This window comes from Clarias gariepinus, chromosome 13 (genome assembly GCF_024256425.1).
Source record: "Clarias gariepinus isolate MV-2021 ecotype Netherlands chromosome 13, CGAR_prim_01v2, whole genome shotgun sequence".
Classification (NCBI taxonomy): Eukaryota; Metazoa; Chordata; class Actinopteri; order Siluriformes; family Clariidae; genus Clarias; species Clarias gariepinus.
The window spans coordinates 29593655-29665743 of NC_071112.1; the positions used below are offsets into that span (position 1 = coordinate 29593655).

The 72089-nt window shown below is 39.0% G+C and overlaps 2 protein-coding genes across 3 annotated transcripts; one reads left to right on the forward strand and one right to left on the reverse strand.

Moving 5' to 3' along the window:
- Positions 1-15996: 15996 nt before the first annotated feature.
- On the reverse strand, positions 15997-32667 carry vrk1 (VRK serine/threonine kinase 1). Of its 2 annotated transcripts, none has more exons than XM_053510590.1 (13): positions 32579-32667; positions 29674-29833; positions 29521-29576; positions 28938-29007; positions 28320-28407; positions 28121-28229; positions 27570-27662; positions 24614-24746; positions 24347-24467; positions 22982-23040; positions 19047-19219; positions 17674-17767; positions 15997-16287 (listed from the first exon to the last, which is right to left on the reverse strand). In XM_053510590.1, the coding sequence occupies exons 2-13, from the start codon at positions 29831-29833 to the stop codon at positions 16157-16159; spliced, it is 1287 nt and encodes a 428-aa protein (XP_053366565.1). In that variant the 5' UTR covers positions 32579-32667; the 3' UTR covers positions 15997-16156. The 2 variants fall into 2 exon arrangements, with proteins under 2 accessions (XP_053366565.1, XP_053366564.1); XM_053510589.1 differs by having other exon boundaries at positions 15997-16290.
- A 1432-nt stretch (positions 32668-34099) lies between these two features.
- si:dkey-288a3.2 (protein phosphatase 1 regulatory subunit 37) lies at positions 34100-52697 on the forward strand. The gene is made up of 11 exons (XM_053509199.1): positions 34100-34241; positions 35235-35332; positions 41593-41638; positions 43668-43768; positions 43988-44107; positions 45864-46011; positions 49229-49384; positions 49498-49610; positions 52146-52287; positions 52390-52556; positions 52677-52697. The coding sequence occupies exons 1-11, from the start codon at positions 34100-34102 to the stop codon at positions 52695-52697; spliced, it is 1254 nt and encodes a 417-aa protein (XP_053365174.1).
- Positions 52698-72089: the final 19392 nt, after the last annotated feature.

The following is a 72089-nucleotide window of genomic DNA, read 5'->3' on the forward strand; positions in this document are numbered from 1 at the left end:
CTTGTCGCTTCTCCCCCAGCTCCGATAGCGAGCGCTAATGGAGCTGAAGATGCCTGGCAGAGGCAAGCGGAAGGTTTGACGCATCACAGTGCCAACCTTAAGGGGAGTGAGAAGCTCGGCACCTCGGGGACCCGTGCCATAGGTCCTGGATGCAGCCGCAGTCCAGTGATGCTGCGTGTGTGTGTCTGTGTGTGAGTGAGTGAGTGAGTGAGAGAGAGAGACTCCCGATGGAACAGCGAGCAGATAAACAAGGACACATGCTACAGATGGCTTTAATGGGGCCTGCAGGTACCGTTAGTTCTACAGGGAAATCAGTAATCGTCCAACCTTTCCACCAGGCAGCCGGAGACAGACAGGACATCCACACCGAGTAGAGCCTGGAGATGATAAACAATACAGAAAAGGAGAGAGAGAGAGAGAGAGAGAGAGAGAGAGAGAGATAGGGAGAGAGAGAGAGAGAGAGAGCAAAACTGAGAAAAAGAGAAATAGAGAGCAAGACACTGAAAGTGAGAGGGGCAAAGCAAGAGAGAAAATCAATCAATCAATTAATCAATCAATCAATCAATCAATCGTGTTAAATACTTAATTAAAAGAGTAAAATAGTGAGAAAAAGAGATAGAGACATAACGCTACCAAGAGAGACAAGCAGAGGTAAATGAAAATGACAAAAAAAAAAAAAAAACTAACAGAGATAGGGAAAGATACAGACACACACACAGGCAGATATAAATTAATAAAGAGACAGAAAGACTGAGAAAGAGAGAGAGGATAGAAAGATATACAGACTGGCATGCAGAGACAATGACTGGGACAGAGAGAAAGAGAGAGAGAGAGAGAGAGAGAGAGAGAGAGAGAGAGAGAGAGAGGGAGAGAGGCTTGTGTGCTCAAATGCGCACCAAGAATAATCCACGTGACTTACTACTGTTTTGGTCACTGGGGTCACAGAGTGCTCTGATGAGGACGAGGAGGAGGATGAGGAGGAGATGAATCCTGCTTTATGGCCTTCATACTCCACAGATCTCCACCTGATTAACACTTGTATTCGGTTTTAGAAGCGACACTTTATACTGCGTTCTTTAGCACCAACATCAAAAGAGCATCAAAACAAACTTATGTATACACATATATTTATACTGGGTTTCCCTTTCGTTTGTCACCCATCTGCATAGTGAGTGTATAACAGAGAGAGAGAGAGAGAGCGAGAGAGAGCGAGAGAGAGAAGCTGACAAAAATACAGGACCAAAGAGACAGACGGACGGACGGACGGACGGACGGACGGACGGACGGACGGACAGACAGACGGATAGATAGACAGACAGACAGACAGACAGACAGATAGATAGATAGATAGATAGATAGATAGATAGATAGATAGAGAACCAAGAAGATGTAGAGAGAAAGAGAAAGAGGTAGAGAAAGGTGGCCGAACTGACAGATTGACAGAAGGAGGACTGATAAACAAAAATAGAGAATACAAATAGATTTAGGGAAAAACAGATTGAGAAAAAGAAAGAAAGAAAGAGTGAAAGAAATAGTGACAAACTAACAGACAGAGGAATACGGAGATAAGAGAAAGAAACAGAACTGAAGAAATACAGAAACAGACAGAGTGTCACAGATATAGAGAACAGGATAGATAAATATAGATAAAGTGAAATGAAATTAGAGAAACACTATTATGATTACTGTACACATACACACACACATACACACACGCACGGGCCCCGTGCGCCACGCCAGTTTAGCGCCTGCAAAATGGCTGCAAAGTGGCCGCAAAGTGGCCACAGGAGGTCGAGAAGCCCGCGCCATTAATACACTCCTACGCCCCAATTAAAGGCTGGTGACCCAGAGGAGCCAGGCCCTCTCTCTCTCTCCATCTGCCCTCTACGGGGCTTCATTAAAGAGAAAGATGCAGGAGACTCATCTCCAAGGACGCCACGGACACGGCAGCAAACCCCCGTACAGAAAACACAACAATTACGCCGCACCCAGAACACAAACAACGACAGCAGGCCGGGCCGGAGAAACGATGAGCACGCACACAATTAAGCCACCCGGGGGCGGGCGGGGGAGGGGGTGGAGAAAACCTAAACAAAAACGGCACGCCGGATGAAGACGCAGCGACCTGGCCATGCTCAGGCACAGCACACGTGTGATTACATCAGCACTGACGAGCAACACACACCAGCAGGTGTGTTAATGAACTCGTAGTGGTGTTACAGGAAACCTTATTTAGATCCTAGAAGTACATGCAATCTAGTGTTTACGAAGCATCAGACTTGGGTAGGAGGTGTGGCCTAACAAATGACACAAAGAAGAATTATACAACTATACAAAATAAACAAGTTCGCTTTCGGAAACGGAACAATCAAGAACAAACATTGTTGTTTGTTTTCCTGAAACAGCACGCAACTGAAATTTAATTCCTTACTTCTCAGATGAAGCTTTGTATGGAGTGTAATGGAGTTTTAATTAAATCTCAATTCTAAATGTTTAGAATTTTTTTTTAATCTGTTGTAGAGAATTCTAAATCAGACATTCGTCCTCGCTGATTGGTTAAAGCCAACCATGATGATGATGATGATGATGATGTTGTATAGCTTAAGAGCCGAGGCAGACCTCCCTTTCCATGTTCCTTCACTCAGAATCAGCCTGCTACTGCTTCTACTTTGTGTGTATGTGTGTGTGTGTGTGTGTGTGTGTGTGTGTGTGTGTGTGTGTGTGTTCTTGTGCAGAAAGCAGATTTCATTGGGTCTGCGCCAGGGCTTGGGCTGCCTGGAGAGATGTTAGAGCGGATGTGATTGCGCTGCCAGTCAAGCCGCACACCCGTGTGTGTGAAGAGGTGATTAACAGACGTGGGAGATCACACGTATATGTGTCATCAAGCAGAGCTGTTGATGTTAGCCTGGGGACCGAAAGGAGTGGTTTTCCGAGCGCATACATTCGGGTGTGTTTGCATGTTCGCAGCAGGACTAAGGGGGGGAAAGAAAAGGAGGATGAAGCAAAAACAGCAAGAAGGTTTACAGGTTGGAGGGGTGAAATTGGGAAGGGAAAAAAAGAAAAGCTGTGTGTGTGTGTGCGCGCGTGGGGGCGTTGTTGATGCGGCCTTGAATAAACAGGAGATGAGAGCGAGTTAGTGAGTAAAGTGGACGGTCAGGTGTGGAGTAACACCAACAAGAGCAGACACGCCATTAGCTTCATGTGGATAAATACACTGTTATCCACAGCTAATAACCCAATTAATGACATATTTATAGCACCATTAAGGATTCACAGCCTTTTACGTTCCCTACTTCACACTGAAGTGAAGGATAATGCCATCTTTCAGTTCTAAACGGAATATAAATGTCGGAAATGAGAATGATCACACACTTAAGTCAAACGGCATCCAAATTTATCTCTATAGCAAAATTTCTGCATTAATACAGTTTGTTACATATTAATACAGTAAAGGTAACAGAATGACACAGACTCAGTGGGGTTAAATAATCTAACTTTCTAAAACGTCATACTATACATGGAAATGTTTAATTCTTAATTACATTACACTCATTAAAAAAAAAACAAGCTAGCTTTGTTTTTTTTTTCTTGTTCGTTTGCCCCTTCCTGTTTGTCACTTAAATGATTGACAGTATCAAACTAATTTTAGAGGCTGCTGAAATTTCATTTATTAAGGGGGAAGAAGCTGTCCAAACCTTCCTAATTATGATTATCCATTTCGTTTTGAAAAGGTGAGTTAAATGTCACCGGCCGCACCCAGGTCCGATTACTGCCAGTCCTGTTGAAACAAGAAATCACTTAAATAGAGCCTGTCTGACAAAGTGAAGTGAGGACTTCATTACGCCACAATTCTGCCACAATCTAAAAAAAAACAAAGTAACTGACATGTATTAGTTTGGAAAGGGTTACCCAAGCCATTTTTAAGGCTTTGCGATTCCAGCAAACACCAGTGAGAGCCATTATCCACAAAGGGGGACAACTTGGCACAGTGGTGAATTTTGGCAGAGGTGGCCGGCCTACCAAAATTACTGCATGAGTGCAATGGTGATCATCCTAAAGCTCACAAAAGAACCCAGAACGACATCTAAAGACCTCCAGGCCTCACTTGCCTTAGTTAAGGTCAGTGTTCATGATTCAACTGGGGGCAAATGGAAGAAAGCCACGGACGACCAAAAAGAAAAAAAAAAAAGACTTTTGGGATTTTTGGGCAAATATTCTGTGGACAGATGAGACAAAAGTTAAACTTTTTGGAAGGTGCAAGTCCCGTTACATCCCCATTAAAACTATTACACCATTTCATGAAAAGAACATCATACTGTACCAACATTCAAACATGGTGGTGGTAGATGGTCAAGAAAACAAAACTAAGGTTTTGAAGCGGCCTTGTCAAAGTCTGGACTTTAAATCTGATGTAATTCCTAAAACAGGCTGTTCGTGCTCAAAAACCCTCCTGAACTAAAAATATTTAGCAAAGAAGAGTGGATAAAAATTCCAAATGGGTTTGGACTGCATGTTCCCATAATAAATTACATCATTTAAAAAAAGCATTTTGTAGATTCCCGAGCTACCTGTGTGTAATATTAAAATTAGCTTGATGATCCGAATGGGGATGTTCAAATGGTGCGAAAATACTGTAAATAAATAAATAAATAATTCAGGAAGGGGGCAAATATTTTTTCACGGCACTGTGAAAACAGGAGCACAGATGTTCGACATCCTTAAATGGAACTATAACCTTCCATGTGAACAAACCGTTACTACAGTTCCGCCTCCAGGACAAATCCCAAAATAATGACCTTTAAACGTTCAGGTTTCAATTTCCAGGAAACAAGTTTATACAAGTCCTGTTCCGGAAACACGACATCGGTTAATGACGGGTTAAAAAAATAATAACAATAATAAATGCTTATATGGAAGTCACGCCATTGTGGATACGTCAGACAGTCCAAAGTCATCACTGCTTTCACAACACACATTTTACCGCGACTGGAATATAGGACACTGTGTCATAGAAACAACTGAAAAAACATGTGTGTCCATATGTACCTGTGATTTTTTTTTTCGCATGTGAAGTTTTTTTGTTCTGTCATGTTTATCTAGGTGGTTAAAATGAAAAAATTTAATAAAATTGAATTGACCATGTTGCCTAGGTTAAAAAAAAAAAAAAAAAAAAGAACATCACTCTATATCGCACAATTCTGACCAGTGTATATTTATTAAGAAATAGAAATAGAAAAAATGGCTTAAATGCTCCGGGTTTGTAGGGTTAAATGTGCAAACTCTAAGCTCGTTCTTTATGTTTTTTACACACACACACACACAAAAAACGTAGGTGTAGGGTCACATGTGCGGAAAGCCACATTTCCATCCGCAGAGGGCAAACAGAACACGCGTTTAAGTGTATAACATGCGCCCGCTGTGGCTCTGTATGCATGTCGTATGATTTGAAATGAATATTGATGCCACTAATTAATTCCAAATATTTCACAAGAGTGAAAGAAGGAAAAAAAACACACAGACAAGCGAACATGCACACAAACACAAACAGAGTGTGTAATTAACTTCTCTGTGCTTTAACCATCCCCATGCTACAGCACTCTGACACTGGGCCATTGTGTGTAAGTAAGTAAGTAAGTGTGTGTGTGTGTGTAAGAGAGAGAGAGGCAGAGAGAGTGTTGCTGTCCTCCCTCCCTGAGGAAACAGGCGCACTAGCCGCTTTAATGAAGTCCCACAGAAGGGAAGCGAAACCTGTCTTGTTTTTTCAAGCTCGCCTTTTGGGCCAAGAGCGTAACAGGGGACTGAGTATCCAATTAATGCTGAACAAGCGAGGGGGCTCGTGCGGAGAGCATAAGGTGACTCGGCTAATATTGTTCATAGGTGCTTCGTAACGATAGTGAGGAAGGATGAGGCGGAGCTTTGGGACACGTTCGTGCTTCGAAGGCGGTCTAAATGCAGCCATCGTTTAGCCGGTGGCCGGAGGGACACGGAATACCGGGGGATGCTGATTATGTACTGTAAGTGGGCGCTCGTTCTCTAGTGCCGTCCAGCTGCATGTGCAGGAAAAACACATTAGGGTGCTTATGAGCGAGGAGCGAGGGCACTCGGGGCTGGAAGTCCTTCTCCTCGACCGGCAACTAGGTCGCAAACCGACGCGGCAAAGAAAAGCGGTGGCATCTACAGAGAACAAAATCACATTAATGCCACAGGGACAGCGGAGTCCCTCAATCCCTTCTTCATTAAAACTAAATAAAAAAGCCAGGTCATTTATCTCCTTCCCTCTAAAGCCATAAACACAAATAGTTTCACTCGGCCATTTTTCTTTCACTCAGTGCCACGGCATAGATCATTGACAATAAACGTCTCGTCCTGATGATTTGCCGGGTTAAATTGGAATGTAAAGGAAGCGAAGTGTAATTGGAAGAAATATGATGTAAATAATGATACTGGGGTTACTCTCTTGAAAGAGGAAAAAAAACACACACACACACAAAGGCAAAGGCTGAGACAAAGCCGTGGGAAATCATAAGAAGCCCTCGACGCTCAGCTTGAAGGTTTTCTTTTGGTAACGGCTACCTTTGCATCGTCAAAAAAAAAAAAAAAAAAAACACTCATTAAAGGAACAATGGAATGGGGTGGCGAGGCTTTACAGCTGGGTCCTCCCGAAAAGCAAGCAGGCGGTACATCATTGTGTCGGTTATTAATTGGATTACAATTAGCCAGATTTAACCCTTATTAATGACGTCCCTGTTAGGATGTCAGGATGACGCTGCACACTTGGGCATCCGTCCGCAGAGCCACAGTGCACTCTTCTGTGAAAAGCCTGGGAACTAGGAGACGGGAAGAAATTATAATTACAGGTACACTGTGACCTGTGAACGGTTTCAAAGTCTGCTTTTTTTTTAATGCAGTAATGTATCAAACAACCATGGGGGAAAGAATTTAAGAAAAAAAGAGGCTACGATGAAATTGAAGTGTAAAAAAAAAAAAAGTGGACGTGAATAAATTAAAAATAGATATGCAGCAGGCCTGCCTGGAAGCGTAATTGTTTTCAATTATAAAGTGCTTACTAACACGTTTAAAATGGTGCTAGACTACAAGCCTAGAGGGGATGAAGCTCCTAATTTGGGTAATTCGGGTTTTGACAGAATCCGAACACTTAGAGCAAGGGGTTTTAAAGTGTATTTAAAGCTCTCGGGATGTGAACGTTACCAAGGGGACTGTAACCAGGCCCGGGTCACGGTAAGGGAGAGGGAGAGAGGGAACATTATTACCATGGCTTTGGCACCGCAGGAGGTCTCCACACCAGGCTCATCATCATACGCTTTTTTGTTGTTGTTGCTGTTGTTGGTCAAATAGCCCATTCAGAGTGGATCGAACAAAGCAATGCCTAGTGCTTGAGACTTTCTTTTTCCCCTTTAGGAACTTTTCCTTCTCACACCGTTAAATGAGTCTGAGGACACGTATGACACTTGAGCAGTTTGGTTCATCTATCTTCCATTGTGCTTGTGCACCTTTGATACTAAAGCTATTCAGTTACACTGCACATCCTAAAAGCAGAAGAACTTTGACTTTGACCCGCAGCCTGTTCCCAGCGCGTATAAATGAGTTACGGCTCCAACCTCGATGGCACGGCATCTGTATAAGTGCTGCTGCGGCCACTATTTTAGTGCCCTGTGTAGATCCTGATTCAGATAAAGGGCCGCTTGTTTGAATGACACCTCTGTTACTTGCACGGAGGGAAACGACGGCACGACCCTACGGATTTCAACTTCAACTTGACCTCCGAGCCTGGATTGGATATCAAAACACGCTGCCATCTGGCCTCAGTCAGGACCCAGCGTGGGCTCTGGAGCACGAGGTTAATATCATACAGTTAGAGAGCAGGATAGAGACCACAATTATCTTCAATTCCAGGACAGAAAATCCTATTATTCGATCTGGGCTCGGACAGATGGGGAGGCAGCGACATCCTCTCCCATTCCTGAGCAAGCCAATCTGCTGGCTGGAGCCACAGCAGCCATGGGGAAGGTACACAATGGTGGGAGAGGGCAGAAGGGCACCAAGGTTCGCTCTCGTTTTTTGTATCAGGGCGCGGTGCTTGGTGAAACCTGAGCTGGGACCAGCGGCTCTGTCTCCTCCCCACAGCACGGACACCACAATAGAACCTGCAGGGAGCGTTTGAAACCCTTCAACAGCAACCGCTGGGAGGTGAAACGACAGATGAACGCATCCCATGAGAACCACTTCTCTAAGGGGGTACACACACAGACCTTATGCGATATGTGTTGGGAATAGACAGGAATCAGACTAAATATGGGGCATACTTTGCTAAAATTGTCCAGAAAAACATTACAAAAGGCGGCCTGCTTCCTTTTACCAAAAGCAAGGCTAATGCATGTTTCCCAGCCAGCTGGGGTCTGGGTACTTTAAGGCCCAAGAGAGCTGTTTTCCAGAGCAAGACCATGCCTGGGCTTATTAAAAGAAAGTGCATCCTATTTATCAAAAAATGTGGAAGAAATCTGAACAGAAAATCAACACAGAACAGTAAATGTTCTGTTAAGTTCGCTGAATTAGGAAGTAAAGGAAGCGCATTTCGGCGTTAAAACAGATGCATCAATCTCACTGACCCTGAACATGCCGCCCACAAACGCTGCTTTTACCTGTGGTGAGAATTTAATAGCTCGCACCACCACACAAAAGCTTTGTGTGTGAGAAACCATGAATGCTCCGTAAGCATTATGGCTCGAGTGACCACAATGGTTGTGTTCCAGACCACAAAGCCATACCGTCATACCAGGGTAGTGTGAGAAATTGCCCAAGGCATGTTACAGGGCCTCATCGCAGACTGCTCCACTGCTCTTTAGACAATAAAAAGGAACAGCATTAGCGAGACACTACAAGTGAAGACCTTGGGGGGGAAGTACTGTCTTTACGTTGTGTTTGATTGACCTGGGTTTTTTTACATGACATCACAACATCTATTAGAACAGGTGGATAACGGGCATTTCTGCGTCCGTACACAGCAGCAGACCCGAGCCATGCTAGTGAACATTAGAACAGCGCTTGCTGTTAAAAGCCCTTCATCAAGAACGTAATTGATTCCCGGTTATTACAACGAATTTATTAACTAAATTGGTTATTAAATGTCCGTGAAGCTTCTTTAATGGCGCTCGCAGCATGAAGTCCATTAGACAGCGTGACCTAATTTGAGACTTGCGCAGGAGGCGATTTTAAAGCAGCACAATTTTGATATCAGAAAGGCAGTGATCAAGGGGTAACAGTCTGGAACACAAGTTTGAACACTCTCCTCAGGCCTCCTTTAGAGTTCATTTAAAACAAATATATAAATAAAAAAATAATAAAATCGACCAGCGCTATAGTGGAAACCTCAGCGAGTGCAAGTGTCACGATAATTATGATGGCTGCCTCCTCTGATGCCTCCTCGATGGCCCCTGCAGTTATCAAGGCCATGACTGGAAGTCATCATTTATCCAAGAAACAGAAACACAGAGGGTGTCGAAAGAAGTGCACGAAGGGGGGTGTTGGTACGTCAAGACAATGATGAGATATTGGGATGTTAGTGGCGGACATGTGAGAAGTAAGAATGTCCCACTTTCATTGTCACTGTCACTGTCAAAAACGCCTTTTGATTCTCAGTAAATCCTTGAATTGAATCCAAGCTTGGCAAGTCAGCCCCCAAGTTCAGCTAAGGAGTATTCTGGATGAGTGACATTAAATGCAAAAATAAACTAAGCTTTCTGAAGTTCGACAGCATAAGTGAGACATCCTTACTTTGTCCAAACACATGATCGGATGCTTACTTGAAAACTAGGGATGCACCGAAATTTCGGCCGCCGAAAATTTTCGGCCGAAATAGCATTATCGGTTTCGGCCGAAACGTAAGAAAGCGCCGAAAATAAAAGCCGAAATTATCGCCACGCCTCTCCCATCCTCCCGTCTCGTTCGCGCTGTCATTACGCATCAAACACGGAGTATGTCGGCGGTTTGGAAGCACTTCAGAGTTTCAGATGAGGACAGCAAAGTTGCAATATGCAACATTTTTTTAATACAAACAAAAATAAAATATTTTAAACGTTTTTTTAATGAAGCCATTTTCGGTTTCGGTATCGGTTTTCGGCCAAGTGCATCCAAAAATTTCGGTTTCGTTTTCGGCCCAGAATTTTCATTTCGGTGCATCCCTGTTGAAAACTTTAACTGAATTCGAGCTTTGCAGGTCGGCCCCAGTCTCAGTTAGTACTGAGAGACGTCTAGATCAGAGATACTAAGGACAAGTATGCAGTGACACGGATGAGCCATTTGGACATTGCATGGGGACAGTTAGTAACTTCTGATGCCTGACAACCTTGCCACTAAGGGAACCGAGTGATTCGAGCCGTCCCCCAGGTTCAGTTTGGACTTGGGGTAGTCTGGATCAGTGAGGTGTTGAAAGAACCAAATAGAGAGTGACCTGCTGGTACACAAGGACAACGCTGAGCCATTTGGACGTCGAGCCTAACCAGTTTGATTTCAAACTTCTGTTCTGACTCCTTAAAGCTTTGAGTTGGGCCTTTAGTTCCTCATTCGCCTGGGAACAGGAAGAATCAGAGGCATTAAAAGACAACATTTTGCCTTTCCCTTAAATTACACACACACACAAAACAGTGTAGTATAAACTCACAAGGCACCCTGTGGAAGCAAAGAAAAAGAATCGCCTACCTGCTTATTTCGGCTGAGTTTCTCCATCGTTTCACCCAAAACAGAAATTAAACGTGTATCTACATTTTATCATGTCTGGTATCGCCTTTGAAAATTGCAGGTAGTGGTAGTGTTTAACATTCTCTTGTCAAGCATCCCCCCGCTGAGACAATAAATGCCTGTCCAGTTTTGCTCGCAGCGGCAGCGGCAGATTAGAAACAGCAGGAGGAACGGTGTAGTGTGAATACAATACCGATAAGAACGCGCCTCTTAGCCCCACTGCTACGCCTCGCTTCTGCGAATGTGAGAACCTGCTGTTTTCTAATATTTACACACAACTAGAATCGCAAATGTACCATAACTGCATTGAAAGAGCACTTTCTGTCAGCCGCCTAAAATCAGTCTATATAGTTTTTTTTTTTCCATGGGTGTTTTCGAGACAGAGGGCACAGGGGGTACAACAGCAAATAAGAAGACAACGAGAGTGAAATTTATTTTCATCTAAATGAGAACAATATACAAAAAAATCTAAAACAAAATAAGACTAAACTCATGAAGCCAGAAAGATGAAAATGAGGTATGAGATGGCATTTCTTCTTTCAACCACAATAGATTACCGTAACAGATTTCTCAAGTATAACACAATTTAAGTTTATCTTTTCAAAAGATTTTTTCCCCCCTTCTCGCCCATGTGCTCTTGACATAAACCCCTGATCTGATCTGCACGGCCCCCTGGTCCCATATCTGAACAATTCAATGTCAAGAACACCATTTATCAAGCGCATATGAATGGGGACAGTGCGGTCCCATGACCCCATGAATGGTATAGCATTACCCGTGTAAAGCTGCCTTTTCTTTATGAGGTATCAGAGCGTAGTGCCTTAAGGGCTGTTGATTGATGGACATCACACTACCATGCTGATCACACCAGCTTTTGAAACTAATCAAGGTTTTTGCACGAGAGACTTGACCCTTACGTCAGAGTAAAGGCGCTCTCTGTGTGGAATGTATCCACTGGCATATGCTGAAGCTCTTGCGGACTCCCTCAACTATCATAGTCGTGTTTCTTCAATCAAGTTTATAAAGACACATGAGAAACCGGTGCATGACTTTATCACTTTGGACTATCTGCATGGTCCACTAGGAGCCTTAACAAGCACTAGTCCTTCTAGGAAGACCATCACACTTCTCTCATTGTTTTTGAGCATGGAAAATTCATTTTTTAGGTATCGTTATCCAAAATGGAAGTGAAAGCACATTTAAAAGTTAAGATTTTCCGATGTACTTGTCACCAAAAATGTTTTTCAGCATGATTTATCCGCAAATACTCAAATCTTTTTCTTACATTTACTGTATTTTTCTTTCAACTGTAAATGAAATTTTAGTAAATGAAAAATTGTAGTAGGCAATATAGAATAAATTAAGAATTATGAAGAAATAAGATCCGAGAAATTAACCGTGACAGCGACATTGTGGCCTCTCACCTCCAGGGTCAGGGTTTGATTCCCAACTCGGGTCTTTGTGCGTGTTGCTCTCCCTATGCTTGGTGGGTTCCCTCACACAAGACCTTCCAAAGACATGCAGTCTAATCTAATAGGAGTTTCCAAATTTCCCGTATTGTAAGTGTTTGTGTGCCCTGATGGATTTGCGCCATGTCACGGATGTTTCCCGCCTAGTACTCCAAGTACTCTGGGACCCTGAACAGGATAAGCCATAAAGAGAATCAGAGAATTAGTGAGAATGATCCATGACAATGCTTACATGATGTATTTACATATTTCTAAAAGAAGCAAAGTTCCCTTGTTACCACAAGCTGACATTACTGGAGGGAATGAATTGCCTGGTGCACATTGCACAGTGCTTTAGTAAATGAAAATTAACCAGCAAAGAATTTGTTTAAGTTCACTTGGTGCCAAGGAAAGGAACATGATATTTTGTGTTTTGTTGGGAAAAATATTTACCGCCCGTAAAAATTACAAATAGAGAATTTCACACACAGACCAAAAGGTCCGTTCAATTTTGGTGAACTTTGACAAAGGAATTTGCAGTACTGACTACAACGATCACAACTGCTTTGACAACAGAACATCTCAATGTTCAAAAAAAGCGCCATTCTCAATCTGCACTCATCCGGCAGCGGCTCCTACAGTACATCTCCCAACATCCTTCCACTGATAATCTATCTACCTGCATTTAATCCTCATGCTCATGGAAACCTCACCAACAGCACTGACATACTACGTAGCCCAGAGGACGACGGGTTCCCATTTTAACTCTCGGTTGCCGAGTTTGTCCTGTTTCTGTCTCTTTCGCTTTGCTCATTAAGGGCAGGAAGACAGTTTTCTCTAAAGCTCTGTTTTTGCAACAATGTCTAATACAAAAGTGTTAGAAAAGTAAAGAGTTGAATTAAAAAACAAAACTCTAATTTAGACAGGTGATTTAAAAGTAGTTCGGGGACTGCTGGGCGATTTGGGGCTATCTTAACTAAAAACGTTTTTATAAAATCACACACAGGCTTGCTGACCTATAAACTGGAGACTGAAGGAGTAAGACAAGCGACCATCTTGGACACTTAAAGTACATCCTGCCTCGGGCTACATTTAAAATGTGATATGACAATTCACAGGGTGGGACGCTGCTGAATTGTCCAATACAGCATTCAGCTACAATAAGATCTTTTTCTCATGTAATTTATTCAATTTTTATTTTCTGGGAAAAGTAAAGTGCCATTGAAATTGGATTATTTTTAAACAGATAAGGCAGCAATGTAATTCTTTAGTAATGTAAAAAGGTCAGTCATTTTATTCTAATGTTATGTCATATGATGATAAAAACAAGTTTCAAACGTTTAAACAACATACAGTAATAAATGTTAAAAGGGTTAAAAAAAAGTTAAGTGATAGGTCCTCGGATTTTGAAAAAGGTTTGTATAATGATACAAAATCATGGTCACGTGACCAACTGATTCTCAAGCACAATGCGCATAATAAAAAAATCAAAACCGTCTGCGTGTATTATTGTAAGATGTGTGGCATTACTTATGGAACTGTTTGTGTGAGTTAATACACGTACAGTACATGCCGCATGTTAGCACCATGAGCCTTGTAGCTCCACCAGTACGCATCTATAAAAGCAAGAGTCTTGGTCAAGTAAAGTAAAAAAAAGTCTGTTGGTGAGCAGTTTATTTCAACTAAGTAAAAGTACAGTGAACCAGCGACTGTATACTTGTCTCGTCTTATTTTGTCTAACTTTCCAAACAATTCCTCTTAAATACTAAAGAACTTTTATTAAGGTCATTTCTCACCCTCAGGCTCGGCAGTAAGAGATGAGTTACACACAGCGCAAATGGGACCCGATAACCCGACAAACGCTATCGGATTGGAGACGAAGGAACCCGACATCCACGTTACTTAAAGGACGAAGGTGGGGTCCCGGGTGCAGTTTAAACCACTGCTGAGTGAGATTCATGGTTCAGCATGGAGTCCCTGCACCAAACCGGCAGTGTTGTAGAGTAACACAGAGGATATAAACGCAGGTCAATCAATGGCCACGCTCAGGCCCATCAAAGCTGCGTGTCTGCTCCGTGTGTGGCCAGTGAAGGGAACAGGTGGTAAAGTTGTGTTTAAATGCTCTGCCCCCCCCAAAGTGCCCTGAGTGTGCCATCATTATGTGCTACTGCCCCCTACTGTGAGGCAATGGCTGTGCGCCCCCAAGGTCACTGGTAAAGAAGGGGGAAGAAGCGTGCAGGGGTGCACTTTACTCCGCACGGCTGGAGCGATCGATAGCGCCCCTGCAGCTCGGCTCTGAAAACAAACATTAGGAGAGAGAAAGAGAGAGAGAGAAAAAAAAACTCACTCTCTCTCTGTTCGAACTTGGTGGCTAAGCAAATTTCACAAAGGGGGCAGGACTGTGGTCTTCCTAGGATTATAAACCACAAGGTCTGTACAGTGGTCTCTACATCTGGTCACTTAGGCCCTCCACTAATTGCTTTCAATTTGTGGTCCAGCAAATGCAGCACTCAAGTGTTTTCTCACCGGTAGTAAATGGGATCATGAAACAGTCCTTGATCAAGGTATCCCGTGTTCCATGAGAACCAAACATCCAATTAACCCTTTTAGCTATTTTGCAAACTGTAATTCCTTTAGAACTTTGACTGAATATAAAAGCTGTTAAATTGTTTTTATTTATTTGTGCACACCAACAAAAGATTTGTTTCCAAGACGACTTGCAGATCTGCCCCAATCCAAAAGTAGTTTAGTTTCTGGTCTGTTTAAACTTGAGAGTTGATTCAGATTTGAATCAGTCTAACGATTCTTTGGTTTTGTTCCTAATTTTTCCAAACACTTAACGTTAGACATTGTGTAAAATCTAAGAGCAAAGGTTTTGCTTGGGAGACTGGGTTACAAGAAGCTTTTTTAGAAGCTTAAAAGGAACGCCTATTTGCCCTAGGAGTCTAAAGAGATAAAGGAATCAGTTTTAATCTGATTCAGACTTGATATTATAACAATCGTTCTATAGGGAAAGTCAGTAAAACGTTTTAATGCGTCACATTTCCTAAATTCCAGTTCATGGCAAAGTCAACTAAACCAAATAGGTCTCCAGTCTCTTGTTATCTGCACTGGATTCATTACTATTCAGGTGAAGGGGAAGGAAAAACTTTCTACAAATGTGATCTCAATCCTGAGTGACAAACTCTGAACACACTTTTTTTACTTTTACATACACACACACACACACACAAACACACACCGGGGCTTTTTTTCTGTTCTCATCTATCTGTTATTCTTTGCCCCCTCAATGTCGGAATGATGGTGCTTAGCCTTAAAAACACTCTGTGCCTGCGATCAAACCCAATAACAAAGGTACAAGATGCGATCCCAAGTAATGCACTCGCAACTAACTTTTAATGATCGCTCTGTGAGGAACCGGGAAAGGAAGACTTGAGCTCTGGAGTGACAAACAGCGGGACCCAAGTGTTCGCCTTTTGTCTTCTCCTGATCAAATGGTGGAAGAGAGGAGAGGTAAGGCGCACAGGCAGCCTCTTTCCCTGAAGAGCGTCTCAGCTCCGGGATCAAAGAGCAGAGAAAGAGAGAGAGAGAAAGAGTGCAAGGCGCACCTCGTCTTTCATTTTGCAGAGAGAGAGGAATGGGATGCGGCGTGGAAAGAGTCGGCACTCTGCGAGCTCCTTCGGGGATTTACTTATCGAGGGCAAAGCAATCCCCCCTGGACCTCGTCGGCACGGGCCTGATTATTCAAGCCATTACAAAGGGGATGAAAATAACTCGCTACTCAAAGCAAGCATACTTTTTTTTGGTTATTTATTATTTTACTGAGAACGTACTCAACATCTTGTAGAACAAAAAAAAAAAAAAGTTACAGAAACGAACATGTACAACCAGGAACTAATCGAGAATAGAGTTAAAATGTGGAACAGAAGTTGTAACAGTTTAAAAGAGAAGAACTATTTGGTCTTCTTGGCCCTGACACGAGTTTTCTTTACTTCCAGTGTGGCGGAGGATGAAGTCGACGCCTCTTCCTCGGACTGCTTTGGAACAGACTTCTTCGCGCTGGCCTTCTTCTTCGTGCCGATCGCTGCTGCACAAAGATAAATAACAATCTTAATGTGATGTATAAACATTAAGATATGGATATTTTCTTTCCAAAAAAATTCGAAACAAAACTTAGAATTAGGATTCCTGTCATTGTTACACGCCATGGAGAAAAGGTGTCTGGCTTTATGAATATCTATATTATAAAATCTTTTTTTCTTTTTTTTATTAAACAAAATATGTACTGTACATATTGAAAACCAGCTTTTGAAATCTCAATTGTTTTCAGTTAGCGTGTTTCTTAGAATTTCGACCAAAGGTGGTTTAATGTAAAAAACTACTTTTTGTGTTACAATTCCCACTTTGCAATTTAATCAGTTATACATATAATCGTCCCATTTTAGAATCACACTTTTTTTAAATGCTTTAGGTTAGGTTAAATTATTTTGAGGAAAGTTAAACGGGCTTTAAAAAAATGGTTTTTATCTTCTGCAAATACTCATGTTTTGCGAGAATATTAAGTCTTCTTCGCCTTCTGTGTTTACAGGCGTTTGATGCAATACTACCACCTACTGGACTGGAATGTGGAGCAGAAAATTGTCAGGGAAAAATGGCTTCGTATGAGACATACCATAAAAAATAAAATAAATTAAGTTACACTGTGTTTTAAATGTTAAATACTTATAGTAGCTTAAGTAGTTTAGTGGCAGTGGTAGCTGAGCAGGCCCTGGGTCAGAAGGATGGCATGGTTCAAGCCGCAGCTCCACCAAGCTGCCAATGTTGGGCCCTTGAGAAAGGCCCTTAACCCTGTCTGTCTGCTCTGGGGCAGCCATAGCATGGCTGACCTGCACTCTATCCCCAGCTTCATAACAAGCTGAGAAACATGAAGATAAAAAAAATCTTCCTCTTTAAATATTTCAAAACGTGTTAGAAATATATCTGCCTGGCCAAATTTAGACAGTAAACTTAAGTGTCATTAAATTATATAGAAAATCGCAGGGCCCCAAAATCACATGAATCGACAATCTACCCATGATATACAGCTCTAGGTATAATCAGGCGCTGATATAGACCCTTCAGAAGTCCAGAACAAATTAAAATCATGATCTTGATTAGTTTTCTAGTAGAATTTGATTTAGGAGCTGCAGTGCTCACATTCGTCACATAAACCTCTTTTTTCTCGTTCTTTCTTTTAAAGCTACAGGATACAAGATAAAGGGGGACACTGCAAAAGTAACAAACTGATCCTGTCATATTTATATTTTAAAGGGGGAAAAAAATCCTAGAATTGAAGATCTTTAAAAGGAATTTATGAATAAACTTGAATCCTGTGTTGATTCAGTGCATCAGGAATCTAATCTACACTAACGTAATCTAGTCAGTGGGAGAACATAGGTAAACTGACTGCACTTTGGAAGAGAGCACTTACCCTTCTTCGGATCCGGGCGTCTCTTCTTTGCAGAAGACTCATCAGTTTCATCATTAGATGGCTCTTTTTCTTCTCCTTTCTTACGCTTAGTAGTCTTCAAAACAGAAAAAAAGAGAGGGATAGAAAAGAAATGGTCAAATCACTTGCCTACAGCATCCTTAGGGGGAGCTTGAATCTAATATTAAAAAGGGACCTTTCCTCTGTGATACGTGAGGAAACTATTACGTGTGCCTTAAGCCTTAAGCATGACGTCTGAGCAAATGTAATTACGACTCTGCTCCCAAGCTCTCCACCCCAGCTAAAAAAATAAATAAAAAATCCGGCAAGGGAAGGAAAAAGAAAAAAAAAAATCATTGAAATATCAAACACAATAGGTCTATTTTAATACCGCTTAGAGTGATTCGGATTTTCAAGGTTATATCCGTGACTCGAGATTACAGGTCAGAGACGCAATTTCATTCAGCGTTTAAAGCTGGCAAACAATCGTTTATATTTTAAGTTCATTTATTACAAGGCTTTCTCCGTTTCGGATCCTGTTCGGTGCTAATTCGAGCGAGGGATGGCAAGAGGAGCAAACGGGAGGGAAAAAAAAAAATCACACAGACTGAACTCGGGGTTAGCTAGAAGATGCACTTAACGACAGCAATCAAATTCCCCCTGTCCTCCACTCAGACTGCGTAATGAATGCTCGCCCATCTTTCGGACTCGAACCATCATCCCTTCCCCTTTTTTTTTAACCCCCCCCTTTCCTTTCCATCCCCTCCTCACATTTCCTTTCCATTTTGCCAATTGCTGCCTCATGATTACCATCCAGACCCCGCTGAGCTGAACAGATTGGCTCGATAATTACATACAATAACTGCAGTGGGCAGGTAACCCTCAGCTGGCACGGGCCAGCTCCCTGGTGGCACCTTCCATATGCAAACGGCATTGTGGAAAGGCGATGAGAGTCCGTCGCCACCCGTGTCGTGAGTGCGAGCGGTACGCTGATTGCCGGCCTGCGCTTACTCCGAGGTTACTGTGTCAGCAAATTTGTGATACATTAGTAGGGAATAAACACAGGCACTCAGGTCCTCACAGAGGGAGGAGCTGAAGTCTTTGTTCACTGTGTGTGTGTTTTTTTTTTTTTTAGATGGACGCAAGAAAATAATCAGATACCTTCTTATACCACATGACTTCTGTTAAGTCCAAAGGTACAAGGTCAATAGGACATAAGAGAAACTGCCGTGTTTTAGGGAATGGACGCATTTCTTTTTTCACTAAAAGTCACTTAACTAAAACATCTGATAAAGTTGTGGGGTTCGCAGATGAACCAACCCATAGCATTTCCTTTTGAATAAAATAGCTTCTGACATTCGTGCCACTTGTCTCACCCTGGCCGAGGACGGCCCTGCAACAGCCACAGAGTCTGAGAAGTCCAGCTTGTCATCATCAGTGGCTCCGATGCTTTTTAGTCCCTGCTGCAAAATTTTGCGCAGCTTCTGGTAGTCGGGTTTCTCGTTGTAGTCCAGCTTCTTCACAACCTCCATGAACTTTATCAATTCATCTGAAAGACAGAGGCGCATGTTAGGGTTCGTTAGAAAAGCTCTCAGGGAGCGGATTTGATTTACATGACGATGTTCTGCCTGTGTGCATTATTGATTTTACCACTGCTCACGGTTTACCTTTACACTCAGTACCAAGTGTGAACGTGTCAAAAACGTACTTATAGACCTTCGAGACGCCATGTCAGCTTCATAGCAATGCTGCATTCTGCTTTAATAATTAAACAGAAATCAGCTGTTTAAATAACCATATGCAAATACCGCATTTTTTTTTTAACTGGGATTTCCATAGTACACGTAACACTGGCAGATTAATGTATGTGTGAAGCTTCTGAGTTTCATAACAAGTCAGTGGGTAAAACTATATATATTTTTTAACACAGATTCAGAAACAAGCGCGTGTTGTGTTTTTTTGCCAAGCTGACTTGGCTATAACAAATAAAATACTTCTTCTCATACTGCTGAAGAAGCAGTTTGCATCCAAATGTTTTCCTGCGCACATACAGGTGGGCCCAAATTATTTAGACAGTGACTTTGTTTTGTCTATTTTTGTCTTTTCACCACACCAGTCTAGAAATGAAACAGAGTTTCAGCTTTGACACCAGATGTTTAACTAAAATACTGCAATAAGCATTTAGGAATTCCACTTGTGCAAACATAACAGAATCCACAACCAGCAAATGCTAAGTTATCTCCATCAAGCTACTTTGCCTTTGCTTTACTGCAGCCTCCTCTAAGTCACTGCTTGTTTGTGGGTCTTTCAACCTTCGGTTTTGTTAATTGATGAGCAAATGGCTTAGGAACGTCTTAGGTTGCTTTCGCTGTACCTTTTAAATCATTATTTGTCTTTACTGTGATGTGCCTATCAGTCTAATTGGTTTTGCAGCCTTTGACTGAATCTGAGCAGAAAGTAGAGCTTTCAGTAAACACCGGAGACTCAGCTCCACTGGCATCCATACACACTCATGCCATAAGACACGCCTCCATGTTTGGCGGTATGCTTTGGAACGCAAGCCCTTCCTTTCCTTTCTCTAAATGATCTTCTAATTCTGAAACAATCTAGTTAATCTTACATAAAACTCAGCAGGCTTTTTCTTGAGAGTTTCTTCTTTGAGGTAAGCCTAATAATAATAATAATAATAATAGAAGCCTAATCTGTATCTGTTCTTAAATGTTCCCTGTAGAATTACATCTTGAGATAAACGTACAGTCCCAAATTATGACTGAGTTCCGTTATGGAAGCACGTTTGTAAGTTGGATTTCCGCTCTCACTGCATCCATAAATTTCCTCTTTGGTCTTCCTCTAGACCTCCTGCTTGGCAGTTCAAACCTCAGCATCCTTCTACCGATATATATATATTTATTATCTCTCCTCTGAACATGTCCAAACCACCTCAATCTGGCCTCTCTGACTTCATCCCCAAAACATTTAACATGGGTTGTCCCTCTGATGAACTCATTCTTGATCCTATCCATCCTTGTCACTCCCAAGGAGAACCTTAACATCCTCAGCTCTGCTACCTTTAACTCTGCCTCCTGTCTTTTCTTTAGTGACACTGTCTCTAAGCCATAGAGCATTGCTGGTCTCACCACTGTCCTGTACATCTTTCCTTTCATTCTCGCTGATACTCTTTTATTGCACAACACACCTGAAACTTTTCTCCACCCATTCCAACCTGCCTGTACCCGCCTCTAAGTACTTAAAGTCCTGCACCTTCTTTACCTCTGCTCCCTGTATCCTCGTCATCCTCACTGTTCCTCTCGGGTTCCTCTCATTCACACACATAAAAAAAAAACTATAGGATTACATTATTCACCATTGGGACAGCTTTACAGGATAGCCATTTTCTATTATTGTGCTCCTGAACTGATTTATTCACACCAGTGAGGCACACGCAAGTTTATGAAGGGGTCTCTCGACTGTAGATACCTTTTAGAGAAAACATCTAGTTTGGAAAAAATGTCTAGCGACCCTACGTTCTCAAGGTTGTTTTTTCCCTAGGTTTTTCTTCATCAAGACAAATAACTATATCATCCACTTTAGGTTTGAGTGTTGCTGTGCTTGCCTGTGTGTTTTCTTTCTTTTAAAAAATATAACAAACTGTTTATTTGGTCAATGGTAAGGTTGCTTTTATCTCTCTGATATGTCTGTTTTGTTTTTCTGCGTAATATTGGCCTCCTTCACTGCATCAACACCCACAACATCCACATGAATAGCTACCAAAACTTCTGAACAACACCTGGAGTCATATCTCGAAAAATAACTAAAACAGGCCACAATAGACTCCCATAGTGTCTTAGTGTCCAGTTACTTATGAACCTGATTGCATATTCAATGATGTGTGTTGCTATGCGGCAGCGGTGAACTACACATTACGGACTGTGAGACAGGCAGAAAGTAGAACTTTTGGCCCGCCTCTGTGTAAAGAGCCATTTCCATTTCACAAACCGATAAAAGAGGAAGATGTGTGTTTAACACTGCGCCGGGAATCGGGCATACTTCCTGCACCGGAGTTTCCTCGCAGCAGGCGCTGGCACTCTGACCTTCAGGCTAAGTTTAGTGGAAAAAAAGGGCGACAAAACATCACACGCTGTTTCTTATACTTCGCTGCTCGCGAACTGTTGTTTATCGTCGGCTGCTCAAATTGTCACACCAAACAGAATTAGCCATGATGGCCTCGCTAAACACGCCTGCCTCCCGTCACCCCGGCATTGGGAAGAGACGCTCGCAAGCAAGACAACAGCCTGAGGAGGGTTCTCTCCTTCTGCTGTGCGCCTGTCACTGAGCTTCAGAAGTGCCATCGCATCACATTGCAAGCAAACGGCTCCTCTGACGCTTTTGATTTAAAAAAAAAAAAAAAAAAAAAAGGGAACGAGTCCTGAAGTTGTGCAAAAGTAACTGCGAGTTACAGAGTACGTAAGCGTGTGTGGACTGAAACGAGGAGAGATGCATACGCAGGTGAGGATTTTGTGTCATGGAGGTTATTTCCACAAAATGACTGGACTCAAGCGATGCTATTTAAATATGGCTTAGTTTTTTACCAGGCCAAAAAGACACAGAGGATAAAAACTGTGTTGCATTCTTAATGTTTTTATGTAACACAATTCTGATATTAAGCCTGTACTTTTTTTTCCACAAGAAATACAATTTAGGGATAAATCTCATGTGCACATCATAACATAATGACTAGCTCATTACAGACGAGGTTCTTTTGCGCTCCTTGTCCGCAGTAAAGTGGTCACGCTCGCTCTGAAGCTGGAGTGAGAAGTTGTATGGAATTAGCGCGGGGGTCGATCCATTAGCTCTCGCTATTGCTAAATCAACGGCTGTGCACTCATTACGGAAGCAGGATCAGGAAGTGCTTCAGACCAATTAATGCTTGGCTCGCACACCTTTTCTGCACTCATCACAGGTGCTTTTTAAAAGCTCTGGAGTTCAGTGCAGAATATTTTGGCTTTAAACAACCTGTGGTATGAGTGTTTTATTTGTAGCTTACGCGCAAGAGGATGCTCATAATAATACATTTCTTGGAGATGAGACGCGAGATGGAGCCTGTCGTAGAGCATTCGAGTATGAAGTCTTGAGGATGATTGGATGGGGATCGAGGTGAAGCGATGGGTGCAGTCTTTGAAGATTGATATAATATCATAATATTAAAATATTATATAAATAAACGAATCAGCAATAATAATAAACAACCCCATGTTTTCTTCTAAAACATTGATTTGCCCAGTGCTGGTGTGTTACTGAGCATTTCTCTCACCTGGTTCATTCCCGGCAGTAAAACAGCTCTTCATAAAAGCTTTGATATCTTCACGACCTCTGAAAAAAGTAAAAAAAATAATAATATAAAAACATTAATGCATAAAAATTTCCTACCAAGTTATATTTTTTGTTAATATTAAATATTATTTCTGAGATAGCATTAAATAAGATATAAATTGTTAAATAATACAAAAATGGCCTGGTAACACCTGTAATCTTCGTTAAAAATGCAATAAGGTGTGAATAATATGCTACCCTGTGTTGTCCTGCCCTGTCTAATGCACCAGAAAATGTGTGGATCTTGACTTCTGAATCTTAAAAAGGAAGCATCTGGCGACCAACATCCAGTAATTGTGTCACTGTGTTAACACTGGAGCTGTGTTAGCTTGAGTCCTTGTTAGCTAGCTAAATGCTAGAAAACTACCAGGCAAAGGGACTTCATTATAGCTGAATGAACATTGCCTTACCTACCAACCATCCATCCATCCATCCATCCACCCATCCACCCATCCACCCACCCATCCATCCACCAGTGGGCAGCATGTATTACAGTGTGCGCTAAAATATACAGTACTGAAATGTAAAAACAAATATTACCTTGTTGTCTTTTTTTCTGCTCAAATAAACTAAAATACATATTATTAACGTGTTGATTTACCACGGTATGCGTTTGAAGTGTAAGTGATGGAAGTGTGTTTGCAGTGCCTCGCTCTATATAATAGTGTTCACGTAGTGGTCAGTCTTAGCGTAGATTCTCAACCAGGATTCCCAGAACAAAGGTTGCTGCTGCAGATTCCAGCAAAAGGAGACGATTTGCCCACATAATGCAGGCACAGTTCTTGGCGGATCTTCACAGTTGGACACACTCTCCTTTAATATTCTCCACAAGTAGGCCTCATGTGGTGTTAGATCGGGGGAATGGGATAAGTATAGGAAGGAATTGTTCTTCACACTTCCATATGAGCAGAAATAATACTTACTTATGAATCCTTTTCCCTTCCCACAACAACTGCACCACACAACTTTCTTTTCAGTATTAGAAACACGTAAGACTGGAACTATGCCCTGTCGGCAAATCCAAATGCGTGTCCGAGTTTTCGTACTGTATATTTTGCCGCATACCATATTATCATGGCACCAATTATAAAATTTTGAAAATTTCTTAGTTAGCCTTAAAAATGCTTCCCCCCACTAAGACTACTTTACTACTACCACTACTTTAATACCATGGCTCTAAAATGGCAGAATACAAAAATATATATATATCAATAAATACATCACCAAGGTGACACTCTGAACCTGTGAGTCACTCTGGTCTGTCCTGACATCTCTTATGACTTAGGAGTGAAAGCTTTAAACCCACCGTATTTTTGAGTCTCTGACGTAATCCAGGTTCTTGAGATCATCCTCCCATGGTAGACAGCCGCACAGCCACTGGATCATGCAGTAAAGCAGGATTTCAAGGTCGCCTCTTCTGGAGGGAGCTGTGAAAAAGCAAAACCATGATTAAAAATAAGCTGATTAGCATCCTACACATGACACAGGAGCTTCCCCTTGCCCTGTGGGCTAACCAAGCCAGGTATAATTTACTCATATTAATTTATTAATTAATTAATAAAGATATACACACAAACTCCATGATGTGCATCAATGCTGGTAAATTCAATGGTCCCGTCATGGCATTTTTTTGGGTCCTCTTTGTATTCCTTTGGCACACCTTGCGGCAAGTACCTGTACGCCAGACCGTAATCCACCAAGTAAACCTGTCACAAAATTAACAGTTTTAGAATGATAAACAAGCAATGTTACATACAAATGTATATATATATATATATATATATATATATATATATAAATATATATCTATAAATATATATACACACACACACACACACACACACTACCGTTCAAAAGTTTGGGGTCACTTGCAAATGTCTTTGTTTTTGTTTGGTGATTTATTTTCTACTTCTACAACAATACTGGGGATTTCAAAACTATAAAATAACACATATGGAATTAGGTAATTACGTAACAACAACAAAAACAACAGTTTAAGACACAGGTCAGCCTTCCTGTAATAGTTCTTGCAAGAACAGTATTGTCAAGTGCATTTGCAAAATCCGTCAAGCACTATAATGGAACTGGCTCTCATGAAGGCACCCCAGGAGGGTGAGACCAAAACCTACCTCTGCCGCAGACGAAAAGCTCATTTAGAGTCATCAGCCTGAAAAATTACCAATTAACAGCACCTCAGATTAGAGGCGTTATGAAGTCTTTACAAAGCATAAGTATCACATACATCTCACCATTAACTGTTCAAAGGAGATTAATGCATTTTTGGACGCCTTTAGCATTCCTTTACAATGTAAAAAGAATAAAAAATCAGGAATGATAATGCAGTTAGAAAGTGACCCCAAACTTTTGAACGGTAGTATGTGTGTATGTATATGTATATATATATATATATATATATATATCTGAAAAAACTATTTCCAGTGCTGAGCCACTAATCTTAAGAGGCCACTTTTTAAATCCTTGTTTTAAAATAGCAGGTTAATAATACACCGCTGATACATTATTAATCTCTAAAATTAAATGTTTGGCCGTGCATCAGCCTCTGCCCCCCCTCCCTTTATTTGCTTCAGTTACTCGGCTTGCAAGTCATTTAATAACGACTGTTTACATTAAAAGCTTAAATTATGTCTTGTTAAGGAAAGAGAAAAAGGGAAAGTGTCTCAGAGGTTGGGTGTAGGAATAAAACTTCACAAATGTAAATTACAATGTAATTTTTTTCTGTATCTACGGAAATGCTGGAATACATATGATACAATGGATAAACAGATAGATAGAGCTTCATTGTCATTGCATAGTACAGGTACTCAGCAATGAAATGCTGTTCAGTGTCTATATATTTATTCTCCATATTGTCTCATTCCGCTTTCCGTAGAAAGTTTAAAAGTCAACCATCAGCTGAAAATTTTATCAATGCTTACAGTTTTCTAGGATTCTCAAGGGCCAGTATTGGAACAGGAAAAAGATTCAACAATCGACAGTGCTCATTACAGTGGGATGCTTATTCAGTGGTTCTCAAACATTTTCTGTCATTCCCCACTTAAGGGGGTGGGCGAATTTTCAAGCCCCACTTGTCAACAAAATGATAACGAAATCGGCCAAGTTTACTATTTATTGAAATATCAATTTCTAAACCAATAAGATCAAATAACACCAAATTTAAAACAGATAAAATACATGTGCAATTGTTATAACAGGCTTACTTCGTCACTTATCTAGAAATTTCTTTTAAAGAAGTTGAGTGGCTTATTAACGTGACTGGGGTGTGTTGTCTCTAAGTGTCTTCCTACTTTGTTGGGTCTCGTGCCGTCTGCTGCCAGCGGTTTAAGACACAAAACACACACGGGTCTCATAGGCTTCATCATGTTTTCCTTTCGGCTGGCTTTTTGGTCGATTAGGCTGATAGTGCTGAATCGCCTGCTTTTTTGTGGTCCATGTAACAAATGTATCCATTGAAGTTATTACGCTCACTACATACAGTACGCTACTGACCCGGTTTGTAACGGCTGTAAATTTAGTTTTATATTCGCATCTCCGAATTCAATGGCTGCGTAAATAAACCGGCAAATAAGATACCCACATATATTTCCTCTCTTATTTTTCACTAATTCCCTCCTGTCATGTCTGTATTCCCCACTAGTGGGGCGCGCCCCACACTTTGAGAACCACTTATTGAAGAGCAGAAGCCTAAATTTCGTATTAAACACAGGAGACTGCTAGACAAGGGCGCTATGACCTTGCATGACGATGTACACTTCTGTCCACACTGTCTACTTTCTGCAAAAATTTTGTTTTGAGGTGTAAAAAAAACGTTTTTGCAGAAAGTATAGTAGTCCTATAGTCCTGATCTCGCTCCATCAAACTTTCACATGTTTGGTCTCCTGAAAGCAGCACTTCTGATTAAGAACAGAATACGGACGTGCATTTGTGGCTCGCAGCTCAGTCTAAAACATTTTTTAATGAGGGAATACAAAAGCTTGTTCTCAGATGGTAAAAAAAAAGTATATAAAAAAGCAAGAAGATTCTGTCAAGAAACTGATGTATTTGTATTAAAAGTTAGTTAAAATAAATTCTACAGTCAGAGTGCAAATAATTTTTGGCCCTAACGTAAACGGACTTAACTAGGATGAAGCATCATGCATGGACACAAAGTAACCCATAAGATTTGATTCACATTCCAGGTTGCATAGCGCTTCCACCACCATGCAAATGCAACGATGCACAGTGATGTACGCAGAAGTGACGCAACCGAAACCCGAAAATTTATTTAATGGATTGAGATCATCTCCCATTGATGGAGGAAATCATGCAATTATCACAATGATACTTTTAAAAAATCTTGTTGCCTAAATAAATTTTTTTAAAAAAGGCACTGCACCAGATCTCTGATACACATTTCCCATTAAAGGAAAAGGAATGAGGACAAAATATCCCTATCCCTATCAGAAGAAGTCCCTAGTTCTTGGTAAACAATTGGGGTATAGAAGAGCCACAACTTAAGAACCAAAACCAACCTGATTGGGGTTTTTATAGGAAAGCAGGAGGTTGGAGGCTTTGATATCGGCATGGACGTATTCGTGCTCATGGATGTACTCGAGGATGTCGAGCTGGAGACAAGAAAGGGGGAAGTCGTTGGGAGAAATGAAGTGATAATTAGTTCATAAATAATACACTTATATTTAAAATGTAGGATCTATACAATTAGCTCCTGCAAACAGTCCTTATGCTTGTTTTTATATTATTTTTATAGCATTATATTTTAAATCAAGCAAAAAACAAACAGGGGGAAATAATATATAAATAAACAAATAAATAAATAGATTGACAGCTCCAATGATATATTCTTTCTCGCCGGTCAATCACAGCGACACTAGCCAATCATGGGAATCTGTGGGCGGAAGAAGGCGGACAGCAGTTTGAAAAAATTGCGTTTGGCTGTCTCAGAGAAAGCAGATGTTAGCCTTCATCCTCCCAGTTGTTAAATGTTGTTTGATAGTAGTGAGCTGGCTGGAAAAAAAAATTATAATAAGGAAATTGATTTTTCTTTTCTTTTAATGTAACTCACAAGTCTAAGGCCAAGCTGAAGAACCAATTTCCGTGGAAATATCTTGCCGCTTTCCTCAAACACCTTCTGTAGATCTGTTCCAAACCGGTCCATGACCATGAACCTGTACCTAAAACATCACATCGACACTTATTGTTTATTTTTTTACGCATTATGACGATAGAATCTCTGCCAAAAATTACAGCACCGATCTCCTCACCTCTTTCCTCCTTTCTCATGAAGTCCTGATCCCCAATATTTTGGCACCCCCAAGTATTTCAATTTATGGGACTTTATCCAAGCGCTGACTGAAACAAAGTTAGGGACCTTTTTATGAATTTACATATAGAAAGATCAACAATAAGATATTATTATCATAATAACAACTTCTCGTGAGATCAGCATTCTGGGAGTTCAAGCTCTACTGCATGCAAAATCATATGATGAGGCACAAACACAAACTTGCTGCTGCTCAGAGTAATATAAAGGTAGAATCCCACGGGGATGACAAGAGTGGCAGCCACGAGCTAATCTGCTGGTGGGACAAATATTTACCAACGTCACAATATCCTAATGAATAAACCAAAAGCATTGCTTAGTAATATAACAGTTAATTGTCAAGGGAAGGTGACATTTGGGTTGTTATTAAATAAAACGCATTTCTGTGACCTCAGGGCGACCAGAAGTAGCACCGAAGGCATCCAGTCGTGTTTGTGCTTCTCCACAAGAGTGGCACACTGAGCTCTGAACTTTTTTCTTAATTAAGAGACCATTTTTTTTTTTTCGATCAGTGTGAGTCAGAGACTGAAAAGAGAGGGTAAGAGTCAGGAGAGCGTACTTAGATCAGGTTTAGCGGCTCGCATGTAAAACTTCAGCTCGGAGAAGAGAGGGCCATTATCGCTCGGCTCCTACAAGGAAAGCAGACGAGAAACAGATACAACAGCAAGTCACACTTACTCTAGAACAAAACAGTTGAAAGGACCTCAGGACTCAGGTGATTATAGGACTTCCTATATAGGCAACTTTCACTTTAAAACATTTTTCTGTTATATAACCATGGCAACTCACCAATTATTAACTTAGTCAAAAATGAAACTTATATGTAAAACCGTTTATATAAGCTTGTGTGAAGGAGCTATTACTATGGAAATTATAATAAAATAAAATAAAAAGAACGTATGACTTAAATCTTGTAAAAGACAAGACAAAGATATAGGAATAGAAACAACTTCACTTTGGACATTTATGAGACTTCCTGGTCACTGATTATGTTCCCATAACAGTATACATTGAAGAAGGTATAAAGGGGACCAAAGAAGTTGCTGGACCATAAATAAGACAGTTCTAGGTTTGCAGGAGGAAGCATACGGTAGTATTCTTAGTTTAAAAAAAAAAAGCTATAACACTTTACTCATGCTCACCACTTTGACGACATACTGTGCGTTGGTTCCGACAGTATTGGTTGTATCGTTGCTTGCTAAATGTGAAGAAGATTTATGCGGTCAATATTTCGATAATATAATTATGTCTTATGACAATGTCGACTCTTTTTTTTTTTTTTTAGAACTTCTTACCCAGATACAACATGCCGAAGCCTCCCTGACCAACAGGCGTCCCGAGCCTCCAGCTTTTCTTAGCTGTGTCTGTCAGAACCTCTCCAGGCGGGAACTCCTCAGCCAGCTTTCTCTTGGCCGGCCCTTTCGCTTTTCCAGCTGCTTTGGCTCTGGGTGGCATCTAAACCAGTTTAAATTAAAAGTAAAATAAATAAAAAGCGATGATTAGCTTTGAATTGCCCTAGAGGATGGGTCCAGGTTCACCTAAACCCTGATGGGGTGCCCATATGTTCCAGCTTATTATAATATCTTAATATTAATTTTCTGATACGTTAGTAACAGTACTCCCATATGGTTGGACACAATTCCATGAGAGACATATTGATTAGTTTACATTTAAATTTCTCATTTTTAGTTGATTAACTTTCTATAACAGCAACACTACGGTATGACAATTAATAATGCACTTGTTCTCTTATTGTTTCTATAGTAACGGGGACTTGTGCAGTATATGCTTTTAATTAGGGATGATACAATACGCCTTCCAATACAATATTATCACGACAACTACGTGCCGATTAAATTTAAACTGAGTTTCTATAAGTATTGCGATTTTATTCATATTTTTTTAAGTATATATAAAGTTTAAAGCCTATTCCTTATTGAAATTAGTTTTGTCAGTTAAAAAACAAGCACATTTAAACAACACAAACTAACTTCAAATACATCCAACATAATTATAATTTCTAAGCAAAATAGCAAATTATTAACTTAGTAATTCATTCACTGCTACCACATAGGATGGAAATGTGTCAAATAAGAGTGTGCCAGCTGTACGGTTATAAAGAATTATAAAGAAAACGGTGACGTTTTACCTCCTCAAATGTCTTAAAATTCTCAAAACGCTCGGTTTAAGACTAATTCACTCACAGAGTTTGGAGTAAAAAGGTAGAATGTTTTTTAATAATTGGATGTTTTTTAAAGATTAGATGTTATGTGTACAAATAGGCAAATTTTTTAAATCATTTATTTAAAGATGGTGCTTTGTCTTCAGTGCAGTTCTGAACACTGGCTTATGGAGTTTGGAGAAAAAAGGTAGATTGGAGGTTTTTAATGCACATGGATTTTTGAAGCATAACACCATAAAAAGGGGTCTTTGCTGTGCCACTCGGAAGCTTGCACAGAATCGCTTATATCTGACACCGATCAGCCGATCACGGCCAATCAAAGTGAAAACCGGCCAGTTCAGGACAACGGTCAATTGACCATGTCATTACCATTATAAATGTAAAAATAGTTTTTAAAACGCCATTTTAAAGTTAGTGTAGAGATACATTCATAACTACATACATCCCTCCATCTCTACTTTTCCTAATCTAAGCCTAATGTATTCGTTTTTTTTTTTAGAAAGCTGTGACTTTAAATAAAAAAAACAAACATTAAATTGTTGATATTATAAAGGTTTATTAAAGAACATGTTTACCTAATGTTTATGGAAGGAGTTCTAACTATCAGCATTCTGTAACAGATACTAGGTGTTCCAATACTGGAAAGTCTTCAGAACAGAAAAAGTTGCACTTTGAGGTTCCTTGGTAACCTTAACATGCGTGCAACTTTTTCTTTGCAAAAAGATTTTACTAGAAGGTGGAACTATTGTTTAAAGCTGCTTCAATGTAAGTGATAAGATTAACAAACTTATTTCCGTGACATTAAGAATTAGAATTTTTATTCAAATTATTGGCGTAATCCAGCTGCATATAAACCTTACACATATTCATATAATCACTTCTCCCGCACACCTCACTCACAAAGCTCCGCCCCAGGACCTGTGATGTCCCACTAACATAAGGCTCATCTAAACAAGCATTCTGGACTGCAACCAGGTTCAGTTTCCAACCAATGCCCAAATCCCAGCCACTGGATGCACTGCCAGTATCAAGTCCGGATAAAATAGAAGGGTTGCATCAGGAAGGGCATCTGGAGTAAAAACATGTGCCTAGTTGTGTGCATATCAATAGACTGGTACTCCAGAACTGTGGTAACCTCTCGAAAAATAGCAGCTGAAAGACGAATAAGAACTGTTGCCTTGCACCTGCAAGTTCGGAGTTCGATTCCCATCTTTGGTCTGTGTGCATGGAGTGCATGTTCTCCCCGTGCACTCCAGTTTCCTCCCGCAATCCAAAGGCATGCGGGTTCAGTATTTGCAAATTGCACAAAGCAAGCGAATGACAACTGGATGTCAGGCTGGCAACTCGACCTGTTAAGTACCTGCCACGAAAACTATGAATATAGCTCCAGGATGGGGCGTATCCGTCGCAGGATGTGCCGAATGGAAAAAAAACACAATCTTTTTGTCTTGACATCTTGCCTTAAACTACTATTTTAAATAATGCTCAACATACATTGGATGTTATGTGTCCAAATAGGCAATTTTTAAAAAATAATCTATTCAAAGGTGCTGCTTTCTCTTCAGTGGAGTTATGAGCACTGGCTTACATCACCTGCTGTCGGTCGAATCTCGCGAACTCTCGCAATATAACGTTTACGAACAGTTTTGCAAATTATAAGCCTAACGTTAGTTTCGCTTTCCTTCTAGAATTATCATTCCACCCGTAAATATCAGGTCAAACCAGCGTTTTTTTTATTCCACTGATGGAAACCTTATTAATTATAAAACCTGAATATATATTTGGAAAAAAAAATATAAAATGCGCGCACGCGACGGTTTTTCCCCTCAGGTCGGTTGAAGTTGGTCCGTTGAGCTAATACTGTCATGCTAACTTAGCTAACAAATAAAGAACGTCCTTGCCTTTAAAAAAAAAAAAACCTAACCTCACACTTATACGAACTTAAACTACAAAATGTATAAAGCTTTACAAGGTTCTGTCAAATGTTTATCCGTGAACAAGTATAAAATAAAACAAACCTGTACACAAACTGGGTACAAAGTGCAAATAAAAACAGCCGCTTAGCAGCTCCAAACTTCCCGCACTCCACTCTGAGAGGAAGTGAACCCAGGCACCTGATTGGTCAACACGGGGCCAACGCAACTTCCTGTTTAACACAGTGTGCGTCGGGAGTTGTAGTTTTGATGATTTATTGTCCGATTTCGTAGTTTTACGTATTCAAATAAATGTCTGTATTGTTCTTTTGCCGTTTTTAATCTTTTGTCAATGAAATAAGTGATATAAATAATTCTAAATATTCCCCTAAAACTAAATACACTATATATACAGTGCTGTGCTAAAGTATTGGCCCCCTTCCTGTTTTTTGGTGCATATTTGTCACACTTAAGTGATTGAGATCATTATATATATATATATATGATTTAAAATCTGCATTTTGTATTTACTATCATATATATATGATTTAAAATCTGCATTTTGTATTTACTTGGAGCATTGGATATATATATATATATATATATATATATATATATATATATATATATATATATATATCGCCACTATGTTTGACTATTGGTTTTTATGAAACATAGTTTTATGCCAAATGTAACAGGACGCACATCTTCCAAAAAGTTTCCAGAATATTTGCCCAAAAGTCTTAGGGATAATAAAAATACGTTTGGCAAATGTGAGTCAAATCTTTGTGTTCTTTTGTTCAGTGGCTTTCACCTTGACAGTCTTCTTTCGATGTCATTTTTGCCCAAGCTCTTTCTTATTGTTGAATCATGAACACTGAACCTACCAGAAGCAAGTGAGGCCTGCAGATCTTTAAATGTTGTTCTGGGTTCTTTTATGAGCTTCTGGATGATTTGTCATTCATTTGAGTAATTTTGGTTGGCCGACCACTGCTGGAAAGGTTCACCCCATTCCAAGTTTTCTCTATTTGTGAATAACGACACTGTGCTGATTTCTTGATTCACCCGGTCTGGTAGTGATCAGGCCTGTGTGTAGTTTACTAAGCTTTAAAAAAATTATTTAATCACAGTTCATTCATGATTTAGCAGGAGTGTGGCGGTGTGGTTGGGGGACAATTACTTTTACATATAGGGTGAGGCAGGTTTGGACTGCTTTTTTCTTTAAAAAAAAAAAAGAAATCATCATTTAAACTACATTTTGTGCAAATAAAGGAATCATGCTTACATAACTCCAGGTTGTTTTTTATTTTGGTTGTATATGCTGACACAATTTGTATGTCAAGTGTGTATATTCGATGCTGAGATCAACAGAGCCCCACGAAGCACTTGGCTCATTCATTATTGATGATGTGGCGTCCTGTGGCAGCTTTGAAAAAGCTTTACACACAGGTTTCTTGTTTCCATGTGCCACCTGACTGCTCTGGATCCACCGCAGAACCAATTCTACAGAGTGGACTTGTGGAATGGACATGTAGCTGTTCTCTTGGACCCAAACTGTCTGTGGTGATGTCCACAATCGTGAAATGCTAATCGTGTGAAATTGCATATGTCTGATCAGCAGGGGTGATGACGATGAGCGAGTGTGCTGAGGAAGAGGAAGGGGCAGGCCTACTTGGCAAAAAGAGCAGAGGGGAAAAGCATGTCACGTTTCCTCCCGACGAGGAAATGGTTTCACGGTTTACTGAGACCAAGGACACACAGCAGGACGGTAATTAATCCTAATTAACAATAATAGTAATAATAATGATAATAATACAGTTACTGATATAGGAAAACGATCCATAACGCAGTGATGTGAAGGTCCGTTCCCACTGTAATCCTGATTAGTTGTTTAGTTTCCAATAACAGCATGTCCCAAAGGCTGTTATTCTTCCAACACTACATTGATTTGCCAATGTTTGCAGGTTTCCTATTTATTAATAAAAGACAGGTCCTACTTTTTATCTATTTAATATTGCAGAATGCTAAGTCTTGCTTCATGGATGTTCCACAACATTAATGGCAGCTGAAAATGGATTAAAAAGTATGTGAGAGAAAAACACTCCAGGAGGTACTGTTATGGGAAAATAATCAATTTAAGGGTTTTAAAAGGGAATTTATTTCATCACGCCACTCTGTTGGTGATATTTTTCCTATCCAGGCACATATCACGTATAGACACAAGCTGCTACCAAAGAAGGATTGACTTTATATATATATATTCCCTCCTGTTACATCTCAGTTTTCTCAAACCCGATAAAGAGTTTTTTCAGCAGCTCATCCGTCTGTGACCTAACGCTTTGAAAGAGATGGATTAATAAAACGAATGTTAATTAAAGTCCAAGATTTGTGCAGTGCAAAACCGTGACTGAAACACACACACAAACACACACTCACTCTTATATCCGTGACTACTTCTGTACTTCTGGTAAAAGTTTCTTTTTTGTGTTTGTCTTTGTTGTTGGAATTGCGGTTAAATCAGGAGTTCATCATGTCTGCGAGACGTCCTGAATGCATTTACCTTGCGTTAATGAAGCACAGAGAAGTGTATTAGGCAGGGGGAAAAAAAGCAGAAAACATTTTTAAAATGCGCTTTCATCAGTAGGGCTAATTGTAGAGCGCTCATTAAGACACAATAAACACTGGATTAGTGGATAAGGAATGAAAGGCTGTTGTTGTTGTTGTTTGTTGAGCCTTTTATTTTCTCTCACTTCTATTTTAGGCGACAGTCGAACCTTGACAGATATAATTTTGGCCTACGAGCAGAGCTGCATAAAGCACAAAGTCACACCCGATCCCAAGACACTGGACCAAATAAAGGTACTGTACAGTATAGTGGATTAACATTATCTGAGTCACATTAGAACATTATATATTCGGAATAAATATATGTTTTTATAGAATAAAAAACAGTTATCATGTAAACCTAACATAGTGTGATTGGAAAAAAATCGAGAATTATTATTATTTTTTAAAAGTGTAGAAATAATGAATCATAAGTAAATGAGTCATGTGTAAATCAAATCCTGAGGGGGAAAAAATGAATTGGAAAAATGAATCATGAGAAAATGTACGACTTGTGAAAAATCATGTGAAAAGGTATCTATTAAACATAAATGTGTCATGAAAATTTTGTGTGACCAAATGAATCATGTGGGGAAGAATAATATAAAAAAATGCATGAAAAAAAATCACAAAAAAAGGAAAGTAAATCATATGATAAATCATGCACAGATTTGTCATAATTAAGCCAGTAAATCATAAGTAAATTAGTGAATTATATAAAAAATCCTTAATTAAAAAAATGAATCATGGCTAAATAAATGAATCACAAGTAGTTAAAGGAATCACATGAAAATTCCATGTGAAACAATGAATCACAAGTAAATAAATGAATCATATCAAAAACTACATTTGGAAAAATAAATCATGAGTAAATAAGTTAATCAAAAGTAGTTAAATTAATTACATAAAAAATGCCATGTGAAACAATGAATCGCAAATTAATAAATAAATTGTTTTAAAAAATAAATCATAAGTAAATAAACAAGTCATAAATAACTTTTTAAATCTCGTAAAGAATTTTGTGTTAACAAATGTTTTTTTTTTAAATGACACATAAAAAATGATTGAGCAGGTAAATTAATTACATGATAAATCACAGGTGTAGAAATTAACCATGAATAAGTCAATAAATCACAAGTAAAGAAATGAATCATATAAAAATCCCATGTGAAAATTGTCATTATGAGTAAATAAATGAATCACTATCACAAGGAACTAAAAAACACAAGGTGAAAAATTATCACAAGGAACTAAATTGATCACATGTGTAAAAATGAATTGTGAGTAAATTAATCACAAGGAAACACATAAATCAAATAAAAATAAATCACATGAAACTGAATGAATCACAGATGACTAAATGAATCACATAAAATGAATCATACTGTAAGTGTAAAAAATGAATCATAAATGAATTCCTGAATCACATGTAGCTAAATGAATCACAAGTGATTAAATGAATCACCTTAAATGGATCATATGTGAAAAAAAAAAATTTAATAAATCACAAGAAAATTAATGAATCACTTAAAAGTCACATGTGGAAATGTGTTTTTATGTTATTGAACATAAAATTATTGAATCACAGATAACTAAATCAATCGTATAAAAAAATTACATAAAAAAACACAAGTAAGTAAATATGTGCACAGATGTAAAATATCAATGTGAAGTATTTAAAAACAAAATGTGTCAACTTAATGTAAATTTTCTGTAAAAATGTCACTGTTGTCACTGTATATATAAAAAGATTAAGTATTAATAAAGAAATGCATGTGCACATTTATGAATTCAACTAAAGCTTACCAAACTTCAAGCTCAACACGACAGTAAAAAGATACACACACATGCGCGCACACACACACACACACACACACACATACACAGAATCTCACAGGCGTGCATGCATAATTCAGAGCGCGCGCTCACTCCTTTTCCCTTTGACCAGCCATGTTAAGAGCATCATTTTCCCCTCTGCATAAATTGACGATTAGATCAAGGGGAATTATTTGCAGAAAATGAGAGACTTAGCGGTACTTACATGAAGCGCACGCTCAGTATTAGCTCTGAGGTGCTAATGAGCATGGGTGCGTTTAAACAAATGTAGGTGGTCCGACCCAGAAGAAGAAAGGAAAAAAAAACAGTGGAGAAAAAAAAAAACTGTATAGCTAAGCATCAGAGATATTTAGCTGAATTCCTAATAAGGCTATGCAAAATGGAACTCGCTGCTTAAAGAGCAAATTTATCAAATTAGGTATTTTCAGGCAGGACGGCCCCTGGAGGAAACTATTTAAAGCTTTTATCGCACCCGTGGGCTTCCACTTTGCTTTGAGATGCTGCGAGTGGATAAAACAGCGCTGCATTTGGTTACGTCTTCATAAGCCTAAAGGGAACAATAACGAACCTAAGGGCTACAAACTTATTATTATTATTAACATTATTATTAATACTGTTAGTACCTCTACCATGATTATTATTTTCCAGCTGATCCTTTTGTACATATTTACAGTTTCACTTAAATTCTCTCCATAATCTCATTATATCGCAGCGATATATTCCCTAATGAAATGTTTTTTTTTTTTTGCATTTACAATTATAGCACAGAAAACTCCAAGTAGAGAAAATGAATAAAATTATGTAGAACTCTTTATAATAATTGAGCGATATCACATGAGAGGGAATGCTGTTGTGGTGGATATCAGCACTGTTGTGAAGAGTATTGTAGGCACGCGTGCGCAGCCTCAGAGTGCTTCTGTATTGTGGTTTTGGCAGGCAGCTGCTCTCTCCTCAGTACTCCTCAGTACTACTTTCGGTCACACTGCAACTAAGTGCTATAGTAGTGTTATTACCGGTTATTAGAGCCCCTGGGACGAAGAGGTATACATACTGTATGGTTTAATGCCCCAGTGCTGTTACTATCTATTATCATAACTCATGAAATGGCTCTTGTCTAATCGGATTACGGGGTCGTTAATAACTGTTATATTATATTTATTGTACAACATTTTAGAATAAGAAAAGCTGATGGATGTGATGATGTCCAAACACTTGTTCGAAGACGTTATTGTTTCTAGTTTCAATAGCAACAGCAGACCAGAATATAATAATATTTAAAAAAAAGATGCATTCATAAGTGCATGTACCTGTATGTACCGAACGTTGAGCATCTTTTGAAGTCTACAAATAAACAAACACAAGCACTGATTTGGAATAGTTTTAATTGAATTTTCTTTTTGTAAAGTGAAGTTCAACAAATGATCATGGATGGAGTCTCCAGTGTCAGTGCTTCAAAACAAGAATTTATGTTTTTGTTTAGTTTTTTTGGAATCTTTTTCTTTAAAAGAAAAAGAAGCAGCATGCACTTGTGATGAAGCAGCTGTTTATATGGATATAGTCGATATACTAAATGTAGCCGGAAATGAATAAAAAGTGATTTATTTTGTTACAAAACTAAAAATTGCAATGATTGGTAAATTGCTGTCTTGTACGAAGAATAAAAGTTCAATTTGAAAACCCACAATTTTCCGATGATAGCGTTATGTAATCCGGTTGTTGATTATTTTTTCTATAATGCCATGTTTCCTAAAGCCTTCCATACATCACATATCGCTCCAGTTCCTCTAGAATCATCAGTAAGCCTCTTCCTGTGTGATCCCAAGCGTTCTTGTTTTATCACGGCGAGGAAATTCACTCATATCTAAACACAGAGTATAAATAACTTTCACACGTTTAAACTTTAATGCGCATCATGCTCCCTGGACCGTCCTGATTCCCTGATTAAAGTCTCCTCCGGCACGAAGGAGACGTGTTTATTTCTCCTGCACATCCTCTTACACATCCAGTCTGCACGTTCTGTACGCATATTAACAATATAACAATATTAAAATAAAAAATGTCCTTTTGTCCACTTTTGAGACTGCGTGTGTGTGTGTGTGTGTGCGCGTGTGTGTTTTTTTTTTAAATCAATTAAAATTTTTGGGCATGTTTTTAATTTTTTAATGATAAATTAAGTTACCCATTTTTGTCCGTGCTCTTTCTAGACACTGCGGGTTTAATTGCTAATTGTTAACTGGGAAAGAATATATTTGCATATTAATTAGCACCTCCATTTGCATTTTTAATTTGCTGCCTTCAAAGGGTGTGAGATAAAAGGTCGTGTTATTTTAAATAATTTATCCTTTATTGCAGAAAAGATGCTGAAAGGAAAATGTGCAAGCGATTTTTAACCCCTGTGAGCTTTTCCTGTAAATTCTGAGAATTTTTTCGACTAATTAATACAGCAATAATAATAATAATAATAATAATAATAATTAAAAAAAAAGATGCAGTCATAAATGCAAAGCCACCAGAAAATACAGCTCTTTTAGAGAAGAATGAGAAATACACCGGAGACGGGTTGGGTCAAAGTCTAGCTGATAAACCGCGTCCCAAACGTTTTGTCTCGACGTTTTGTCCTCTCCCTCCTGACACATCACCACGTTTGGCACTTGTCCATTTTTATTTTCAGCAGCACACAGCGCAGGACGTCACTCCGTGTTTATTAAGATGAAATCTTCAGACAAAAAAGAGGTACAAACGCAGAGCGCGGAGTCATCGCTGTCGAGGCTTGGGGAGCTTTCACAAGCTCCATTTGTTTTCCTTCTAACACACACACACACACACACACACACACACACACGCTTGCAATCAGACATGTTGTTAAGGTTTATAGCAGATTGATCCAGGACCTTGATCAGCCTGATACCTACGAGCTGCTACGAGCCATCTGCTGTCTGTCTGCTAGATAATCGCTTGCTCTAAAGCGCTTCATCCATTATATTTCAGCAGTTTTGACTTTTTAAATGAATTAGATTTATTTTATTTTTTTTACACATGGACTTGATTCATAGAAGTCATGTGATTTTTACACCCCACATGTTATCTTTAAAAACTTTTGCACATATAGTGCATGTTTGTTTGTTTTTTATTTCACATAATTCCTTCACAAATGTTTTTTTTTATTCCACTGGTGATTTTTACACATTTTTGTGACATGTAAACTTTACACGATTATCTTCACATAATTTTCACTGTCTTTATTTATTTAACAAATATTTCAATTTTATTTACATGATTATTATATTTTTACCTGTTTTTCTTTTCTTTTCGCATTTACATTTTACATTTTTACACTGGATTCTTCTGTTATGCGATTTTTTCATCTAATTTTTTTTTTTTACATGTGATTGTTTATTTTCACATTATTTTCCCCTTAACAAACAAAAATCTTTTTTGCTAAACTAATGTATGGACTTGTAAATGTGAATGTGTAAATGTGAATTAATGAAAAAAAGTTTCCAACACAGTTTCGATTTTTCACGATTAATTTCCACATGTGATTTTTTTCACATGACTAATTAGTTATTTTAAGACATGATTCTTATTTTCTTTACACGTGATCTTTTTCACTCACAATTAATCCAGTAGATCGACCATTTTTCGCAATGTTTACAGAATACATTTATTTCACATGTGATTTTTATAATATTTATTTATCATGTATAGTTATATATAATTCTGTAAAGTTATAATTCACATATTTTTTGTGTAAACTTTTTCACATGATACTTTATTTCACATGTGATAAAAACAACAGCGGTCTACTGTATGTACTTCGTGATTTTTAAACTATTAATTTTTTACATAAAGTATCTCCTATTTACTCGTGCACATTAATTATTATTATTATTATTAGTAGTAGTAGTAGTAGTAGTGAAGGTGGTGGTGGTAGGAGGACAAGATTTTACATATTTCACAATGAAATACTCATAATCACATAAAGACACCATTTTGTGTTTGACATATGAACAGCTTTTTTATTTTATTGCTTTTGTTTTACTTTTGGCTCCTTTGTTGTCACAATTTCAGTTTCTCTCTTTGATAAAAAAAAAAAAAATCCTAAAATACACACATTGTTACTGTATCGCTCATAAATCCTATATTTCCAGTACTTATTTTACATGCTAAAATAGAGAAATAAACATAAATGAATGAAAATAAACACATGAACCAGTTGTCCCACCTCAACACACAAATACCTACCGCCTGTGCTGTCTGTGTATCCCGAGCTACAACACATTTTATTAAATTTTTCATTTTAAGCCGGGTTTTGCTCTGAGGTTCAGTGGAGTGCTTATCAGAGGAAGACAATTTCCGTCACTTTCATTCGCATGCAGTCAGATCAGATTCATGCACAGCGAACAACCGGGCTAATTAATGCGGCAACAGATGACCAGCTGTTTCTAATTAATAAAGCCTGCTTTAATTAATATGGAACACTTGCATCGATGGTAAAGCCAGTCATAATTTGCTTTGTAGTGTGAAAATGCATGAAGCTTCAAATCATACCTATTTATCTCTATATCTGTCTGTGTATCTGTGTGTCTACTGATCTACTCTATCTATCTATCTATCTATCTATCTGTCTGTCTGTCTGTCTGTCTGTCTCTCTGTCTGTCTCTCTGTCTGTCCTGTAGGAAATCACCTGCTTGAGTAACAGAGCCAGATGCCTTGATCTCCAGGGTAAGTAAATTGATTTTTTAAATTGTTGTAAACAACTTATTACACCTAAAAAAGCATAATTACTCTAATTTCATTTGAGGAATAAAGAACCAGTTCGTTTTCATTATTTCTTATAATTTATTCTTTCCTTCCCTGGTCCTAGTGCTCTCATGCACTCTATACCCAAACTATTTTATCAAAGCTGTTCAGTGCTTTGTTATAATAATAGATATTGTAGTATGACTTTCCATTTTATTTCCATTAAATCATTTCAATAGGGCACTAATTAAAAGTCTGTACCTGGCAAAGGCCCATGTGTAACATACAGATTAATAATTAAGGAATATAACAAAATAGGAAAATAATCAATAATATGATGTAGATTTCCCAGTTGCACCATTTATAGTTATATTTAATGTTGTAACATATACAGTATGTGAATCCTGTCAGTAAGTTCATTCCTGATCTCACTCATGTTACAGCAACTCTAACCAGTTGTTCCATCACCAGATGTTTTTCTTTTTTTTTTCAGAAAAAAAAAAAAATCAAGCTACTAAGCCACCACAACACTGTTCTGAAGACTTTGTTAGATCAAAAAAAATATTTGCAACTTTAGCGCCGACAACCAGAGACTTCTCGAGATATGAATAACTATTACAAGATATTAGATCTCTACCTTCTTTACATTTCATATTCAGAATATTATCCAAATGCAAATTAAGCAATCAGTTAGTAATAAGTGAATGAAATAGTCCCCAACAAATTTAAATAAATTATGGTTTTAATATTTAATATTAAATGTGTTGCACAACGTAATTTGCTTTTACAGTAATAGCCATATCTGTAAGTGGGTGTGGCATGAACCAGCACTTTGTTGAATTTTGACATTTTATTTTTCCAAAATATGAACAAACTAGGAGGAAAGTTTTAACGCCCCAACCATGACCATGCAGTTACTAAACACTCATTTAGCTTGAACCAACCTGAACTCTGGCTGACATCTGCATTAAAAACTGGTGTAGAGTTAAGAGCTTAACATACAATTTATATTAGTAATGTAATTTCCACATACAAATATTATGAATACAGCAAAAATATTAGATGATAAGACCTGCTTCCAGCCTTTTAACCAGAGGTACAGCATCTGCCATAAGGCATTATTGGTGTTTGTTTGTTTGTTTGTTTGTTTGTTTTGCTGTCGTCATTCAGATTAGTATTCCATTTTGTTTGCTCATTCTGGAGGCTCCGTCGATGGAAACACGGTTGCTCTTCGTTGATCCCGTCATGCGGGACTGGACCCAAATCTTGCATACCGAGATACCATCAGAAACTTTGTCAAGCCTCTTAATTGAAATCTGCACCCGGATCCTGCAGGGCTCGGATTAAAACGCAGTCCCTTTGATGAGGGGAACGGCGGTTATTGATATCGATATGAGCGGATGGCAGATTTTAACGCCGGTCAGCGCCTCGCAGCTTCCTGCTCCCTGTCAAACACTGATGACATCTTGACTCCGAGACGCGGTATCATTATCAGAGCACGGCAGAGGGGATTAGAAAAATGGGATTTCAGATCCCCCTATGTAGGGTGCACTTAAGTCATTATTGTAAAAAGCGTTTTTTTTTTTTTTTTTTAAACAAATGATTATGCTAATGATGAATAAATTATCATCTCTCCAGCACATGGCTGTGAGAGATCTGGCTTCTCCCCGACCACGAAGATAAGAGTTTATGAGGGGATGGGGGTCCAATAAAGATTCACCGCTGTGACCATCAAAGCATTTCTCTAGGCTTTGTTTGAAAAAAGTTCCTGAAAAATTACTTTGATTCTCCTCTGCGTGGCGGGACGCGATCGCGTCCGTGTCGAACGTTCCTTTGCTCCTTAATGAACACCAACCACCAAGTCACATCTGTGGAGAGGCCGGACTTCAAAGTGCGTGTCGACGGCTTTAGAATGAGCGTATCTCTTGGTGTAGACTGATGTTATGACTTTGATTCCTGCGGTAAGCCTGGTTTATTCCCGATTATTCCTAATACGAATGTCCTCCCCCAGGTGTTCGTTTGGATTATCGCTCGTGCGAGTCTCTGGAGGAGATTCTGAAATCTGTCCGGTTTAATCTCATTGACCTGCAGGGGGCGGGGCTCGAGGAAAATGTAAGTTAATTCAAATAAGTGTTTCTTCTTATTATTGTTATAGTTATAGTTTCAAATTATTTACTGCAGTGGTGTTGGCGTCGTGATTCAGATTAATCAGAAGGTGTTGTGTTAAAACGCTTATGCTACAGTAGAAGGAGTCTCCAGTGTCAGTGCTTTGTAACAGTAAGGCTAAGCAAAACTCACATGCTAAAACTGGCATTATCCGTCTGTCTCTAGGGAGCCTCGTCACTGATGGATATGATCTCGTACTACGAATCAGCCACGCATCTAAATGTGTCCTCTAACACGACTATGGGAGTCTCAGGATGGCAGGCCCTCTCACGATTACTCACGCAGGTACGGAGATGATGGACTCGCACTAGAAATGTGCAGCCTGAACGTAGCTTTAACAAGTTAAGGATGAACAGTCTCAGCATTTCTGAATGTTGCAGCTAGAAAAGAGGACTGTACCTTTTGTGTATTTTTCTGGCAGGTTTCTGACATTCAGAATATAGGTTTTCAAAAAGGATTGAATGTTCTTGCAAACTTTTTTTTAGTAATTATTCCATATCGACTTGTTGCAGTATGCAGTCAATCAGGAGAATTAATTAAAAGGAGTACATGCACCATTTTAAATTTGTTGATATTCGCTGGTTAAAGATGCAAATTCCCATGTTCTATTAACGTACATGTTAAATAAGTAAGTTATCGCAGTAACACATAAGCAAAGAGATGATGTCATTTAGATTTTTCCAATCTGATCAAACATTCTAGGAAAAAATCAGAGTTGTTATGTTAGAAACATGTGCAAAGTACTACTGTAATAAATATCAAATGCAAAGTAATAATGCAGGTATGTGAAAAAGGCTGTTTTTCTTATATTTTTAGCAGGAGGATTAGTAACTAGACAGCTATTTGTCTAAAAACAGTTTTAAAAACCTTCATTTAGTTTTAAAATACTCATACATAACCGAGGGTGCCAATAGTTTTGCAGCTCGCCTTACAGTAAGCCACGGATATTAAGCACACTCTTGGAAATCAAGCATCTGTAACACTTTCAAGCATTTAAGCAACTTAGGAAGACGACGATGGAGAGAATAAACAGAAAAATAATGTAAGCTAGCAAGCTACAGTATATGTCGCTAAGCAAAGGCGTATTAGTTAGCTATATTTGTATACCATGGCGTTATAATATCTACAGTAGTTACTGTATATGTATCCTGTCTGTGAAATAATGTTCATGATTTTCTCTTGTGACATGAAGTAAATGTGTAGAGATTTTCGGATTTGAATAGTTGATCTTGTATTTTTTAGTTGAATAAATTGATGTTCGAGAACATTAGCTACAGTTTGGCAACAGTGATACTGATGAATGACTAATTTCCCACAATTCTTCAGCCTTTTTTTTCTCCCTCACATGATATATTGCCGTACCTGCTCCACTTAATCTAGTTTTTTTTTTTTTTTTTTTATAAATATTTAACACAGTTTTAATGAAAATAAGACATGTAATTTTGTCATTGCGTTGATTTTTGAGTCGTGAAAGCACAGATCCTTTTCAGGCACTTTTCAACGCCTTTTCTGCACTCGATCCTCTGACCTGATTTGTATTCAACGTGCAGTGGAAGTAATGAATTATCATGCATCAGAGAGGAAAATATTCGCTCCGCAGGATATTGCTGTATTCACACTTTGATTTTAATGGCTATCATTACAGTTCACTTTAGTTCACGGCGATATTATGTTCAATTAGCGGCGTCTCGAGATGAAAGACAGACGAGCTACGCCCTCGTAGTTCGGCCGACTTCGACGGTCAAACCAAAGGCGTGCTCTTAGGCGGTATTATACTAGATCAATCGTGTTTCCATCAACAACAAAAGAAAGAGGTGAACAAAAAAAAATCTGGACACTTTTGAAGCTGTGGACTAGGGCATAAAGCCTAACGATGGCCGCTAGATCTACGGCGTCTTCTTGTCATAAGTTGTTTCTTGACGTTCCGGCTTTTTCAGACAGGTTGTGCTGGGATGAAAAGAGGGCAAGAAGAAGCAGCCAGGCCAGAGTAAAGGCAGAACGAGGCTTTTCTTCCCCTTTTTCACTTTTTCTCCCTCTTTAGAGCGGATGCTTGTGGAGGTTAGATGCCTGTAACATCCCCATAGAGGATTATCCTGCACAGGCTCTGTCGAGAGCCCTCCTTCGCAGCAGGCTGACAGTGCTGCACCTTGAAAACGCCGGACTGAGTGGAAAGCCTCTTTTCACGCTTGGTACGCTTGTTCTATGCACAAACACACACACTTTGTGAAAAAAACTCACAACAACCAAATGAACAGGAAATGTATTTAAAGGAAATGCATTAAATGAGTATGTTTCGCTGTGAAACGTCTGCAACAGGCTAGCTCCTGCTATCACTTATGATCTAGCAACTACAGATGAAAGAGTTGTTTTATCTTTAGCCTTAAAAAACCCTCAAAGTTTAGCAATGACACTGGAGACTCCTTCCATAACTGTAATACATACAGTACAAGATTCCTAAGCCTAATATTAATCCATCTATTCATCTAGGAACTCCTGCAGACCAACTAAGGAGAGTGGAGGCCAGTAGTCACTATTGTATTTATTCCGCCGGTCAACATTCACACACAACAGGCAATTTGGAAACGCCCATTAACCTAATCAATGTCTTTGGACTGTGGGAAGAAACCGGAGAACCCGGAGGAAACCCACCTTGCACGGGGAGAACATGCAAATCCCATGCATTCAGACCTGACCGGGAATCGAACCCAAGACCTGGAGGTCCAGGGCAACAGTGATAATCACACCGCCACTGCCTCCTTAACGTTAATGATGTCATTAAAATCTCACATGTAAATATAACTATTTATGCGCAGTTGTGCATAAACATTGTGCAGTATACAGTATGTATTACATAATTATGTATGCTTTATACCATAAAATTATATGGAAATATTAATAACAGTTTATTTATATAAGATTTATAGGCTGTGTGTTACTAATCTCCTTTAAGAAAAGCACTGCACTTTAAACTAGTTACTGTTCAAATAATGGCCTCCGACTCTCTGTTGTGTGTATTCCTGCCCCTGCTGGCTATGTAATAGGGCTGGAATAAGGTTTGTGTGTGTGTGTGTGTGTGTGTGTGCAAGTGTTGTACTGTATGTGCGCAGCCCCGGCCAGCAGGAACAGATGAAGAAGAACAGCGAGAGGAGTGGCAGATTTTGGCCTCGCGACCCTAACAGTCAGACTCGGCCAGGATTAGATGTCGTAATCTTCTGCCTGTCAGTTTACACGCTGTCGCACCGATCTGTGTGTGAGCCTCTGCGGCCAGCTCGCCGCGAGCGCCCACTGTAGCAGTAATATTAGCTCCTTTAAGAATGTAAGACTTGGCTGCGGCAGGTGAACGTTGTTAGGTGCAAGAAGGTGCAACTAGTTAACTGAAACTCTTACTGTGTCTGGAATCGCTAATACTTGGATTCCCTGTTCTGTACAGACAGAGTGCTGCGTAAGGCTACTGAGCACTTTGAAAGATCACCATTGTGATTCACTGTGTGTGTGTGTGTGTGTGTGTGTACATATATGCATATTTGGGCAATCACAAAAACTCTGCATATAACAAAAAAGTTAATTTTTGTTCTTTGATTTCAAACATTTTTTAAAACATGAAACTCGATTCATTACATCAAAAGTGAAATCATTCTAAAAAAAAAAAGCATTTTTTACTTGTTTTAATTTAAATGATTACAGCTCAAATTTGCAGCTCAAAATATTCAAATTTGTCATTCAAGGAAATATACATTATACATGTAAAGAAGTTGTAGCCACTTTTCTGAAGATGTCTGTGCATGGTGGCTGTTGATGTACTGACTCCAGCCTCGCTTTACTCCTTGTGAAGTTCGCCCGTGGTATTGAATCAACTTGGCATCTTTTTCTTTCACGCAAAATATTCTCTAGATTCTCAGTATTTGTACTGCACGAACAGTCATTTATGCCAACGAAATGAAATATTATAATATTTTGAGATACTAGATTTTTGATTTCATGAGCTGTATCATTGTAATAATTACATTTAAAACATTTACATTTACAGTACATTTTCCTTTAAATTATATAAATCCAGCTAATATGAGAATTTTGCTTGAAAGAATTTTAATGAAATTTTTTTTTTTTTTGGATTAACATTAACGGATAGAGAAAACAAAATGCTGGTGATGGAATAACTCTTTATATTTGCTATAACATGAGCACTAACATGAACTGACGTTCCATGGCACTAAATGTAACTATGAATAATAAAAAAAGTATAACATTTTGTTCTTATGATAAACTATCTTTACTGGCAAATTGGTGTGATGTAAAAAAATTTAAACAAATGGTGTGGCATGATATTGTTAAATATTTGGCTTGTAGTGGTAATAGGAATGTTTCTTCTGGTCTGTCCTTGATTATTTTCTCCTAACGGTAATGATTTATTCCTTAGACATTATTACATATTCCATAATAAAAAGATGTTGACCAGATGCATGTTAGGAGACCTGAGAATGCGAATGCTTCAGTGCTTAATGGAAAAGGATTAGTTTTCGAAGGACGGTAAGACAAGAGTGTAATGAAGACGGTGTACTGGGAGGAGGGTTTAAAGGGTTAAGAAGCGTATTCGGCTTTGAAGAAGTCCACTTGCTACTATTAACTTCTCACTCCAATAGTCATCACTCTTTCTTAAGCTTTTATTGCATGTACACTTGTCAAGCCCTTGTCCCTTTGGCTTAATGTCCACATCGAGCTGAGTTGCATCTGTTTGATCACAGTAATGTCTCAGCAGAGAAGAGCGAGAGCTGCTCTGGACATGGTCCATTAGCGAGAGCAGTGTGAGAGGACCTTAAATGAGTGGGAGGACTCGAGAGGCACATCCTGCTCTGTTTCTCTAAGCAAAGCCTGGATCTGTTTGATATTTTGGTGCCGCGTCGGCACCCCCCGTGCTTCTCGCTAGAATGCCCAGCTGCTGATCATCACCATCGATCGGGCGCGTCCCTGATTGAGGGACTTACTAGCTCGCACAGTGGAGCCTGTCCGATCAATCCAACGATCCCACTATTCACTTCCTGCTGTGTGTGATGGCCATGTTGGCATTCGGCATGCGACCGAAAGGGTCTGATAGGATCTGCTGCATTGATCCGGACAGCAGGACTGTGTGAGGCCACGGACAAAAAGCCCACAAAAGGGGTCCTGTGCTGAAAGGACACAAAATGATGTTGATTACGATGATGACCGCAGTCATGTAAATAGTAAAGACTAGAAAATTTGTGAGCTTCATGACACCTTTTTTTTTTTTTTTTGGTGAGAGTCTGTACTTTCCCCCCCTCTTTCTTCCACATGTATAGTTAAAGGTCCTCCCTTTGCACATCATTTTTAGACAATAATACAGCCTAACAGCTCCATGAGTTAAAATTATGTTTCTTTTGTTCTTCTAAGTTTGCGCTCTAAAGAAGAACATCGCTCTGCAGGAACTCTACCTGTGTGACAACAAGCTCAACAGCTTCCATGACTCCATGCAGTTAGGAGAGCTGCTGGAATACAACCGAACTCTCCAAACCCTCGACCTTAGTAATAATGCCATATCTGACTCAGGTATGGCCACTTCTTTTCCCACACTGCATGAATATTTACTTTATATTTATATGCTTTCAAAACACGTTCATGCTCTACTGAGTCCCCAAACACTTTCCTTTCTCTTGCTGCAGGTCTTGAGGAGCTCTCTGATGGTCTGAGAGGTCAGAAGGCGGGTTTAAGAACATTAGTGCTGCATAACAACCAGATTACTCACCGCGGCATGACTCATCTTGGAAGTGTTCTGGTGAGTTGCAGCGCGTGTTCATTAAGAACGCTTTTATGCAGCACCGTTTGCCAATTAGTCTGATGAAGTGCGTAATATGTTAATACATTATGCCCCAATTTTCCAGACAAATGCAAAGACTAAAAAAAGAAATTAAAGCAGCACTGAAAAACCCAAGCCTCTTTAATGCTACAAAATATTACCAACAACTGCTCTTTTACGTAGTCTGGCATGTCACATACATGCACCACCCAAATTATAGAAATGTGAAATAATATAAATTGGAACTGGTGAACATGGGAAACAATAGAAATTGGGAATGGGGAAATGGTAAAGTTTAATATTTGGAAATTGGGAAATTGCTTAATTATAGAAATTGGTAATTGGGAAAATTGTTAGGTAGCGAAAGTGGGAATTGAGGAAATGGTCAACTATAAAAACTGGGAATTAGGAAAATGATAACAGAAATTGGAAAACTGGTTAATCATAATAATTGGAAATTGGGAATATGGTCAACTGTAGAAACTGGGAATTGGAGCACTGGTAATACCCCTATCTCACCTATGCGGTGGCCATAAGTACGGTTTATCATGATTCACCGCGGGTTTTGGCACTGTGAGTACGTTTCCATTTTTCCGTGCAAAAAATTAAACATGTTAAATTTTTTTTTTAAACATTAAATTTTTTTGCCGGTCCTCTTGGAAGCTTGCGGTCCTTGCAGAACTTCGTAGAACGACAGCGGAACGTCGGCGGGCAATTGCGGCGACTCAGGGTGCCTAACTCCGCATCTCACCGTGAGTCAAACCGCATAGGTGAGATAGGGGTATAAACAGCAGAAATTGTAAATTGGTAAAGGGGTTAACTATAGAAATTGGGAAATGAGAAAAGGTAAACTGTAAAGATTGAGAAGTTATAGAAATTAGCAACTGGGAAATGTTAAACCATAAGAAAAATGGCATTTGGAAAATTAGTACATTGAAGAAAATGGGAAATTAAAAGATTGTAAGTAGAAAATGGTAAATTATTGAGTTTGGAAATCGGAAAATTGCCAAAATTAAAAATACTAATGAATAGTAATTCAGACCAAAACTAGAAAACTAATAATAAAACCAGTGTTCAAAACTTTATATCGCTTGTTGCTTGGTTTGTTTATTAATTTATTAAAATGATTTAGTTTTTAAATTCATTAATGAAAGCCCACTTGTCACGCTTATTATGCCATCACAAGGGTGCCCCAGCAACAATTTGCTTTGGTTGATATTTATTTCAACACTGTGACCATACAGATTGTTCTTCAAGCTGCGCCATGTCTGTGCATAATTAGTTTAGTCATTTGCACAATTATTGTCAGCAACCTTAATAGGTTCAAGTTCCTTACAAATCATTTTGTTTTAAAAAGAAAAAAAAACTTTAACGTCTTTCTGACAGCTCCTGGATTCTTTTGTCTCTGAGAGAGTTTGACGGAACGGCAGAAAAAGAATGGGGAACAAAAAGAAAGCGTCGATCTTTTCCTCACTGGATGGCTTATGTGTAATCCTTAATAATATCCATTCCCCTTTGGTAGCTTTGATTGTCAGAATAAACTGTACCTTTTTGTCATTTGAATGGCGATCCGAATCAAAAGGGTACAAATTAAAGGGCCGCTTTTGTCTCCTCTCGGCCGCTGGCACATTCGCCGCGAATCCATCCAGGCCAAAAATAAAGCTGGCTCATTCCATTTCTCCTGCACTAAATAAGAACAGTTTGATTAAATAATAGATATGTGTTTAGTGGGCTTTTCCATGCGCTGTGTCATTAAGAAGGATAAGTAGACATCCACGCGACCATAATGAATATAATTAGTGCAATGGCTGGTCGTGTCAAATATGACACAGGAAGGGCTGTTATTAACCTCTCTGTTTTTTTTTTATTTCTTTATTCCGAGGCGCCTTTAAAAGGAGGCGAGAGAAGAAGGGATAAATGGGTTAGTCGGTCAGACGATGGAGCCTGGCTCGTGTCAGTAGTTGCTAATTAAATCATGTTTTCCGCTCATGACGTTTGCGGGATCCCTTTATGTATCGAGTAAATGTCCTTAACAACTTCTGTTCTTTGTTTTTTTATGGTATTTAATGCTTTAATGAATCACACATCAAACTGTGCATGTCAAGCTGTAACAGTCTATACACCCCGTAATGTCACGCAAATGTGCGTCATTACTCAGATGTTCTCTTATTGTAGTCCGTCGGCTAGTTTTGAGCTGGTAAAAGTAAATCCACACTGAACAAGTTGAAATATTTCTGGTGTTTTACAATTCTAGTGCTAAATGTGTTGGTTGTCGTTGTTGAAGTAAGAAGTTTCCGAAGAAAACATCTGCTATGTTCTGAAACCGATTGTGTGCAAACTGTATTATTAAACCATTTGCAGGTTAATGGCGAGGTTTATTAGCCTCATCGCACCACTACAAATATAAACAAGCCATCTTTAGATGTTCTGTCTAATAGATTCGATTTGTGTTAATTATAGACAGTTGTGTAAATTAAGTTTTCCCTGCCCCGCTTGCTTTAATTGGTCCCCTAGCCTTTTTTGAGAACGCTGGAAATGTTGGACCTTAGCGATAACGACCTAGAGGACAGAGGGCTGCACACGCTCAAGGAGGCGATCATCTGTAATCGCTCTATTACACGACTCGTCCTGGCCTCAGTCAAAATAACATGTGAGGGTATGGAGCACCCAGTTTCCCATTTTATTTAGTGTTATTTTTTGATGCCTCATGTTTTACCTACAGTACAGTAATTGTTGTTTTATTTGGCGCTCATTTCAGGTGCTGTGGTCTTGGCTGAGATCCTGGCCGAGACTCGGTTCCTTCAAACTCTAGATGTGAGGCAGAACCTCATCCTGACTGGAGGCCTGATGGCTTTCGCCCTGGCCTTGAAGCTCAACCACACTCTTGTTCATTTAGACCTGGACCAAAACCCCAAAGAGGAGAAGGTGAGGGAATGTAAAGACTTTACATTATGGTATATTAAAACAAGTACTGTCAATCGATTACAACGTTTAATCTGGTTAACTTGGTTAAGGTTTACTTGTATTGTATACTTTCAATGCTAGGATAAAGAAAAGCTGGTTTGAGGAAACAGATTATGCAGTATGATAACTTAAACATTAACTTTTAAGAAAAAATGTAAAAGGAAAATCTCTCAAAATGAATCAAATCCAAGGGTGTGTCAAATCCAACAATGGTGGAGGTCAAACCTGGATCCTCAGATCCAAAATTCAACAACCTAAAGCCGTAGCTGCCTGAGCCACCACTCCCACAGCTAACATCCAATGTATTCTTGCAAAAACTACTTCTGTGAAGTACTGTGATTTTTATCCAACCTTCCATCCAGAAGCTGTTTATAATGAAACTTGCTGTTCAGCACACTTGATGTGTGATGTTTCCTTACTCATCTTATTATCTGCCCTAAATAAAACTGTTCTTGTTTATGGTGTAACCAGTGACTCTAGGACTGTATGTCTTTATGAGTCATTTCATGATATGTAATCTAGTCAGTTATCTCCATGACTAAGGTTTCAAGCAAAGGATAACATTCGGCTGGCTTTACTTCTCTTGCCATGCACACGGCAGCTTGGCCAATTTATATAAATAAGGAGATTTCTCTTTTTTTTCTCTTTGTAAAGTCAAGACAAAAAAAAACAGCTCTTGTTTCTCATTAAAATGTATCATATGTTTAAGTAATTCCAACATCTTGGATAAAACTTGGAGTTTTATGAATTTGTCTAAACCTTTCTAGAAAAACTGAAATTTTAGTAGCGCCACCTGCAGGACTGGAGCCCTACTACAAAATGGTCAATGTGAGATTGTAGACAGAACAAAAGCTTAGAAATTTAAAAATCTTCATGTTGTATATGTTACAAAACTTTAACGTAACTTAAGTACATTTTTCCAGGTTTATTTTCTCCCCGTAAATCATTTATGACTAATTCCCTCCACTTGGGCAAGTCTCCTGTTTCAACAACCAACTAGGAAGATACAAGTCTATCATGCTATCACGCTTCCTCTGAAGTATATGAAACCAAGTGACTCTGTCAGGGGGCATGCATGGTAACTTGCTCAGAGATTACCGTGCTCCATACAGAAGAGAAACTGTGTCACCCCTCCTTCCCTAAGTGTACGTCCAGTTTTGCTCTCTTGGACTCCTGGGTAATGATTTAAACAGAGAGTCCTAACGTACTTAATACAAAGAATATGTTGTTTCATCTGATACCTTGGTAAATTTTGGTAAAGATTGATGTTCCTTCTTTTAAAATAATCGTTTATTTGTCGTCAATGAACTAGATCTTGAGAACCTTCATCCATGATCATCTTCCTCTTCCTGTTTGTTGTTTAACAGCAGTTGGAATCCAGTAGGTTACATTACCGCCAACTTTAGGTCTCATTCCCCCTGGTCTAAAGCCGATTTTCCATTCCAGCATTCCTCAAAAACGTCTCATCTGCATTTCTTATAGATCTACAGATCTTACTCTCTTCTCAGCTTCTCTGTCCTTTAAAGCCAACTTTCGAATTTAGTCTTCCTAAAAGAAAAAACAGCATTAAATGTTTTACTTCCCTGTTCAGTGCCTCCCCATTTTAAAAGACTTTTAACATTCAGCAGGTCTTATAGCTGTGCCACCATATCTACCCTTGATCAATGCCAGGCACCACTTGAAGAACAATCTCTGACATGTTGTAGTATGACAGGACTAGCTGGAAGCAGCTGCCATGTTGTAATCAGGATACTGTATACACTCAAAAAAATGAACATGGCTACCTGTTACATGTACTAAAATGTAATATGTGTTTTGTACATAATAATTTCATGTTTCCAAGATGAACATGAATAAATTATGTTGTATTTACATGAAATTCAACAACTTAACATGCATTAGATTTAATCATGTTGAGATAAACCAAAGAGATCTTGTCACTATGAAAACCGGAAATAGCATAACCGAAAATATCGCGAGAAGACATCGCGAGAAGAGAACACAGCGTGTTGAGAAGACAAACGTTTGGCGGGCGTGTGGAAAAGGTAAGCAGGAATTAATTCCCATCTTTCTAAATAGAAACAAAATATTGAACATAAATGTCACCTGCTGTTTAGCGATGTTTAGTCACGTTATTTTGGTTTAAGCTATTTCTTGTACTTTTAATCACACTTAAAATACCGAGGGTTATATGCGCGTGCTTAATCTGCGGTTCGGTTCTGGTTTCGGTCTGTTCTCATGAGTTGTGAAGCGAGAGGAAGAAAGTATAAATATTGTTCATTTGATAAATGAAGTATCATGAATTTTAATGGAATATCTATCTCTGTATTTTTTCACAGGAGTTTGTGAGTGAAAGTGTCCTGTCTGCATCTGACTTCAGGAGTTTCCTGACCAACCGTCTCTAACGGTCATATTTAAAAGTCATAACGGACAGTTATAAAGTACAAAACTTTATGTTGGTGTTAATTTTTTTCTATGATCAATACTTATTTGTGGTGTTTTATGTTTTGTACATCTTTTCAAATTGAGACTTTATTTGTAAGTTGCTGCTGGTGTAAAATAAAAATCTCCGTTTTATCGCGTTTGTCTTATGCTTCCTTCCTTCACAGAATTCTGTTGATCAGGGCTTGAAATTTAAATTTACTTGACTTGGATCAACTTAATTTACAACTGAAAAATGTGTTGTACCACCGCTATTCATTTATGTTAACAGTATTAAATTATGTTGGACGCAGCTGTAGTAAATAAGTTAAATGAACCTAATAAAATTAATTTGACTGAACCTAAGAACATTAAGTTGGGCCAACAAAATTGCTTAATGTTGAAAGAAAGCCATTAAATCAGGTGGAAATTCTTTCCATAATTTAATTACGTTCATTCAACAAGTTATTTTTTTGAGTGTATGCAAAGAAACCAATAACAATGTTATATTCTATTGTCAGTTTACTGTATATACTATTTATATATTTATATTATCCAACAACAGCACTTTGCAATAAGTGACTTTGTGTCCTCATGAAAATTGTTGCATGATTTTAATAGAGCCACAACAGTAGAATAACAGAAGAATAACTCATAAATGGCAGCCAATAGAAAACTGAGAAAAGTGTGCAAGGTTGTAAACTGTTGACAAAATTATGATTTTATTTAACTGCCATGTTTCCACTAGAATATCCATAGCAGGACCACTGAAATATAGTGACACCAAATTTTCTAGTCTGTAAAAGACCGGGCAATGAGATTAGATTAAATTAAAATCTAATACTAAAATTAAGCCTGTGTGTGGAGTTTTAATGGTTAAACAATGCAGCTTGTGTCTGTAACCCTATAATCACTTGTTTCAGTTTAAGATGTTCTCTTTTAAAGTTTCAAAACCCAAACTTTCAGCTTCAATACTCACAGACCTGCCAGATATGCCAGTACAAGAAGACTGTGAAAGCCCCCCCTCACACCCCCGCCTTATAAAAAAAAAAAAAAAAAAAAAAAAACATGATGCGGTGGCTTTAATGCACGCCCCAGCTCGATTAGGGGAAAAAATAATTAAGCTCAGTTGCCATCTGTTTGTCATGATTTTATCTCCTCTAACTTATTTGCATATTAAAGCATTAATTAAATTCTCCAAGGAAAGTAACGCTCACTTTAAAACACACTCCAAAGCCTTCGCTCTCGTCTGGAAAGGGAACGGTTTTATTTTGGATTTCTGATGTATTTTGGTGAATTCCTTCCCTGTCAATCAGTTGTGCTTTATAATGTTTAAGAAAGACGTAGCATCTGTGATTTATAAAGGTGGCATATTTAAATGGCATTGAAACGCAACAGTACATTATAACATATATACATTTTTTTCTGTCGCACAGAACGTTCCCTACGTACACCCACAAATCTTGAAGTCTTCATACTCGTTTCGTTTTACATATTTAGCCATGTATTAATATTCATTTATCTATCAGCAGAAAAGATTACATTAGGGGTAGGGGTTAAACCCCTCCCCTTCGCACCACAGATAGATAGATAGATAGATAGATAGATAGATAGATAGATAGATAGATAGATTTCTTTCAACAGTGTGTGATTGATGTTACTTAGTTAGTAAGTAACCTAGTCCAGTGTAAGGATCCAGCCAATGATGGATAAAAGCATCCGTCATTCTGGATAAGGGCATTATTATTATATTATAATAATATGATGGTTGGCTGAGTAACATTAAATTAAAATAACTAAGTAAAAAACAACAACAGTCCTTTCGTGAATTAGCATAGCCAGGATATGATTGTCATATTAACAGACTGTTGTCGTAGCAACGTGACTGTTTACATCACAAGAACAAGATAATCAAAAGTTTAAGTAGATACCATCATAGCAATGTAAAAAAAGGAAAAGGTTTCTTAATCAGTAATGGTATAGAGAAGCCACTAAAAAACTGTTTCACACACACACTATCCAAGATGGCCACCCGATTAGATTAGTTACTTAATGATATATTTTTATGCAAATTTTAGCAATTCTTTTTTTAATCAGTGGTTAAATAACCATAAAAGAATGTTGAATTTTTAATGTTACACGAACAGTGCAGTTTTAATACAGACCCTGTTTGCCGGATATACAGTATTTAATGTAAGATATGCTTACAATAAGTATTAGCTAGCTAGCTATTATTAGTAGCTTAAAGCTAGTACAAAACTGAAGTCATGTCTGATTGAGGGTAAAGAGCAAACCGTGTTAATCCCACCAAGCTATTTCTTTAAGCCATTTTATGTAGGCATGTTTTACTCTGGCTCGATGTGTGTTTGAGGGTGTGTGTGAGTGTGTATACACTACTGGGATTTGTCTAGGTCAAGGCACAACATAGCAGAACGAGTGACACTTGCATTAAGTAAATCTTATCATCAGAAATCAGCGGGTGATCAGATCGAGTGTTTCAGAGATTCGGTTTTGTGGAATTCCCTCTGGCCTGAAAAAAGAGAGAGAGAAAGAGAGAGAGAGAGAGTGAGGGGAAAAAAATCATGTTTCAGAAAAAATGTGTATAATACAAATTGTGTGTGTGTCTATGTGTATGTGCGTGTGACGCAATTTGGGATGCGCATGTTTAAAAAGGGAGGAAGGTTGCGAGGAGAAAACGTCGGTCCTCAGGTCTTTGTTTACAGCGTCTGATTTGGCATGCGTGTCGACACTCGGCTTCATTTGATCATCGGCCCCTTGTTGGCGTGAATTATTAATTATTTACCCGTTTAAAATATTCATAGAGGGAGTTTTATGAAAAGCAGGATTCCAAGGACAAGCTAGCAGTGGCTGTAGCAAGGTAGTTTATCCTCGTTTTCTTGTTTGCGTTTCTTATCGGAGGACGATGTCGACATGAGGAGTGAACGATGTTCATCGGGATCATCCACAGCTAGGGATGAGTCCTGCGGGGTTGTGGATATGTGTGTGTGTGTGTGTGTGTGTGTGTGTTAGCTACTGGAACATTAGTATGGAAGTAGTCAGAGACAACCTGGTGTGGGTTTCAGGCTCGCAGAGACATAATGTATGTGCGGGAGTTATCATGAGAAGCAAGATCAAGAGGAAGTGGGCTTTGGAGAGATGATGTCTTTGGAGCTCAGAGACTTTCAGGGACGTGTGGGGACGGGGTGTCAGGACGGTCATGGGTTCTAAACCTCTGATGAAGGCAGCTGAGTGGGTGTACACAGAAAGTGAGGAAGAGAGAGAGAGTGAAGGAGAGCACATCCCTCTGTTTATCCCTCATCCCTCTATTTATGCCACTGATGACAGATCAACTGATCCTGGGCCGATCAGACAACTCCGGAATTATTGGCACCCTTCTTCTCTTTCATGGAAATGTTGCACATAAACTGCTATGTATAGCTTTATTTCAGGCACAAAAATTTGCCCCCCATTTTTTCTTCATTGTTTAAACAGTCATATAAAAAATATTGGCACCCCAAAAACAAACTCCTGTATTTACATTTGGCAGACTTACATTTTTATTTAATTATACATCTGAGCAGTTCAGGGTTAAGGGCCTTGCTCAAGGGCTCTGGAGGGACAACTTGGTGGTTGTGGGAAACCTTCTGAACCGTAGTCTAACGCCCTAACCACTGAGCTACCCCTAACCCCTATTTGAACTGTCTAACAATGTTAACGCTGTTTGTAAAGACTCATGGCCTGATGCAAAACATTTCAGTATAAAATTCTTCCTACTTGTGACCACATCACTGGAATTCAATTCTGAATAAATTTGCTAGGTTTAAAACCAAAAAACACTCTAAAGTCTATTATTAACAACCTGCACCTCTTGCCTGTCATTAAAGAAATGCATATTGTGAAGATTATTAATATATACAATTATTTAGTAAATACTTGAATATATCAAGTCAAGTCAAGACGGATATTATTGTCATTTCGACCCTATACAGTTCAGACCGCAGAGAAACGAAACAACGTTCCTCCTGGAACAAGGTGCTACATACAGTACATACAGCATAAATTAACAATATAAATGAACAAAACTAACTAGCTAACTAAGACACCTAATTATCTTACTAGCTAAACAAAAACAAATTAACGCTATGAATTAACAAAGCTATTTATAAATCTGCTTAGTGTTAACCCGCAGAACCCTTATGCACAATTAAATCACACCCTCTCTAGTGGCTCACTTTTTCTTTTTATCTTGTGTGCAAGTGTAATCATTCAGGTACTTGCAACTTTTAACCTTTTGCCAAAGTCAACCATTCCTTACAATATGTGTGCTCGCATGTCCTTTTATTATTCTGATTATTCTGATTATTCTGGTATTTTTATAATAGATTTTATATCGTGCATTACTCAGGTCACAGGTAATTTTAACACCTGTCTGCCTCTTTTTATGTCTAAAGAGCCCGGATAGTTTGTATTTAGATTTATTTAAAGAATCATTTACAGCTGCGAGTCACAACGCCATGCAAAAAAAAAAAAAGAATTTATTTTAAAATTCGAAAAGGACATTAATTTCAATGTATATACTATTTCCTTGTAGAGTGCCAATAATTATGGAATAGACTATTTCCACACAAATAAACCCAATTACCTGAATGCGTGGACTCATCTGGCCTGAGCCCTGACTCCACACCTACACATACACATAAAAACCGTACAAGTTGGCTGCAGATATCAGCAACGTTAGCAGCACTGATTACAATACTCACATTAAATATGGATAAAATTACAGCTAATGCAATCTTGCAGTTTTTTTTTTTAAACCGATGCTATGATTGTGAATAACGTTCTCAGTTAGTGTGTACCGTTCTCAGTTAGTGTGTACATGGGAGCTAAAAGTGTGCTCCAGTATCATAGCGCTACATCCTTCGAATCGTTTCCTGGCAGGTTCTTGGGGCACGAAAACAGGCAAGATGTAGAAAAATAACAGTCAGGTGTTCATCAAAATTAGCCCTCTGAGACTTCTCACTTCACTTCCACTCCTTCATTCGGTTAACACCATCACAGCTTGTTTAGCTCCTATGTTGAGCAGTTTGGATTGTACTGTAATTTTGTACTTTAGAAGTTGTGCTGTTGTTTATTACATTTGTATACTTCAAGTTTATCCAAGTGTACGACATGCTAATCATGCGTACTTTGCAATGGCTCCGGAACAAATCTAAACCCGGGACCTTCAACATCCTGAAAGCGGGAGGTAATAAACAATGCAATCCGGAGAGAAAGTAACTAAATTGCGTGGAAGTTTTTAATCTATTTTCCTGACACACAACTTGTAAATACTGTATCATCAAGCATTACATTGCAGATTCTACTGTATATCCTATAAACCCCTAACAAAATCATTGGTTCAGTTTGCTACATTCATATCCTGCTACCACATTCACGTTTGTTAAAATCATAAAATCAAGCAAACATATTATTAAAAAAAGATAATAATAAAAAATAACAAGCATGTCAAATCTGACGAAAACATCGTTAGGCTCAGGATTCCAGAACACAGTGATTTTTTATATATATAAAATAAATAATAGCACACTATGAAATAATTATTTAAGAGTTAGGAACACATAATCTGATGTGCATAGTAAAATTTCCAGTGTTGATTAAATGAATTTTTTTGTTTTGCATCTGAGTAATATATGTATTGCAATACCTTTGTGTGGCAATTCGATGTAAAAATATAGAATCGAGAAATTTATTGAATCATGATATTAACAGAATCGCAATACATATCAAATTGGCATCGTCAATATATTGTATTGGGTGTTCCCTGGGGATTCCTTTTCCTACTGAACATTGTTTTATTTATTAATTTGGGTATTAACACTGGGAATGTTGCTTATAATCTCAGAATGTGAGCGCTGCAATAGGAGGATGCTATGGTTCAGGTATGATGTAAAAATCACAGAAAAACCACAGAAGCTGTAGTTCTGGTATTAGGTATTATGGTTGCAAATTTCACCCATTTTTCTGAACTGTAGAAAGAACACATTAACAATTAATAATCAATTATAAATATTAAAATGTATCAAATATTAAAATATAGAAAAAATCTGATTTTGAGTTTTTGCTCTTATCCAAAAACAAGACAGCTAAAAACATTGCCTGGTACCGTGCATCTTATGAACCGCCCTCTTGTGGTGTACAAGTGAATAAATATTTTAGCTACCGAGAAATATGATGCAAAACATTTTTAGCATAAAGTAATTGATTATTGGTTAATCATTAACATTCCTAATTGGGAAGGAATAAAATGTAAACAAAGCATAATAAAAAATCTTACTACCTCAAAGCTGTTTTCTGCACAGACCGATCCTAATTTCTGGATCACGCTGATTAATGATGCAGTATGTAGTAAATCTTTCATCACTGGAGTATCATCTTTATCATGTAATCTAAAACGGAGAAGACGTTACAGCAGTCTGTTATAGGACAGATGCACTCACACAGCCTTGCTTTTGTAAAGATGAATGAATGAGTAAATGAATGAATGAATCAGGGAAACTTGCAGTATAAGTATATTTTAAGACGTCTTGTGCGTTTAAACTCGTTTTCCACTCGCATCTTCAATGCCTTATCATTCATATATGATAAAAGTCTTGTTTAGTTTTTTTTTTCCTAAAGTAACTTTTTTCGGACCAAGAAGACCGACAAGGAGAGTCCTTGGTAAGATGAAAAGCGAAAGAATGATATATGACACAACAGATATATATTACCAATGCGGTTTGATGTCTGCGGAACATTTAAGGTTAAAAATACTACAATTCTTTTATGGCAACTCTAAAATCGTCCCTTTAAAAAAAAAAAGAAAGAAAGAAAAAAACTTTAAAAGAAATCGTGCTCTTTCTCTGTTTTTCTCTTTGCCCCCCGATCCAAACAGTCTTGCTCGGTTCCTGGTTTATTTTCAGGGGCAAAACAGGCATATTTGCCAGCTGTGTAATTTACTGTGGCGCTCATTTGCATATTAAAGCATTAATTAGCCCCTCAGAGTGCGCGAGCGTGTATAGTGTAATCATTGGCCGTGTAGTGTTTGGGTCGGGTGTTTGCGCCGTCGGGAGCACGCGGGGGTCTCTGGGTGCTCGTGTTGACCATGCGGTGCATGCTTGTCGGCTTTGTTTCTCTCTCTCTCTCTCTCTCTCTGTCTCTCTTCTTCTCCTTCTCTCTCTCTCTCTCTCCCCCCTGCTGAAGAGGGGGATGAGGCGAGGTTGCGCTGCTCAGTTTTCCAGCTTTTTCCGGGCCCTTTGATGTGTCACACTCGATCTGTCTCCCTGTCATTTTAATCGCTCTACTTTACCCCCATCAGTGCAGTCAGAGGTGTGACCTACAGATTCACAGGAAGGAGGTTTTTTTTTTTCCTGCTTCTTTTTCTTCATCATTTGATGGCGACGGAGGGAGGGAGGGAGGGATGGAAGGAGGTGGAAGAAAGTCAACCTGGCATGTAAAGACAGGCTATGGCACAAGTCTGTGTCACAAATATAAACCAATAATATTAATAAAAAGAACAAATTATGAGATTATAATTGATAAGAAGTCATAATTAATATTTAAAAATCTTTGGGATGTGTTTACCTTGAAGTTTTATCTAAGTAGGTGTTTAAATCCATATAAGAAAAAGGCTATTTTTACTGTACGTCCACATTTCCTGAAATACTCCTACGCTTCATATTTTGATATGACGGAAGGGAGAGTCATCTTCTTCTCCGTCTCCTCAGCTGGAAATGGCCCGTCGGATGAGCCGGTCCATCAGCGTTTTTTGCATTTCCCTTTGGGCATGTCCTCCAACTCTACGCTCAAGCGCACCGAGTCACCAGTCAGCCGCTCTGAGGCTCATCTGAATATCATGAAGCCCTCAAGTCACTGCTTTTTTATCGGGGGGCTTCATCCAGCGAGAACCTTCCTTTCCCTTTCAAATATCTGCTCTTCTGCATCTCATCCCTCCACCTTTTTTTGAATTTGGATGCTTTATTAAGTGTGATTCCCATCCTGGTGTCTGAGTGAGGGGGAATCTCATCTCGAGAGCAACTAGGAAGAACTTCTACCTTCATCGTAATCATGTTATAGGTCGCGTGTTTGAGACGCAGACATCAGACGGGTATATGAGCAAACTTTCTAGAGTGACTGATTAATAATCATTAAAATCACCTGATGATGATGATAGAGAAACCTCACAATCGAGGACATGGTTACAATTAACCATATACAGTTGTTAAGAGTTGCTGCCGTTACTGTATTAATTGGTTATTGTTGTTAAAAGCTTAGTGGAATTAAATTGAACAAAATTAAAATGATGTGAATGTCATGTGTTGGTGGTGGTGGTGGTGATGGGGCAGCGGGGGGGACATTTGGATGTTGTTAATTTCCTAAAGTTTAACCACGAAATCTCTATCATGTCCGCTCTCTCCCACTCATATCCCCAGTTAGAAAGCAGCAATCAACATGTGTGCAAGGCTTTGGCTTGTGTTGCATCTGAATTGGGAAAGTTTCACAACAATACCATGTGTTGTGTACGTTTAACACGTCTGCGTGGAATTGTTTTGTCTGTTAGTGAAAACACCTTGACTGAAGTGCAACACCACTCGCCGTGCCTTCCGTCTCTGTGCGCGCTAACTTTTTAACTTCACTTCTATCAGACAGATCGATCAAAGTTAAACCGAGATGGTTTCTATCCCTCCCGTCGCCGTTTCTCACATGAGCATCCGGTGTCTCTAGCAAGCTCGCTAGGTTCACAGTCCTAAACAATGACTGAGAAGAACAGAGCTGCTATGAATTAACACCATCACCTTTTCTGCTGACACATTTTCGGTGTGACTTTGAAAAGATTTTTTTTTTTGCCTCCGTTGCACTCTCACTTTCGCCCCCTGTTTCTGTCGCTCCTTCTCTCGTGGCTGGCTTGGATCTCAGGAGTCCTGCATTTGTTCCGCTGTCCCACCTGACTGAATTGGCAGACCGCATGACCACAGAGGGTATCTGTGGAGGGGGTTGGCTGGGGTAGGTAGTAGGGCACTGCCTGTCCCCGTCCCTGTTACACCGGCCCAGGCTGCCTGGGCACCATGGAGGGGAGATAATTGGATTTGTTGTCACCTCCAGCGGCTGCCAGGAGCGGGCGTCTGCTCTGCTTAGCGATGAAGACATCAGCATGACAGGGACCCTGTGAGAGGATCAGCTGGCATGGCGGGCACCACTAATAAAGTGCCAAGGTTGTCACGTCCAGGCGGGCAGGAGCAGGCCAGCTGTTCGAGCACCCGTGTCCCAACACCAGGCCAGAGGGGAGAGAGAGAGTGGGCATCCATCATTAGTTGGCTCGCCAGAACTCTCAGTTCAGACTGAGTGAGGAGGCATGGGTTTGACCTCTAGCCCCCTTACTCATGAGCTGAGCTGGGCACTGTAGCAGCACCGGCTCTGGAGGCCAACGCTACGGCTCCATGCCATTCCATACTCGCGGATGGCACCTGTTTGGCGTTGGGCTGAGACGATGATGGGCTAGCAGGTGAGACACCCCAGTGGTAATCAGTCCCTCGCTGTCCATCGCTCAATCATCGCTTCTCCACGTGCCATGTCCTACAGAGACCACTGCTCTGCCTTTCTCACACTCCACACACTATTCCTTTTATTCTGTAGCTTGAAACTTAAAAGAATAATAATGTAGATAAGTTAGAAGTAACAAAAATGGTACTTTTATTGCAAAACAAATCTACCAAAATCTATATTGTGTATAGAATGTCTATATTTACGCTACAAATCGGCTGCATTGATAGCGTCACATGACATGACGCGATCTGTCTTAAGTCACATAAGCAACATTAGGCAAAATGGAAAGGATTTGATAATGCCACAGCTAAGATACAAGATAGCGATACCGATTTCCTTCATGAGTTGAAATTGTCGAATCAGGGAATTGTGAGAAAATCTGGGTTTTAAAAAATGTAGTTTAGAACCTTATCGTCTTGCATAGCCCATTGTACATTACATAAATCTTTAAGGAATGATCTAGTGTGATTTTTATAATAATAATAATAATAATCTACACATTTGCTGTGCTATAAGACTTGTGATTTGTGAAGACAAACACATTCACAGACTCGCTCTATCCCATATAATACACGACATACTGTAGCTGTAGCTCACCCGTCGTCGCAGGTTTGCCTGCCTGGCCTCGATTTAAAAAATAGTACGAGTGACCGTAATTGGGGAAAGCATGTTTGCTGGGCGTAGACGTTTTAGTTTCCCTGGGGATCAATTAGAGAAACACTCATTCGGCGTGCTCTATTCAAATGAATACCTGAAGAGTTCCTTAACAGCTACGTATTTTACAGGATAAACACTCGTGATAAAGACTTAATCAGCAGGAGTCTGTATATACATAAGCAGAATATTACAATTTGCTTGGCTTGGAAATTTGTCATGGTTTTGAACTCAGTGGGGAAACAGTAAAGAAATCGTAACAAAAGCACGGCATTTAAATACCATACAGTATAATGCGCTCTGAGGGTCTCTTGTAGGCTTTTATTTGCATGGTTAGGTTGGACTGAATGTCCATAACCTTATTAGGTTCTCATTTATGTAAATCCAGCCAAGTGTGTATTAACCGAGCTCCATTCACCAGGAGTCATATAAGTGTCTTGGACATATTTCGTGGCTATTAAGGATGGATCGGGTGCTTCTTTCCCTGCTACGAGACACTAAGCTGCAGGTTTATTAGTTCCTTGATTACTGGAGGTATGGATTACAAGCTTATTGGATTCATAAAAATATAATTATAATAACTGCTGGACAGAGAAATTATATATACAGTAGATATATACAGACACACATACTGTATATGGAGCGCTCAAGTCAAACCGGGACTTTTGATTGTGCAGAATGACTGAACACAGTTACGAGAGTAAAAAAACTCCCTTTATTTCTCTATATAATCCCCTGCTACACTAATGCACTTATCCCAGTCTTTCACTGGTGCTTGGACACCATCAATGTAGAAAGCGTTCTCAGTACGGTGGAGCCATGATCGGACTTTCTGCTTCATGTCTGAAACGCCGGCCTCCCAGGAACTCCCTTAATGGCCAAAAACATGTGGCTTGGAACAAGGTCAGGACTCTACATGGGGGATGCGGTTATAACTCCCAGCTGAGGCTCTGTAACTCTCATCTCCTCACATTGCAAGTGGTAAAGAAGTTTTCCAGCAACAACAGAACACCTTTGATGATCAAACCAAGATGTTTACCTGCGGTTATTAATCAGTTCTCCATCTTCATTCACCAGAATGTTCATAACAAGTCCCGGTTTGACCTGAACAGATCTTGTATATGGATGGCCTATGTGAGGAGTCATAACTCATAGTGGAGTATGCTGGTACAGAAAAGAAATCAACGATGGAGCCCTACACCAGATCATGTCCTGAAGTTTTTTAGTCCTTAGCAAGTCATCAGTGCTTCATTTGCTCAGACTAGCAAACTATGTATCAGATGCATGATAAATATAGATCTGCTCAAAGAAATCCGCCAATGACATAAATCGTAAATACTTAGTGTATGTTGAACACCAGTCGTATACAGTAAGTCCCTGACTGCAGAAACGATCATGTTGTTAAATACGTCTGTAAAAAATTAAGCTTAGTGATTAGTTTCGCAGCCAGAACTGCTATCAGAGGCGCCGTTAGAGAAAATAAACATCTGACCAATCAGACTGGAGAATCAAAACGTGCTCGGGTATATATTTTAATGTTTTTTTTAAAAAAAAAAGAAGAAGAAGAAAAATCTGAGCTGTAAGTGCTCTCAGGGAACGTGGCAGACCTGGATTAAGATTGAGAGAGAGAAGCAAGACCATAAATAGGGCACTGGATGTGAAATACAGGTGTGTCGCATTAACACTTTCAGCTCATCTCCTAAATCACACCCTCTCGCTGCGGACCCTGTTACACACCTACACTACAATGACACTTTTCAGCTTTGTGAGTGCTGATTTGTGGATTTTTTTTTTTTATGCGGTGACACTATAAACCACTACACTTCAAAAAGACGTCTAGTTCCTAACACCAGCGTTTAATGATGTTTTTTACTTTTTTTTTTTGGATAAATTACAGAACAATTTGCTTTGTGTCACTTTTCATCAAAAGTTACATCAAGAACTTCTCTATTTTAGATTGGAACTTTATACAGTGGCAAACCCCAGATTTGTTAAGGCAGTATACTTTACAGAACTCTGTTCAGCTCAGAGCCTGATTATTGCTGTTTTGTTAATGTAATATCTTTATACTTAGTCGTCCACCTGAAGTAACCTCACCGTGCAGACGCTCTATGAGAGAGAAGGAACGTACAGTACTGTATATCCACATACCTCGACCGCCGTACAGATGGCGCTTTGCCGTCACTGACTCCTAATCTTCATGTCATGCATTAGAATGAGTCACTGAAATCAGCATCGCGGTTCCGCCGCTCCGTCTCTTTCTTATTCACGGTGCACGACGCTCGTCGTTTTGCAGCTCTCTGTTTTTTTTCCACTACTGAGTAAAACAGTACATTTCCTTTAGACTTAATTCCATTGCTACTTTTTTTTTCTACAGTAGCAATCGGGTGATTTTAATGCACTTGTTCTAAAATGTTGTTTCTATAGTAACAACCGATTCTACTGTAACAGGCAGATGATATAGTACAGTACATGATATGGTACTTTATATGGAGATGTTTATTTAATGTTTATGGAAGGAGTCTCCAGTTCCAGTGCTTTTTAGCAGACAGTGGGTTTTCCGCCACAGTTTCTTACTAATACACACACACGAAAAAAAACAAAAAAAAAAAACCAGAGAGAGCGTGTAGTAAAGCTCAGAGCATTTTAGGCATTATTTGTTTTACTGTTTATATAGGGATCCTATTTGTATACAGACATGAAATGTATATAGGGCTCAGGATTGTGCAGTATAGAGTGACGCCTTTTTTGTCAGCACAACCTAGGTGATATGATGAGCTGAGTTTTAGTTCATTTTAACCAACTGTACAAACATGACTGCGTAAGAAATGAAAAAGTGGGTCGCATAGGCAAAGAAATACCAGAGATACACACTATCACATATTATTATTGCTGTTTTCAGTTCATCCTGTGGCCAAAAAAAGACAATAATGTACTAATTTTTAGAGTTTTAAATTTTTGTGACGTCATTCTGAATTCTGGTAGTGGTAAATTTTACCTTTTATAAAAGTAATGATAAATTTTGTTCTATCTGACATATCTAAAAACCCAAATGCACAGTTTGAAGTCTGAAGCCCCGTTTGCAAGCACCGGAAATGCTTCCATAAAAGCAAATATATATATTTTAATAGTAATTGACCAATGCTGTGTTGCCGGCACGTATCTGTGCCGCTTGGGTTTTAAGGGATATCATTAATGATTTCAAGTGCAACTTTATTATATATATATATATATATATATATATATATATAAGTTTTTAAGGAGGAAGAACAATAATCTTCCATGTAGTAACAGCGACTCCGCTCCATCGCCCCACCCCACCTTTGATGTTTTTTCCTTTACCAGCAAGCGTTTCTCCTTGCGTTTTATTCCTTTGAACATCATCACATTGGGCGCCACAGGTACGTTCGCTTGCTTCGAGAAACTCTTATAGCCGTCCTCTCCTCCAGCTAATATCTCACCACCTGAGATTCATTACTCGTCTGAGACGCGAGACGTTTCACGTCACGAGAAGCCATCAGGTCAAAACCCGCGCGACAAATCGCCTCTCCGACACGTTGGGGAAAGAAAACCCGCCCGGTGCTTCTCTGTTCTGTCATAATACGATGTTTGAACGTGTAGAAGCGGAGATCAATTAAATAAGCAGCGGCTGCACTCGGTAGCACTCGAGCCCGCCCCGGAGGTCACAGCGGGGTCGTTTTCCAGCACTCGTACTTGATAATCGCTGCAAATCACTGCTCTCCAAAGCTCCAAGGCTCACCTTAATTACTGGTGCTGGGGTGAAATTTCACACCGCATGTAATGCACAGATGAAAGCAAAGTGATAACAGATGAATCAAAGATACTTTTTTTTTGGGGAGAAAGAGCTGAGGCTGGACCTTGTGAAGTGCACATCATTTATACACTTGGTTTAAGTGTAAGTGTGAATGTGTGTGTCAAGATGGAAATGTATCTGAATAATATGAGATATCATGTCTAAGGGAAGACTGCACTCGTTTTCATGGCAGTAACTTTATTTTGACACAGTGTCACATTTGCGTGCCACGCTTTCCTCGAGTGTCCTCATTACTAACAGTTATCAGGGTTTTTTTTTTTTCTCTCCACTTCTTGTCATCCTTAACAATATGCTAATGTGTTAATTATTAGAATCAGAGGTGAAATAAAACAGAAATAAAAAAATAACCAGTCTAATCTGGGTCAGCTGAAGTTTGGATACTTTTGTGTCATTATCGGGTTATTTTGTTCATGTTATTAGCATTTCCTTATATTTTTTTCCGTAACATATATATATAATAGCACTATTTATACTTTGTTACACCAAAGTGCTGTTGAAGTCGCGAATCTGATTGGTCTGAATAACCAGAGTGTTCCCGGCTGCACCAGTTAATATTAATCATATTAGGTTGTAATACGTTGATGTTGTTATAATAGTAAAACAGTATATTTTTTGTTAACTATATTACAAAAAAAAAGTTATATAGAAAAAAGTGTAAATGTTAATATGGGACTTTCTGTATCGTTTTTGTAGCAGTAGGTTTTCCACCGTAGGAAAGTCTTTCAAGTTCTTTCGATTTCTTGTTCTTTTATTTTTATTTTTTTTTATTTTAAACTTGATGAAACATTTAATGTGTTTATACCTGCTATAACATAAGCCATACTGTAACTCATGATTCTTCTGGATATGCTTACACTTTAAATGCAACTTTGAACAGATTTAATTTGACTGACGTTCGTCTAAACCAGGCTACGTTTTCAAAGTAAATAAAGATCCGAGAATTGTGACGTACGCTCCGGCTGCATCTCTGGACACTTTATGTTTCTAAACAAACTTACTTTTACCTTGTGGAGAAAAAAAAATCAATTAGAAAAATTGAAATCGCATTTTTTTGAGTCTCGTCCATTTCAGGACCTGAGACCGAAGCCTGAAACATCCATTCCGTATACAACAGTGACATCTACAGTTCGGGGAAGTCGAGTCGCTTTCTTGACGTCTGCCTGGAATGAGATGGATAGATAGATACGCCAGTGCGTCTATAAGAGACAGAAGGAGGATATAAAGTGCTGGTAATTACAGCTCTTTATGTTATTGAGTGGAAAGATCCAGACATTTTAAGTACGTTTTATTCAAGCCACATTTTATCAGTCGCTCTTTTCTTTCTTTCTCATTATAATAATAATAATAATAATAATAATAACATTAATAATAAAGTCACAACATAATCAAGCAGCGCAAAAAAGCTCAGATGTGTTTTAAAAGCAAAAAGATTTTTTTCTGACTGTAGATTTTTTATATATTAATAAAATGCTTTTTTATATAGAGCACCAGTTATCTTTAATATGATGATGATGATGATGATGATTATCTCTAAAAAGCTTGATTTCTTCTCTAGTCATACTTCTATATTTTATTCAACGCGATCCTGGGAAATCTGAACGGCAGAATACTGATTTTGTTTAATGCGAAAAATAAATAATAAACAACAAACAACAACAAAAAAAAAACGCGACGCATGCGTAGGCCTACTTGTTACTGGCATCTGAAATGTTTGGTAATTTACATATATTAGCATATAAAGTAATTGGCACAGATGCCAAGAAAACAGTGGAAAACAGATTAATTGTCATCCACCAGCCATGGTGACACAGTTAAAAATGAGGCCCCCCTTTTTAAGATGCCAATTATCAGAAAGTTTCCAAAGTAGCCTTTCACATCACACACGCATGCACGCGCATGCATGCACACACACACACACACACACTTCCTTCTTCTCTCTGTACATCCATACACACGTATCGATGAATACAGATATTCACATGTTGTCTACAGTGTGTGAGTGTACTGTATATGTACGACACGGCGCTGTATAATTAATTGGTGTATCTGATAGCTCTGTTAGGTAAATATTACACCCCTGGAGGGTGACGTGCATAAAAATTATGCAAAAAAAAAAAAAAAAAAAAAAACCTGAATCAGGAATTCAGATGTTCAATACAACAATGAATGTTTACAAGTGAGGAAAGAAAATCTAAAAGAGGGTTTAAGATTACACATGGATGCTGCTTTATACGCACACACACACACATTATACATACGGCGGTGATAGATTCTACCCTGGTGTGCCGCAGCTCTACTTTTAGCCCCTGTAATAATTGGATAGTGCCTCCATTTATAAGGCTGTCTAAGGGAATGCAGAGCTAACAAATGAGCTAGTTTAGTTGCCAAGACCAGAGCAGAGCAACTTAAACGACTCTTTTTCTTTTTTTTTCCCCATGAACAGCCCTTAAATAACACTTAGAGATACCAAGAGATCTTTTGTGCTGATCTTTTGTGTGTGTGTGTGTGTGTGTGTGTTGAATCCAATTACATAACAGACGTGAAAGATTTATACTTCTACATTATTACAGGAATAAATATGATTGAATCAAAATGGACCAGGAAGCAAACACACACACACACACACACACACGTGCATACGCAGACGTTTGCTTGGCACCGATTGTGAGTGTTTGTGCAAAAGCTCATTCGGCTCCGAGACCCCCGAAACCCCTGGCGCTCTGCGTCGGCCCGCTCTCGCTGCCCCTCAATGCGCAGCCTTATTTGTACTCGTTAATGACTTTATAATTCGTGGCCGGCAGGAACCTGCTTTTATCCCGATTAGTTTAGCAGCCTGGCAAACAAAAAGGGAAAAAAAAAAAAAAAAACAAGCCTGGGTAAGTGGCACGCTGCCAGAAGGAGCTCATGCCACTGAGCCTCTTGTCCATCTGCGTCGTTCAGGTGCAAAGCGGAAAGCTTTCCCTGTAGACGTTCGCAAACAAGCGTCGACCCCGCGGTGGAGTCTG

What these genes read in the sequence shown, in the direction of transcription:
- vrk1 (XM_053510589.1), bottom strand. Translation starts at nt 29,833, where the DNA reads ATGCCACCCAGAGCCAAAGCAGCTGGAAAAGCGAAAGGGCCGGCCAAG. An exon ending in CTTCGGCATGTTGTATCTGG is followed by an intron (nt 29,577 to 29,673) that starts GTAAGAAGTTCT and finishes CTTCACATTTAG; the next exon opens with CAAGCAACGATACAACCAAT. An exon ending in CCTATAAAAACCCCAATCAG is followed by an intron (nt 24,747 to 27,569) that starts GTTGGTTTTGGT and finishes ATTTTGTGACAG; the next exon opens with GTTTACTTGGTGGATTACGG.
- si:dkey-288a3.2 (XM_053509199.1), top strand. Translation starts at nt 34,100, where the DNA reads ATGACGATGAGCGAGTGTGCTGAGGAAGAGGAAGGGGCAGGCCTACTT. An exon ending in CAGATGCCTTGATCTCCAGG is followed by an intron (nt 41,639 to 43,667) that starts GTAAGTAAATTG and finishes GTCCTCCCCCAG; the next exon opens with GTGTTCGTTTGGATTATCGC. An exon ending in AAAACCCCAAAGAGGAGAAG is followed by an intron (nt 52,557 to 52,676) that starts GTGAGGGAATGT and finishes TTTCAATGCTAG; the next exon opens with GATAAAGAAAAGCTGGTTTG.